At 45.4% G+C, this 72,089-nt stretch overlaps 1 protein-coding gene across 1 annotated transcript; it reads left to right on the top strand.

Annotated features, from left to right (window-relative positions):
• Positions 1-23,335: 23,335 nt before the first annotated feature.
• b3gnt2b (UDP-GlcNAc:betaGal beta-1,3-N-acetylglucosaminyltransferase 2b) lies at positions 23,336-59,111 on the top strand. Its single transcript, XM_090217693.1, has 5 exons — positions 23,336-23,706; positions 45,584-45,718; positions 48,111-48,260; positions 54,048-54,602; positions 57,190-59,111. Exons 3-5 carry the CDS (start codon positions 48,144-48,146, stop codon positions 57,754-57,756), a joined length of 1,239 nt encoding a protein of 412 aa, XP_090073819.1. The 5' UTR covers positions 23,336-23,706; positions 45,584-45,718; positions 48,111-48,143; the 3' UTR covers positions 57,757-59,111.
• Positions 59,112-72,089: the final 12,978 nt, after the last annotated feature.

Genomic DNA, 72,089 nt, shown 5'->3' with positions numbered 1-72,089 from the left:
TGCGCAATAATCAGCAGCCTGGTGACCTAGAGGCCGGACAGGGAGCACACGTGACAGATTAAAACACAGTAGTTTCAACAGCACCCTCTAGGGGAGCACCATGGTGTAGCCGGAGGACAGGTAGCTTCCATCCTCCTCTGGCTACACTGACTTAAATACAAACCGTTCGAGGCTCGTGCTCCTCACTCCCTTCCACTTGGTAATTATGATGATTTCTGGAGGAACTCCTCCGGAACGTTCAAAGCTTTTGCAGTATGAACTTAGAGGGTGTCCATCCAATCAAGGATCAGGGAATGAACCAGGCACTATGTGTGATTTAGAAGCTTGGTGAGTTGGTGACATTGTTGGATAGATTGAGATAGTTGAGCATATTATTCAAGTCAAATTAGTTTCATCAAACTACAGAAGGGAGATTATATAATCTTTTCTTGTTTTTAAAATGTTATTTTTGTGTCGAATTAGTGCCATTTATTTCAATTCACCCTGATAACTGCACTCTACTCAAGTTTTCTCCGTCAAAATGACTAGCTAAAGCTAACAACAATATAGTGATTTTTTAGAGGGGGTGGGGCTCCTTATCATTGCCCACATCAGATTCAAGCTTTTGGGAAAAAGTCACATTGATCATGTAAATGGATGAAGGTTCAAGCCGATTCAAACGGCACAACACAACGAGAAGGTCAGAAGAAACAGGGATTCTGCATTTTTGGGGGCATGTAGTAAGAAGTTGGCTTTTAAGAGGGAACATTGCAATAAACAGTGGGTCGTTGTGGGACGAAGCAAGGGATCACAATGTGAGGGAAAGTTCCACTACCAAGGGTATCTACAAGCAATATGCAGAGTAACTGCACGTTACGAGCAAATTGACGCCTCTATTGTCTTCTCTGAGATGTTCAAAATCAATTCAGAAGGATGTTATAGCTTCCATCACACCATCCATTAAAAGTTAGATTAACAGAGAGGTTGATTATCTTATCAGAGAGGTTGATTAGATTAACAGAGAGGTTGATTATCTTATCAGAGAGGTTGATTAGTTTATCAGAGAGGTTGATTAGATTATCAGAGAGGTTGATTATTTTATCAGAGAGGTTGATTATCTTATCAGAGAGGTTGATTAGTTTATCAGAGAGGTTGATTAGCTTATCAGAGAGGTTGATTATCTTATCAGAGAGGTTGATTAGATTATCAGAGAGGTTGATCAATTTATCAGAGAGGTTGATTAGATTATCAGAGAGGTTGATTAGCTTATCAGAGAGGTTGATTAGCTTATCAGAGAGGTTGATTAGCTTATCAGAGAGGTTGATTAGATTATCAGAGAGGTTGATTAGATTATCAGAGAGGTTGATAAATTTATCAGAGAGGTTGATTAGATTATCAGAGAGGTTGATTAGCTTATCAGAGAGGTTGATTAGATTATCAGAGAGGTTGATTAGATTATCAGAGAGGTTGATTAGCTTATCAGAGAGGTTGATTAGCTTATCAGAGAGGTTGATTAGATTATCAGAGAGGTTGATTAGATTATCAGAGAGGTTGATTAGATTATCAGAGAGGTTGATAAATTTATCAGAGAGGTTGATTAGATTATCAGAGAGGTTGATTAGATTATCAGAGAGGTTGATTAGATTATCAGAGAGGTTGATTAGATAATCAGAGAGGTTGATTAGATTATCAGAGAGGTTGATTAGTTTATCAGAGAGGTTGATTAGATTATCAGAGAGGTTGATTAGATTATCAGAGGTTGATTAGATTATCAGAGAGGTTGATTAGATAATCAGAGAGGTTGATTCGATTATCAGAGAGGTTGATTAGTTTATCAGAGAGGTTGATTAGATTATCAGAGAGGTTGATTAGATTATCAGAGAGGTTGATTAGATTATCAGAGAGGTTGATTAGATTATCAGAGAGGTTGATTAGCTTATCAGAGAGGTTGATTAGCTTATCAGAGAGGTTGATTAGCTTATCAGAGAGGTTGATTAGATTATCAGAGATGTTGATTAGATTATCAGAGATGTTGATGCAGACCCCTTTTTTCACATTGGACAAATGGATGAACACCACAGACATCAGCTGTCGCTCGCAGTTGTTGGTTATCGTCAGGTATGTCGATGATCAGGGCTTTATTCCGGAGCGTTTCTTGGGATACTTTGATGTGTCAATTGGGCGAGATGCGCAGTCTGTGTTTGACTCTGTGATTTCTGAGATGTTGGAGTTTAAAACATGTTGTTGACTGTGATTTCTGAGTTTAAAACATGTTGTTGACTGTGATTTCTGAGATGTTGGAGTTTAAAACATGTTGCCCAAACCTACGATGGCACTGCTGTAATTGAAGGTATCTTCTATTTTGTATTTACAGCTTAGTCCCCTCCTGTTCCCTGATTAAGAGGGTATGACCACTCCACTACCAATGTCAACTCTCTCCTGATATGACCTGAAGCCACGTTTCATGTGCCCTCTCATCCACTGGCACATTGAATGTTTCCTCTCCAAGCACTGTGAGAAGCGCTGTCAATGGTTAAGCTATTCTCCAACACCATCCATCCATGACGAGCCTGACCAGTCCTCAGTGGTCGAGTTGAGCTATTCTCCAACACCATCCATCCATGACGAGCCTGACCTGTCCTCAGTGGTAGAGTTGAGCTATTCTCCAACACCATCCATCCATGACGAGCCTGACCTGTCCTCAGTGGTAGAGTTGAGCTATTCTCCAACCTCATCCATCCATCCATGATGAGCCTGACCTGTCCTCAGTGGTAGAGTTGAGCTATTCTCCAACCCCATCCATCCATGATGAGCCTGACCAGTCCTCAGTGGTAGAGTTGAGCTATTCTCCAACCCCATCCATCCATCCATGATGAGCCTGACCAGTCCTCAGTGGTAGAGTTGAGCTATTCTCCAACCCCATCCATCCATGACGAGCCTGACCAGTCCTCAGTGGTAGAGTTGAGCTATTCTCCAACACCATCCATCCATGACGAGCCTGTCCAGCACTGAAGTCATGTCATTCCAATTCCTCATAACAATCTACTATAAATGTCTTTGATAAATGTTTCAGGTTAAAATAATTAGTCTTTAACAATTTTGAAACCCACTTTGAGGTCTCCGTGCAGTCCACACCCCCAAATCAAGAGACTGTGACTCTGACCCTGCATCATTACCCTGAGTAGTGACATATCGTAACGCTGCACTCCTCTGATGACTTTGGTCTGAGTAAAGCGTTATTTTCCATGGAATTCAGAGTTCATTGCATTGTTACAAGGAACTTCCTTATAGCCTTGTTACTGAATAGGCCAGACATGGTGACTGACTAACTGTCAGAGTGTTTTAATGTTCTGAGTCAAGGTTCTATCTATCCTTCCATGGTTCCTCTTCGCTGTCTCCTTGTGACGCAGTCTTGTGTTGTCGTGTTGCTTCAGTCTTGTGTTGTCGTGTTGCTTCAGTCTTGTGTTGTCGTGTTGCTTCAGTCTTGTGTTGTCGTGTTACGGTACAGAGTCAATGTGGAGGCTATATACAGGGTATTACGGTTCAGAGTCACTGTGGAGGCTATATACAGGGGGTACCGGTACAGAGTCACTGTGGAGGCTATATACAGGGGGTACCGGTACAGAGTCAATGTGGAGGCTATATACAGGGGGTACCGGTACAGAGTCAATGTGGCAGCTATATACAGGGGGTAACGATACAGAGTCAGTGTGGAGGCTGTATATAGGGGGTACCGATACAGAGTCAGTGTGGAGGCTATATACAGGGGGTACCGATACAGAGTCAGTGTGGAGGCTGTATAAAGGGGGTACCGATACAGAGTCAGTGTGGAGGCTGTATATAGGGGGTACCGGTACAGAGTCAATGTGGAGGCTATATACAGGGGGTACCAGTACAGAGTTGATGTGGAGGCTATATACAGGGGGTACCGGTACAGAGTCAGTGTGGAGGCTATATGCAGGGTGTACCGGTACAGAGTCAGTGTGGAGGCTATATACAGGGTGTACCGGTACAGAGTTAATGTGGAGGCTATATACAGGGGGTACCAGTACAGAGTTAATGTGGAGGCTATATACAGGGGGTACCGGTACAGAGTCAGTGTGTCAATGTGCGGGTACACTGGTGCCGAGGTAATTGAGGTAATATGTACATGTAGGTAGAGTTAAGATATAGATAATAGCAGAGAGTAGCAGCAGCGTAGGGGGGGCAATGCAAATAGTCTGAGTAGCCATTTGATTAGCTGTTCAGGAGTCTTATGGCTTGGGGGTAGAAGCTGTTTAGAAGCCTCTTGGACCTAGACATCACGCTCTGGTACCGCTTGCCGTGTGATAGAAGAGAGAACAGTCTATGACTAGGGTGGCTGGAGCCTTTGAATTTTTTTTGGGCCTTCCTCTGACACCGCCTGGTATGGATGTCCTGGATGGCAAGAGACTTAGCCCTGGTGATGTACTGGGATGGTCACACTACCCTCTGTAGTGCCTTGCGGTCGGAGGCCGAACAGTTGCCAAACCAGGCAGTGATGCAACCCGTCAGGATGCTCTCGATGGTGCAGCTGTAAAACCTTTTGAGGATCTGAGGACCCATGCCAAATCTTTTCAGTCTCCTGAGGGGAAATAGACTTTGTTGTGTCCTCTTCACGACATATTAGTTTTTGGGTGATGTGGACACCAAGGAATTTGAAGCTCTCAACCTGCTCCACAACAGCCCTGTCGTTGAGAATGGGGGCGTGCTCGGTCCTCTTTTTCCTGTAGTCCACAATAATCTCCTTTGTCTTGATCACGTTGAGGGAGAGGTTCTTGTCCTAACACCACACGGACAGATCTCTGACCTCCTCCCTATAGGCTGTCTTGTTCTTGTCGGTGATCAGGCCTACCACTGTTGTGTCATCAGCAAACTTAATGATAGTGTTGGAGTCGTGCCTGGCTGTGCAGTCATGAGTGAACAGGGAGTACAGGAGGGGACTGAGCATGCACCCCTGAGGGACCGTCATGTTGAGGACCAGCGTGGCGGATGTCCAGGATCCAGTTGCAGAGGGAGGTGTTTAGTTCCAGGGTCCTTAGCTTAATGATACGCTTTGAGGGCACTATGGTGTTGAATGCTGAGCTGTAGTAGGTGTTCCTTTTGTCCATGTGGGAAAAGGCAGTGTGTAGTGCAATAGAGGTTGCATCCTCTGTGGATCTGTTGGTGCGGTATGCAAATTGGAATGGGTCTAGGGTTTCTGGGATAATGGTGTTGATGTAAGCCATGACCAACCTTTCAAAGCACTTCATGGCTACAGATGTGAGTGCTACAGGTCGGTAGTCATTTAGTCAGGTTACCTTAGTGTTCTTGGGCACAGGGACTATGGTGGTCTGCTTGAAACATGTTGGTAGTACAGACTCAGACAGGGAGAGGTTGAAATGTCAGTGAAGATATTTGCCAGTTGGTCAGCGCATGCTCGGAGTACACGTCCTGGTAATCCATCCAGCCCAGCGGCCTTGTGCATATTGTCCTGTTTAAAGGTCAACAGTCTTGTGTTGTCGTGTTGCTTCTGTCTGTGCTTTTCTTCTCCACACTTCCACATTTCATCAATCATTTGATGTCTATGATGTACTTAAGTGCCTTATTGTAGATCGATGTGAAACAAATCCACTGTGGCTGACTCACTTGAGCTTTTTGCCCCACTTATTGCAGAATCATTAACCTATATTTGTAACTTGACAGTTGTTTCTGGAGTTATCCTTAAGATCTGGAAAATGACACAAGTCCCACCCGACACAAAGGCGGAGATCCTTCTGACTTGGATAAATACCATCCAATTTCCAAGTTATCTTGCCTTGCCAGAGTTCTAGAGTCCCTGGCCAACTGGCAGTTTAGAACGTTTATCACTTCTGGTGTTAGACTGGTGTTAGACTGGTGTTGTGTCTGGTGTTAGACTGGTGTTGTGTCTGGTGTTAGACTGGTGTTGTGTCTGGTGTTGTGTCTGGTGTTGTGTCTGGTGTTAGACTGGTGTTGTGTCTAGTGTTAGACTGGTGTTGCGTCTGGTGTTGTGTCTGGTGTTAGACTGGTGTTGTGTCTGGTGTCGTGTCTGGTGTTAGACTGGTGTTGTGTCTGGTGTTAGACTGGTGTTGTGTCTAGTGTTAGACTGGTGTTGTGTCTGGTGTTGTGTCTGGTGTTAGACTGGTGTTGTGTCTGGTGTTGTGTCTGGTGTTAGACTGGTGTTGTGTCTGGTGTTAGACTGGTGTTGTGTCTGGTGTTGTGTTTGGTGTTAGACTGGTGTTGTGTCTGGTGTTGTGTCTGGTGTTAGACTGGTGTTAGACTGGTGTTGTGTCTGGTGTTAGACTGGTGTTGTGTTTGGTGTTAGACTGGTGTTGTGTCTGGTGTTAGACTGGTGTTGTGTCTGGTGTTAGACTGGTGTTGTGTCTGGTGTTGTGTCTGGTGTTAGACTGGTGTTGTGTTTGGTTTTAGACTGGTGTTGTGTCTGGTGTTAGACCGGTGTTGTGTCTGGTGTTAGACTGGTGTTGTGTCTGGTGTCGTGTCTGGTGTTAGACTGGTGTTGTGTCTGGTGTTAGACTGGTGTTGTGTCTAGTGTTAGACTGGTGTTGTGTCTGGTGTTGTGTCTGGTGTTAGACTGGTGTTGTGTCTGGTGTTGTGTCTGGTGTTAGACTGGTGTTGTGTCTGGTGTTAGACTGGTGTTGTGTCTGGTGTTGTGTTTGGTGTTAGACTGGTGTTGTGTCTGGTGTTGTGTCTGGTGTTAGACTGGTGTTAGACTGGTGTTGTGTCTGGTGTTAGACTGGTGTTGTGTTTGGTGTTAGACTGGTGTTGTGTCTGGTGTTAGACTGGTGTTGTGTCTGGTGTTAGACTGGTGTTGTGTCTGGTGTTGTGTCTGGTGTTAGACTGGTGTTGTGTTTGGTTTTAGACTGGTGTTGTGTCTGGTGTTAGACCGGTGTTGTGTCTGGTGTTAGACTGGTGTTGTGTCTGGTGTTAGACTGGTGTTGTGTCTGGTGTTAGACTGGTGTTGTGTTTGGTGTTAGACTGGTGTTGTGTTTGGTGTTAGACTGGTGTTGTGTCTGGTGTTAGACTGGTGTTGTGTCTGGTGTTGTGTCTGGTGTTAGACTGGTGTTAGACTGGTGTTGTGTTTGGTGTTAGACTGGTGTTGTGTTTGGTGTTAGACTGGTGTTGTGTCTGGTGTTAGACTGGTGTTGTGTCTGGTGTTGTGTCTGGTGTTAGACTGGTGTTGTGTCTGGTGTTAGACTGGTGTTGTGTCTGGTGTTGTGTCTGGTGTTAGACTGGTGTTGTGTCTGGTGTTGTGTCTGGTGTTAGACTGGTGTTGTGTCTGGTGTTGTGTCTGATGTTGTGTTTGGAGCCCAAGTTGTGCAAGTTCCCCATTACAAGTACTATTGGATTCTCGTGTTAACTTTGAACGTTGTTTTACTGTCACGCCCTGGCCAATGAGAGGCTTTTATTCTCTATTTTTGGGTAGTCCAGGGTGTGACTTGAGTGAGCATTCTAGTTTCTTTATGTCTATGTTTTCTGTTTCTATGTTCTGGCCCGGGTATGGTTCTCAATCGGGGACAGCTGTCTATCGTTGTCTCTGATTGGGAATCATACTTAGGCAGCCTTTTTTCCTTTTGTAGTTTGTGTGTAGTTGTCTTTGTTTAGTGGCGCTAGTCAGCTTCACGGTCGTTTCTTTGTTTCTTGATTTGTTGGCGACATTTATAATGAATTAAAGGAAAATGTACTGCTCACCACACTGCACCTTGGTCCGGTCGTTTCCACGACGACGGCCGTGACATGTACTCAGAGTATAGGAACATCAGTTACAAAAGAGACATGAGAGGCGGCCATAATGAAGCATGGGAGGGGCTGAGTGCAGGGAACACCATCGTGTGTGACAGTACTGATAAGGTGGAGAAACCGTGGAAGGCTCATGTCACTTAGTTCCCTGATGCAATGTTTAGAGATAAGGAGACTCCACCCAAAGTGGGGTATGAATAACCCTACGGAGGAAGCCTTGTCTGTGTCTGAATTACAGCTGTATCGAACCTTTGGGATGAATTCAACTTGGTTCAGCTTCTCCAGTGTCCGTGAGTTATTTGTTTGCTCTGAAAGATTAGAACCTAGCAGTACTTTTTTTTTGGGGGGGGGGATTGATGACAAGCTCTCTTTTAAAACACACATTGAAAAATTGACAAAAAAAACCCTGAGAATTAGGATTGGTTTCTTTTATAGAAAGTAGAAAAGAAGATTGTTCAAGCAACACTTCACCCAGTTATGGTGATATTATCTGCATACATGAGACCTTAAGATTCAGACAGTCTATCACTCAGCACTGCGCTTTATCACTGGGGACAATTCCCATTCACATCACTGCATTTTGAGTGGTTCTGTTGGCTGCGAGTCTCTGACTACCAGAAGGGCCCAGCATTGGCTACTTTTTGTATACAAAACGGTTCTTCAGAGACTCCTCCTACTACCTCAGCTCATGTATTCACTGGAGATCCAGCCATTTTCAGACCCACCTTCTGGACTAGCTGGTTCTGGAGGTCCCGCGGGTCTCCACTGGGGGGGGGGGGGGGGGGGGGGGGGGGGGGTAGCCTGGTCTCCATTGGGGGGGGGGGGGGGGGGGTAGGGAATAGCCTGGTCTGCATTAGGGGGGGGGGGGGGGGGGTAGCCTGGTCTCCACTGGGGGGATGGGGGGTGGGGAGATAGCCTGGTCTCCATTGGGGGGGAGGGGGGGGATAGCCTGGTCTCCATTGGGGGGGGGGGGGGTAGCCTGGTCTCCATTGGACAGTTCAGATACATTTTGAGGGAGATAGTTGTGTTTGATTTGATGACTCTGGTTGTGTTTATTGTAACGTGTTGAGGGTGCTACCAGGTCGTATTAAGTTGTGTGTTCAGGTTCAAAGGTCTCCCTTCAGATTAGACCCTGCTCTCAATGGTGATCCTCCTGTCCAAATAAAAGTTCAATACAAATATATATGGATATTAAAAAAAACATTAAAAAAAATGTCTGCCTTGGTCTGGTGGTCATCATGCCTGGCTGTACTCTGGTATGGAAAGAGAAACTGTTGAGAAACAACGTTTGAATCATTCGTTTTAAATGACAGTTATTTCTCAACTCGGAAGTCATGGGTTTTTTCAGTGGGTGACACCAACTGTGTGACTCAGTTGGTAAAGAATGGTGCTTACAACATCAGGTTGAGGGGGGTTGATTCCTGCTACAGAAACCTGCTAAAGACATACAACATCAGGTTGAGGGGGGTTGATTCCTGCTACAGAAACCTGTTAAAGACATACAACATCAGGTTGAGGGGGGTTGATTCCTGCTACAGAAACCTGTTAAAGACATACAACATCAGGAGGAGGGGGTTGATTCCTGCTAGAGAAACCCGTTAAAGACATACAACATCAGGATGATTCCTGCTAGAGAAACCAGTTAAAGACATACAACATCAGGAGGAGGGGGTTGATTCCTGCTACAGAAACACGTTAAAGGCATACAACATCAGGATGATTCCTGCTAGAGAAACCCGTTAAAGACATACAACATCAGGTTGAGGGGGGTTGATTCCTGCTAGAGAAACCTGTTAAAGACATACAACATCAGGATGAGGGGGTTGATTCCTGCTAGAGAAACCTGTTAAAGACATACAACATCAGGAGGAGGGGGTTGATTCCTGCTAGAGAAACCTGTTAAAGACATACAACATCAGGATGAGGGGGTTGATTCCTGCTAGAGAAACCTGTTAAAGACATACAACATCAGGTTGAGGGGGGTTGATTCCTGCTACAGAAACCTGTTAAAGACATACAACATCAGGAGGAGGGGGTTGATTCCTGCTAGAGAAACCCGTTAAAGACATACAACATCAGGATGATTCCTGCTAGAGAAACCCGTTAAAGACATACAGTGTTTATACAGTTTTATGGTTTGACAAAGCAAATTACAAGATAGGATTTCACCCTTAGCTGGAACCGAAACACTTCAGTGGCCCCTGCTGTTAGTCAAAAGAGACCCCAATAAACTGGTAACAGTGAGATCATAGGAGGAATGACCCTGCCTGCTCACACCACAGAGGATATGTAGATGGCTGGACCTTTAGGGTCATAACCCGATTTGACGCCTTGGTAGAGGTACGTCTCCTTCACACACACAGAACAATAAGGGTCTATAAACAAAGACAGGCAGATATATATATTTTTTTTAAAGGGCTGTCAAGGATGTCCAACTTTATGGGAGGATATTCCCAAGGTGTCTATCCGGTCAGCAGTTTTATTGTTCTTCTGGCAGAGGGGACATTCATTTTTTAAACACACCACGTAAAACACACACGTGGTAACAGAGTATTCATGCTGAATTCAGTGACCTTGTGATGTTACCAGTGGCAACAAAGGATCTGCAGGAACTCTGAGTTCCATATGAGACACAAATTCAACCACTTCAGAGAGAGAGAGAGAGACGTGTTTCACCAGTTTGGCTTCTCGCCATCTGACCAACATCTCAAAAGGGGTATGAGTTGTTAAGAGTTTGATGTACTGGTGCCCGAGCTCACCACCTTCTGTAGAGCCTTCCGGGTCAGTTGCCTTGCAGTTGCCGTACCAAGCGGTGATGCAGCCAGTCAAGATGCTCTCAGTGGTGCAGCCAGTCAAGATGCTCTCAGTGGTGCAGCCAGTCAAGATGCTCTCAGTGGTGCAGCCAGTCAAGATGCTCTCAGTGATGCAGCCAGTCAAGATGCTCTCAGTGGTGCAGCTGTAGAACTTTTAGAGAATCTGAGGGCCAACACCAAGAACAGAATATGACTTGGCCTACTGTTAGTTATCTGGCAATGCTCCATCTCATTCGCTGTAGGCTTGTTTAGCTGACAAGATATGCTTTATTTTATGGTAAGAAGAATATATTTGAACTTAGCTGAATAAAATAGAAATTGTATTTTTCCGTTCTTGAGCCAGTGTGCATATGAAGTGTCTATGTCTCGTGTAAAAGTGATCATTTGAAACGGGTCCTATATGCTAGATTTAGAGTTATTTGGAAACTTTAGATGTGACTGATACAAACCTTAGAATGTCTTAGAAATCATAACATATGTGGGCTGCATGATGTATAGTCTATTGATGATTTGAGAAAGTAGCAAAAATAAGAAGATTGTTGTTCTCTCATCAAGTGATCACATTTTAACCCTTCAGACTATTCTCATTTTTATATTGTCTTTGCTAATGTGTAAAAAATTGTTTTGATTTAGAATGGTCCATTATTAAATGGGGAGGAACAAGGGCAAGGGAAAAATATATGTCCTCTGTATCCCCTCAATTAGCAAACGTGGCAGGTAGCCTAGTGGTTAGAGCGTTGGGCCAATAACCGGCAGGTAGCCTAGTGGTTGGAGCGTTGGGCCAATAACCAGCAGGTAGCCTAGTGGTTACAGCGTTGGGCCAATAACCAGCAGGTAGCCTAGTGGTTAGAGCGTTGGGCCAATAACCAGCAGGTAGCCTAGTGGTTAGAGCGTTGGGCCAGTAACCAGCAGGTAGCCTAGTGGTTAGAGCGTTGGGCCAATGACCAGCAGGTAGCCTAGTGGTTAGAGTGTTGGGCCAATAACCAGCAGGTAGCCTAGTGGTTAGAGCGTTGGGCCAGTAACCAGCAGGTAGCCTAGTGGTTAGAGCGTTGGGCCAATAACCAGCAGGTAGCCTAGTGGTTAGAGCGTTGGGCCAATGACCAGCAGGTAGCCTAGTGGTTAGAGCGTTGGGCCAATAACCAGCAGGTAGCCTAGTGGTTAGAGCGTTGGGCCAATAACCAGCAGGTAGCCTAGTGGTTAGAGCGTTGGGCCAGTAACCAGCAGGTAGCCTAGTGGTTAGAGCGTTGGGCCAGTAACCAGCAGGTAGCCTAGTGGTTAGAGCGTTGGGCCAGTAACCAGCAGGTAGCCTAGTGGTTAGAGCGTTGGGCCAGTAACCAGCAGGTAGCCTAGTGGTTAGAGCGTTGGGCCAGTAACCAGCAGGTAGCCTAGTGGTTAGAGCGTTGGGCCAGTAACCAGCAGGTAGCCTAGTGGTTAGAGCGTTGGGCCAGTAACCAGCAGGTAGCCTAGTGGTTAGAGTGTTGGGCCAATAACCGTAACGGTTTACCCAAGTTGACAAGAGATAAATCTGTCATTCTGTCCCTGAACAGTTAACCCACTCTTCCTAGGCCGTCATTGAAAATAAGAACTTGTTCTTAACTGACTTGCCTGGTAGAATAAACATATATAAACAGAGACCACGCGCTTTCCCACTGGTTGGTGTTTCGTTGATGGGTGGTTACTTCAGTTTTATAGCTGAGCATCTGCTAAGAAATAAATATAGGAACACTTTCCACGCAATATAAGAACACACAATGTTTGAGGACCATGTTCTTGCTGCACGACAGGTCATTAGGACCTGATGGAGGGACAACAGAGCCCTGAGTACCAGGCCATTATGACCTGATGGAGGGACAACAGAGCCCTGAGTACCAGGCCATTAGGACCTGATGGAGGGACAACAGAGCCCTGAGTACCAGGCCATTATGACCTGATGGAGGGACAACAGAGCCCTGAGTACCAGGCCATTAGGACCTGATGGAGGGACAATAGATCCCTGAGTACCAGGCCATTAGGACCTGATGGAGGGACACTAGAGCCCTGAGTACCAGGCCATTAGGACCTGATGGAGGGACAATAGAGCCCTGAGTACCAGACCATTAGGACCTGATGGAGGGACACTAGAGCACTGAGTACCAGGCCATTAGGGCCTGATGGAGGGACACTAGAGCCCTGAGTACCAGGCCATTAGGACCTGATGGAGGGACACTAGAGCCCTGAGTACCAGGCCATTAGGACCTGATGGAGGGACAATAGAGCCCTGAGTACCAGGCCATTAGGACCTGATGGAGGGACACTAGAGCCCTGAGTACCAGACCATTAGGACCTGATGGAGGGACACTAGAACCCTGAGTACCAGACCATTAGGAACTGATGGAGGGACACTAGAGCACTGAGTACCAGGCCATTAGGGCCTAATGGAGGGACACTAGAGCCCTGAGTACCAGACCATTAGGACCTGATGGAGGGACACTAGAGCACTGAGTACCAGGCCATTAGGGCCTGATGGAGGGACACTAGTGCCCTGAGTACCAGACCATTAGGACCTGATGGAGGGACACTAGAGCCCTGAGTACCAGACCATTAGGACCTGATGGAGGGACACTAGAGCACTGAGTACCAGGCCATTAGGGCCTGATGGAGGGACACTAGAGCCCTGAGTACCAGGCCATTAGGGCCTGATGTAGGGACACTAGAGCCCTGAGTACCAGACCATTAGGACCTGATGGAGGGACACTAGAGCCCTGAGTACCAGGCCATTAGGGCCTGATGTAGGGACACTAGAGCCCTGAGTACCAGGCCATTAGGACCTGATGGTAGTTAGCTATTTGGATTCTACCAAAGCATGTCCAGAGTGCATAACAGGAGATTACAGTGACGTGGAATTTTACTGCTGTCTTGACTCATGACTGCTGGTGTGATGATAATACGGTCACTGCAACAGCCCTAATACAAGTTTCATTTACTAAACAATATAACAAAAATAGACACTCTATCTCACTTCTTCAAACAAAGTCAATCAGGTGATTTATAATGTTAACATAAGATCTTACTGTTTACCACTGAGGAGAGGATCATCAGCATTCTAAATGTCTGAGTCACTTCCTTGTAGTCAGAGGTGCCTCTCTGAAACTGAGGAGAGGATCATCAGCATTCTAAATGTCTGAGTCACTTCCTTGTAGTCAGAGGTGCCTCTCTGAAACTGAAGAGAGGATCATCAGCATTCTAAATGTCTGAGTCACTTCCTTGTAGTCAGAGGTGCCTCTCTGAAACTGAGGAGAGGATCATCAGCATTCTAAATGTCTGAGTCACTTCCTTGTAGTCAGAGGTGCATCTCTGAAACTGAAGAGAGGATCATCAGCATTCTAAATGTCTGAGTCACTTCCTTGTAGTCAGAGGTGCCTCTCTGAAACTGAGGAGAGGATCATCAGCATTCTAAATGTCTGAGTCACTTCCTTGTAGTCAGAGGTGCCTCTCTGAAACTGAAGAGAGGATCATCAGCATTCTAAATGTCTGAGTCACTTCCTTGTAGTCAGAGGTGCCTCTCTGAAACTGAGGAGAGGCTCATCAGCATTCTAAATGTCTGAGTCACTTCCTTGTAGTCAGAGGTGCCTCTCTGAAACTGAAGAGAGGATCATCAGCATTCTAAATGTCTGAGTCACTTCCTTGTAGTCAGAGGTGCCTCTCTGAAACTGAAGAGAGGATCATCAGCATTCTAAATGTCTGAGTCACTTCCTTGTAGTCAGAGGTGCCTCTCTGAAACTGAGGAGAGGATCATCAGCATTCTAAATGTCTGAGTCACTTCCTTGTAGTCAGAGGTGCCTCTCTGAAACTGAGGAGAGGCTCATCAGCATTCTAAATGTCTCAGTCACTTCCTTGTAGTCAGAGGTGCCTCTCTGAAACTGAAGAGAGGATCATCAGCATTCTAAATGTCTGAGTCACTTCCTTGTAGTCAGAGGTGCCTCTCTGAAACTGAAGAGAGGATCATCAGCATTCTAAATGTCTGAGTCACTTCCTTGTAGTCAGAGGTGCCTCTCTGAAACTGAAAGTTATGAGGTTTTCCCAGAAGCTAAAAACTCCAAAACAAGAAAGTTATCACATGTTGCCACAATAGTGACTCATTTTTTTTCTCCTAGCAATCCCTATCTGCAAACACACTCCATTTGATCCCTGGGGCGGCAGGGTAGCCTAGTGGTTGTTGCGTTGGACTAGTAACCGGAAGGTTTCAAGTTCAAACCCCCCGAGCTGACAAGGTACAAATCTGTCGTACTGCCCCTGAACAGGCAGTTAACCCACTGTTCCTAGGCCGTCATTGAAAATAAGAATTTGTTCTTAACTGACTTGCCTAGTTAAATAAAGGTAAAATAAAAAAAAATAAAATAAAATGGACTGATGATGAAACTAGATGATTCCACCCAGACTGTTAGAGGAATGGTTCTGCCCCTGAACAGGCAGTTAACCCACTGTTCCTAGGCCGTCATTGAAAATAAGAATTTGTTCTTAACTGACTTGCCTAGTTAAATAAAGGTAAAATAAAAAAAAATAAAATAAAATGGACTGATGATGAAACTAGATGATTCCACCCAGACTGTTAGAGGAATGGTTCTGCCCCTGAACAGGCAGTTAACCCACTGTTCCTAGGCCGTCATTGAAAATAAGAATTTGTTCTTAACTGACTTGCCTAGTTAAATAAAGGTAAAATAAAAAAAAATAAAATAAAATGGACTGATGATGAAACTAGATGATTCCACCCAGACTGTTAGAGGAATGGTTCTGCCCCTGAACAGGCAGTTAACCCACTGTTCCTAGGCCGTCATTGAAAATAAGAATTTGTTCTTAACTGACTTGCCTAGTTAAATAAAGGTAAAATAAAAAAAAATAAAATAAAATGGACTGATGATGAAACTAGATGATTCCACCCAGACTGTTAGAGGAATGGTTCTGCCCCTGAACAGGCAGTTAACCCACTGTTCCTAGACCGTCATTGAAAATAAGAATTTGTTCTTAACTGACTTGCCTGGTTAAATAAAGGTTTTGGATGGAAACAACCCTTTTAAAAGCTTTTTGTTAGCTGACACTTTTACACAAAGCAACTTTCCTGCTTATATTTTCGACATGGGTGGTCCCCAGCTGGAATCGAACCCACAATGCTGCCGTTGCAAGTGATGTACAATTGTGTGTGTGTGTACATCAGATGACTTAAAAGCATTCATTTAAGAGATGTGGAAAGTACTTGATCCAAAGTTATTGACTGTATAAACCTAATCTCTGTCAGGCTGATACAGGCCCTGTGGTTCTGTTTAATGTCCCAGGATCAAGGTTTCCTATGAAGCCATATCGTGACGAAGATGCTTTCGTGGGGTAAACAGACACAAACAAAGGGTGTGGTGTGTGTGTGTGTGTGTGTTTGTGTGAGGTGGGCTGGGCTGGGCTGCAGCTGGTAGGTTCACACACAGCTGCTCTCTGTGTCTGGTTCTTTCGCTGTCTGTCAGCTAATCACCAACAACATGCAGTAACACACACACACACACACACACACACACACACACACAAAAAAAACACACACCCCATAATTACCCAATCAGCAGCCCCTGTTCACATATCATCCTTCCAGACCACGTACACACAGCCACAATTAGGCTTACCCCTCAGTATCCTATGTCCACATACACAAACACACATACACACACATGCACCTGAGTCCTGGCACTCCGTCTACCCTTGTTCACTCAGGACGAGGCCCATTTTCTCGCCGACCCGTCTTGTTAGATTCATTCAACCAAACAAACGTACACGTCATCAGAGTTCACAGCTGAACATGGTATGCTGGAAACACTAAGTTTGTTGTTTTTCTTGTTTTTGAAAAAAACAAAAAACAATCTTCATAAGATATAAATAGTGAACTTGTTTTTCCATGAATTCTGCACCATCTGTCGAACGCCTGCACCATCTGTGGAACGCCTGCACCATCTGTGGAACGCCTGCACCATCTGTGGAACGCCTGCACCATCTGTCGAACGCCTGCACCATCTGTCGAACGCCTGCACCAGCTGTCGAACGCCTGCACCATCTGTGGAACGCCTGCACCATCTGTGGAACGCCTGCACCATCTGTCGAACGCCTGCACCATCTGTCGAACGCCTGCACCAGCTGTCGAACGCCTGCACCATCTGTGGAACGCCTGCACCATCTGTTGAACGCCTGCACCATCTGCCGAACGCCTGCACCAGGCGCTGGGAGCTACAGGCTCAAGTTATCCTGCCCATCACCCGTCCTTAAATAATTATTTAAATCCTGTGAAGCATGGGAGAGGGCGGATTTTCTTGTCCTTCTCGCCAGCCATGATTTTGGGCAGCTCCATGGTAGGAAATGTCACTGTTCCTGGTCCAAAAACATTGTCCTATCCAGGAGCTTGAGGAAATTATATTACTAAGCTGCTCCCAAATGTTCTACGCCCCTGTCACGCCCTGACCTCAGATAACCTTTTATTTCTCTATATTGGTTAGGTCAGGGGGTGACTTGGGTGGGTAGTCTAGTTTTTTATTTTCTATGTTGGCCTGGTATGGTTCCCAATCAGAGGCAGCTGTCTATCGTTGTCTCTGATTGGGGATCCTATTTTTTCCATATGTGTGGGATCTTGATTTTGTATTGTTGCTTTTAATGGGGATCCATAATAAACCCCAGGAAGGGTAGCCGCTGCCTTGGCAGGAACTAATAGGGATCCATAATAAACCCCAGGAAGGGTAGCTGCTGCCTTGGCAGGAACTACTGGGGATCCATAATAAACCCCAGGAAGAGTAGCTGCTGCCTTGGCAGGAACTACTGGGGATCCATAATAAACCCCAGGAAGAGTAGCTGCTGCCTTGGCAGGAACTACTGGGGATCCATAATAAACCCCAGGAAGAGTAGCTGCTGCCTTGGCAGGAACTACTGGGGATCCATAATAAACCCCAGGAAGAGTAGCTGCTGCCTTGGCAGGAACTACTGGGGATCCATAATAAACCCCAGGAAGAGTAGCTGCTGCCTTGGCAGGAACTACTGGGAATCCATAATAAACCCCAGGAAGAGTAGCTGCCTTGGCAGGAACTACTGGGGATCCATAATAAACCCCAGGAAGAGTAGCTGCTGCCTTGGCAGGAACTACTGGGGGTCCATAATAAACCCCAGGAAGAGTAGCTGCAGCCTTGGCAGGAATCGCCCCATTGCACTGTCATCATGAAGTGCTTTGAGAGGGTAGTTAAGGATCATATCATCTCCACCTTACCCGACACCCTAGACCCACTACAATTTGCATACCGCCCCAATAGATCTACGGACTACGCAATCTCACTGCACACTTCCCTCTCCCACCTGGACTAGAGGAACACATTGTAGGATGTTTTTTCTCATTTTGTCTGTCATAGTTGAAGTGTACCTATGATGAAAATTACAGGCCTCTCTCATCTTTTTAAGTGGGAGAACTTGCACAATTGGTGGCTGACTAAATACAGTGCCTTGCGAAAGTATTCGGCCTCCTTGAACTTTGCGACCTTTTGCCACATTTCAGGCTTCAAACATAAAGATATAAAACTGTATTTTTTTGTGAAGAATCAACAACAAGTGGGACACAATCATGAAGTGGAACGACATCTATTGGATATTTCAAACTTTTTAAACAAATCAAAAACTGAAAAATTGGGCGTGCAAAATTATTCAGCCCCCTTAAGTTAATACTTTGTAGTGCCACCTTTTGCTGCGATTACAGATGTAAGTCGCTTGGGGTATGTCTCTATCATTTTTGCACATCGAGAGACTGACATTTTTTCCCATTCCTCCTTGCAAAACAGCTCGAGCTCAGTGAGGTTGGATGGAGAGCATTTGTGAACAGCAGTTTTCAGTTCTTTCCACAGATTCTCGATTGGATTCAGATCTGGACTTTGACTTGGCCATTCTAACACCTGGATATGTTTATTTTTGAACCATTCCATTGTAGATTTTGCTTTATGTTTTGGATCATTGTCTTGTTGGAAGACAAATCTCCGTCCCAGTCTCAGGTCTTTTGCAGACTCCATCAGGTTTTCTTCCAGAATGGTCCTGTATTTGGCTCCATCCATCTTCCCATCAATTTTAACCATCTTCCCTGTCCCTGCTGAAGAAAAGCAGGCCCAAACCATGATGCTGCCACCACCATGTTTGACAGTGGGGATGGTGTGTTCAGCTGTGTTGCTTTTACGCCAAACATAACGTTTTGCATTGTTGCCAAAAAGTTCAATTTTGGTTTCATCTGACCAGAGCACCTTCTTCCACATGTTTGGTGTGTCTCCCAGGTGGCTTGTGGCAAACTTTAAATTACACTTTTTATGGATATCTTTAAGAAATGGCTTTCTTCTTGCCACTCTTCCATAAAGGCCAGATTTGTGCAATATACGACTGATTGTTGTCCTATGGACAGAGTCTCCCACCTCAGCTGTAGATCTCTGCAGTTCATCCAGAGTGATCATGGGCCTCTTGGCTGCATCTCTGATCAGTCTTCTCCTTGTATGAGCTGAAAGTTTAGAGGGACGGCCAGGTCTTGGTAGATTTGCAGTGGTCTGATACTCCTTCCATTTCAATATTATCGCTTGCACAGTGCTCCTTGGGATGTTTAAAGCTTGGGAAATCTTTTTGTATCCAAATCCGGCTTTAAACTTCTTCACAACAGTATCTCGGACCTGCCTGGTGTGTTCCTTGTTCTTCATGATGCTCTCTGCGCTTTTAACGGACCTCTGAGACTATCACAGTGCAGGTGCATTTATACGGAGACTTGATTACACACAGGTGGATTGTATTTATCATCATTAGTCATTTAGGTCAACATTGGATCATTCAGAGATCCTCACTGAACTTCTGGAGAGAGTTTGCTGCACTGAAAGTAAAGGGGCTGAATAATTTTGCACGCCCAATTTTTCAGTTTTTGATTTGTTAAAAAAGTTTGAAATATCCAATAAATGTCGTTCCACTTCATGATTGTGTCCCACTTGTTGTTGATTCTTCACAAAAAAATACAGTTTTATATCTTTATGTTTGAAGCCTGAAATGTGGCAAAAGGTCGCAAAGTTCAAGGGGGCCGAATACTTTCGCAAGGCACTGTACTTCTTTGCCCCACTGTATATATATATATATATATATATATATAAAGTAATCTTGTCCAAGAGAAATTGGCATAGTTATCAAAATGTCACGCCAGAGTAAGCCTATACTAAACACAGCCCTTATTTTAAGTGGCTGACAATAAGCTACAGGGCCAGGGGCAGACCTTACTGTGAGGGCCGGGGACAGACCTTACCGTGTGGGCCGGGGGCAGACCTTACCGGGAGGGCCGGGGGCAGACCTTACAGTGAGCAGACCTTACAGTGAGGGCCGGGGGCAGACCTTACCGTGAGCAGACCTTACAGTGAGGGCCGGGGGCAGACCTTACCGGGAGGGCCGGGGGCAGACCTTACCGGGAGGGCCGGGGGCAGACCTTACCGGGAGGGCCGGGGGCAGACCTTACCGTGAGGGCCGGGGGCAGACCTTACCGTGAGGGCCGGGGGCAGACCTTACCGGGAGGGCCGGGGGCAGACCTTACCGGGAGGGCCGGGGGCAGACCTTACCGGGAGGGCCGGGGGCAGACCTTACCGGGAGGGCCGGGGGCAGACCTTACCGGGAGGGCCGGGGGCAGACCTTACCGGGAGGGCCGGGGGCAGACCTTACCGTGAGCAGACCTTACAGTGAGGGCCGGGGGCAGACCTTACTGTGAGGGCCGGGGGCAGACCTTACTGTGAGTGGTCTTGAGCTTTATCCAAAGTATTTGCTTTATATTTTGCAACTGATATTGTTTTTGTTGTGAAAATAACACAGGCTGAGATGACAGTTCAACAGTCTTGCCGTAAATAAATAACTAAATAGACAGAGTTTGTGCATATTGTCAAACTATATTGTTTAATATAAGGCCTTAAGAAATTGAAAAGGATATCTTAAAAAAAAACTGTGCTTAAAAACTTCAACTGAAAAGCGTGAAATCCTTGAAGAGTTATTTGTCTCTGAAATGAAAGACAGTAGTTATGAAATAAAATTCACAAGAAAGGTCTGTTGTTGCCCTCGTGTTGTGCAGCTGTGGCTCAGAGACCCAGAAGGGAGTGTGCCCTCAGCACAGACTTCTTCCCCCACGAGGTGCTCTCTGGTTGGGGAAGCAGAGCGGGGGTTTCCCCCCCCTGCTGTGGAGCTGCCTACTACACATGATGAATGAGAGAGAGAGACCCATCTGCCTAAAGGAAAACCCCATCTGCCTCAAGGAGAAACTCCCTCAAAACACACAAACACAGACATGCATGCATGCACGCACACGCACGCACACAGAGAAAAGAGTACTGAGAGTAGGTCTACTGTAAATACACAACTAATACAAACACCCACACACACAGGGGTTGGTTGTTTAGCAACAAAACCGCCGCCTATGCAACTTTGGGGCAAAACAGACGGGGTTGGCTTAGACTGCTGACAACATGTCAACTATATTTAGTCTCCTATGTTCATTGAAAATATAAATCAAGTTGCACAATGAGCGCTTGTTGTCTCTCAGATACATCGTTACAGTTGTTGGTTAGCTAGCGAGCGAATTTTAGCCATTAACCAAAACACCCCAAAACAAGATAGGATGGCAGGTAGCCTCGTGGTTAGATTGTTGGGCCAGTAACCAGCAGGTAGCCTAGTGGTTAGAGTGTTGGGCCAATAACCAGCAGGTAGTCTAGTGGTTAGAGTGTTGGGCCAGTAACCAGCAGGTATTCTAGTGGTTAGAGCGTTGGGCCAATAACCAGCAGGTAGTCTAGTGGTTAGAGTGTTGGGCCAGTAACCAGCAGGTAGCCTAGTGGTTAGAGCATTGGGCCAGTAACCAGCAGGTAGTCTAGTGGTTAGAGCGTTGGGTCAGTAACCAGCAGGTAGCCTAGTGGTTAGAGTGTTGGGCCAGTAACCAGCAGGTAGTCTAGTGGTTAGAGTGTTGGGCCAATAACCAGCAGGTAGTCTAGTGGTTAGAGTGTTGGGCCAGTAACCAGCAGGTAGTCTAGTGGTTAGAGTGTTGGGCCAATAACCAGCAGGTAGTCTAGTGGTTAGAGTGTTGGGCCAGTAACCAGCAGGTAGTCTAGTGGTTAGAGCGTTGGGCCAGTAACCAGCAGGTAGCCTAGTGGTTAGAGTGTTGGGCCAGTAACCAGCAGGTAGTCTAGTGGTTAGAGCGTTGGGCCAGTAACCAGCAGGTAGCCTAGTGGTTAGAGTGTTGGGCCAGTAACCAGCAGGTAGTCTAGTGGTTAGAGCGTTGGGCCAGTAACCAGCAGGTAGTCTAGTGGTTAGAGTGTTGGGCCAGTAACCGAAAAGTTGCTAGACCGAATCCCTGAGCTGACAAGGTAAAAATCTGTTGTTCTGCCCCTGAACAAGGCAGTTAACCCACTGTTCCTAGGCTGTTCCCCATTAGTGCACTACTTTTGACCAGAGTAACCTGTGACCTGTCAAAGGTAGTGCACTATATAGGGACCCACGACCCATGTGTTCCCCCACCACCACATTAGCATGGCAGAGATAGTCATCGTAGCACACTGAGCATAGTGAGATCAGTCACGTGAATTTCAACATGTCCCTGTTCAGAGAGAGAGGGGGGAGAGAGAGAGAGAAAGGGGGAGGGGTGAAAAGAGAGCGAAAGGGAGAGGGGGGAGAGAGAGAGGGAGGGTGGGAGAGAGAGGTGGGGGGGAGAGAGAGGGGGGAGGGAGGGGAGAAGTGGGGGTATAGGGAGGGAGGTGGGGGGGAGAGGATTGGGAGACAGGGAGGAGGAGGGAGAGGTGGGGGGAGAAGGGGAAGTAGAGGTGGGGGGAGAGGGGGAGGTAGAGGTGGGGGGGAGGGAGGAGGAGGGAGAGGTGGGGGGGAGAGAGGGAGGAGGAGGGAGAGGTGGGGGAGAAGGGGAGGTAGAGGTGGGGGGAGAAGGGGAGGTAGAGGTGGGGGGAGAAGGGGAGGTAGAGGTGGGGGGAGAGGGGGAGGTAGAGGTGGGGGGGAGAGGGGGAGGTAGAGGTGGGGGGGGAGAGGGAGGAGGAGGGAGAGGTGGGGGGAGAGGGAGGAGGAGGGAGAGGTGGGGGGGAGAGAGGGAGGAGGAGGGAGAGGTGGGGGGGAGGGGGAGAAGGGGAGGTAGAGGTGGGGGGAGAAGGGGAGGTAGAGGTGGGGGGAGAGGGGGAGGTAGAGGTGGGGGGGAGAGGGGGAGGTAGAGGTGGGGGGGGGGGAGGAGGAAGGAGAGGTGGGGGAGAGGGAGGAGGAGGGAGAGGTGGGGGGGAGAGAGGGAGGAGGAGGGAGAGGTGGTGGGGAGAGGGAGGAGGAGGGAGAGGTGGGGGGGAGAGAGGGAGGAGGAGGAGGAGGGAGAGTTGGGGGGGAGGGAGGAAGGAGAGTTGGGGGGGGGGGGAGAGGGAGGAGGAGGGAGAGTTGGGGGGGAGGGAGGAAAGAGAGTTGGGAGGGGGGGGGGGGGGAAGAGACACCTACAGTGTCCTTGCGTTTTGTAACACCAGAAGTACATCAAGGTCGGTGCTGTGTGATCAAGGTGTATGTAAAATGTAGCTTATGACGAAAACCTGTGTGCATGCAGCATTAGCCTACCACATATGTCCCTATAACAAATTATTACATCAAGCTATTTTTTACTAAAACTCACTCCATCATTTTTGTTTTACTGCCGTTTGAATAAAAAAAAAACGATTTGTTTTCAACTCCTGAGCGGGGTACATAGGCAACGTCATACCTTTTTTAGGAGGAGTCTTCCAGCCGTCAATCATCAAAGTTGTGTCACCGGTGCGAGGAGGAAGGATAAGGAACTCCCGATGACAGAATCTAAACTCTAAATTGGAATAAACCTCGTTTGTCCTCAAGTTATTAGTGAACATTTCGCTTAAAAAAGTGAAGTAATCAACGGCGGGCTTGTAGCCTATTAATCATTGGACGATACGTCTACGGAGAGTTTGTACGCTACCTTTTACAGCACCGATGTCAGATGCGCCATCTCCATGCGCGACAGGGTTGCAGTTTTCTGAAGGAGAGTTTTCGTTTTTTGGGGGGGCGACTTGGAGACAATTAACTTCATGATGAGAGAACGAACCTGGGTTTAGGATTCAAAGACAAGGTAGCTATGATTGTTTACGATTATTAATGTGATTTTATTAGCCATATTGAGAGTTTACTAATCTAGTTTCTCCAATATCCAGTCTGAATATTTCGTTTTCGTTAAACGTATTTCTGATCGCTTGACGCACGTCTTTGCTCCGTCCGTCCATTTCTCTTGGAAATTCGGAGTTCGCTTGTGCGTAGTGGTTGCAACTCAAACATATGTTATCTGTGGAAATCAGTCATATGGTCAAATATTTTCCTAGGTTAATACGCAGACGTCTCGTCGTCTTCATGGGCACATTGCAAGTTTATTTGACTAAGTACGATAAAGAGGAGGAGCATAATGAAACCCGTAGTGGAAATTCCTTCCCGACAATAAGTAGTCTATGCTTCTAAAATACTGTCGAAACGGTCTGTGGAGGTAGTAGACTATCGACAGTCACTTACCAGATGGACAGTTCAGAGGGCAGCGAGTAGGATACAGAACGTTCAGATAGAAAACCAACTTACAGAACAGCTGAGAACTGCTCTATACATAAACAACAGGAGAGACCAGACAGACAGCTCTATAGGCTACATTTCTATCGTCAGTGTTGCATCCCACACAGAATAAGCAGTAGTAGTTTCGAGAGTTCAGTATCATGAAATGACGTTACTGTAGTAGACTGAGTGTCTCTGGTGCAGTGAGTACAGAACTCTAACATATTTTGGATGTATAAACAGGCACAGTTCTATACATACCATCTCCTAAAATGTGCACCCCATTGCCACAGTTGAACACCCAAGTTGTCTGTTTTTCTTGTGCTGTACAAGTTAAAATGGGGAATATCCCTTTTTTCAGATAACATAGTTAAATAAACCCTGCTAGCATTGTCTTTCGGTGACATTTTTACAACCAAGGTCATTTTTTAACTTTTGAGTCAACCATTACAACTGGAAATGCCTGGCCGTTTGGGGGAGTGTCTAGCAACAGTATCCAGGTTGGAATAGACTTGACACATATGTACCTAGTTACAAACCCAGAGTGGAGATGTCCACTAGAGTGACTGTGCTGCATGAATGGAGCTGTGTATACTGGTAGACAGAGACCAGTAGAAGGATCCAGACAGACAGAGGAAGACTGATCATGAAGGGAGCTGTGTATACTAGTAGACAGGGACCAGTAGAAGGATCCAGACAGACAGAGGAAGACTGATCATGAAGGGAGCTGTGTATACTGGTAGACAGAGACCAGTAGAAGGATCCAGACAGAGGAAGACTGATCATGAAGGGAGCTGTGTATACTGGTAGACAGGGACCAGTAGAAGGATCCAGACAGACAGAGGAAGACTGATCATGAAGGGAGCTGTGTATACTGGTAGACAGGGACCAGTAGAAGGATCCAGACAGACAGAGGAAGACTGATCATGAAGGGAGCTGTGTATACTGGTAGACAGGGACCAGTAGAAGGATCCAGACAGAGGAAGACTGATCATGAAGGGAGCTGTGTATACTGGTAGACAGGGACCAGTAGAAGGATCCAGACAGACAGAGGAAGACTGATCATGAAAGGAGCTGTGTATACTGGTAGAAGGATACAGACAGGAAGACTGATCTGATACAGAGGTAGAGGGAGGAGCCTGAAGCTAACACAGATACACAAGCTGTGAACCAGGGTTCCCAAACAAGGATAACCTGGGAAGACCCAAATACACTGAAGGTGAAACCCACGTCTCTGCTCTGCTAACAGCTTCCTCCACTGTACCCCTTAGTGGGATCAAACCAGTACTCCTCTGAGTGCCCTCCCCCACAACGTATCAACATGCTATGCTCTAGAAAAGGACCCAATTTGCTAGTTCCGTTAGCAGCATTTCAAGTTAGCTGTGAAGTGGTCTTACAGTATGTTGTTATCTCTGTTACAAAGGCAGACCCAGCTACATGTAGCAGTTATGTACTAGTCTGGTGTGTTTAGGGCTGAGGAGACGCACCCTGACTGACGCTGTGTTTTATGTAAATGACCTGGTATTATTCATATTCAGTTCGTACTTCGTTTGTTCAACTCGTGTTTCCAGGGTCATTTGTCAGTGACGGGCTGACCACAGCTGGGGACAGGTAGTTACAACAGCCCCCGTGTCCTCATGCAGCCGGGGACAGGTAGTTAGTTACAACAGCCCCCGTGTCCTCATGCAGCCGGGGACAGGTAGTTAGTTACAACAGCCCCTGTGTCCTCATGCAGCCGGGGACAGGTAGTTAGTTACAACAGCCCCCGTGTCCTCATGCAGCCGGGGACAGGTAGTTAGTTACAACAGCCCCCGTGTCCTCATGCAGCCGGGGACAGGTAGTTAGTTACAACAGCCCCCGTGTCCTCATGCAGCCGGGGACAGGTAGTTACAGCAGCCCCCGTGTCCTCATGCAGCCGGGGACAGGTAGTTAGTTACAACAGCCCCGTGTCCTCATGCAGCCGGGGACAGGTAGTTAGTTACAACAGCCCCCGTGTCCTCATGCAGCCGGGGACAGGTAGTTACAGCAGCCCCCGTGTCCTCATGCAGCCGGGGACAGGTAGTTAGTTACAACAGCCCCGTGTCCTCATGCAGCCGGGGACAGGTAGTTAGTTACAACAGCCCCCGTGTCCTCATGCAGCCGGGGACAGGTAGTTACAGCAGCCCCCGTGTCCTCATGCAGCCGGGGACAGGTAGTTAGTTACAACAGCCCCCGTGTCCTCATGCAGCCGGGGACAGGTAGTTAGTTACAGCAGCCCCTGTGTCCTGATGCAGCTGGGGACAGGTAGTTACAACAGCCCCCGTGTCCTCATGCAGCCGGGGACAGGTAGTTAGTTACAACAGCCCCCGTGTCCTGATGCAGCTGGGGACAGGTAGTTAGTTAACACAGCCCCCGTGTCCTCATGCAGCCGGGGACAGGTAGTTAGTTACAGCAGCCCCCGTGTCCTGATGCAGCTGGGGACAGGTAGTTACAACAGCCCCCGTGTCCTGATGCAGCTGGGGACAGGTAGTTACAACAGCCCCGTGTCCTCATGCAGCCGGGGACAGGTAGTTACAACAGCCCCGTGTCCTCATGCAGCCGGGGACAGGTAGTTACAGCAGCCCGTGTCCTCATGCAGCCGGGGACAGGTAGTTAGTTACAACAGCCCCGTGTCCTCATGCAGCTGGAGTAGTGCCTTTCAGGGCGGGGCAGCCGGGGACAGGTAGGTAGTTACAACAGCCCCGTGTCCTCATGCAGCTGGAGTAGTGCCTTTCAGGGCGGGGCAGCTGGGGACAGGTAGTTAGTTACAACAGCCCCCGTGTCCTCATGCAGCCAGGGACAGGTAGTTACAGCAGCCCCCGTGTCCTCATGCAGCTGGAGTAGTGCCTTTCAGGGCGGGGCAGCTGGCTGCACTTCCATGGTCAACTGACTCTCAGATTCAGGAATTTAACATGATGACGCAAAGGCAATTAACACCTGACAGAGAGAATATTGTCAGGGTACACACACACACACACACACACACACACACACGTTATGTTCTTCTATCCTCGTGGGGACCTCAAATATATTTCCATTCCAAATCCTATTTTCCCTAATCCTTACCATAACCTTAACCTTAACCCGTAAACCTAACTCTTAAAGCTAACCCCTTACACAAATTCTAACCCTAACCACTAAACCCTAATCCTTACCATAACCTTAACCCGTAAACCTAACTCTTAAAGCTAACCCCTTACACAAATTCTAATTCTAACCACTAAACACTAATCCTTACCATAACCATAACCCGTAAACCTAACTCTTAAAGCTAACCCCTTACACATATTCTAACCCTAACCACTAAACACTAATCCTTACCATAACCTTAACCCGTAAACCTAACTCTTAAAGCTAACCCCTTACACAAATTCTAACTCTAACCACTAAACACTAATCCTTACCATAACCATAACCTTAACCCATAAACCTAACTCTTAAAGCTAACCCCTTACACAAATTCTAACCCTAACCACTAAACACTAATCCTAACCCCTTACACTAATTCTAACCCTAACCACTAAACACTAATCCTAACCCCTTACACAAATTCTAACCCTAACCACTAAACACTAATCCTAACCCCTTACACTAATTCTAACCCTAACCACTAAACACTAATCCTAACCCCTTACACTAATCCTAACCCCTTACACTAATTCTAACCCTAACCACTAAACACTAACCCCTTACACTAATTCTAACCCTAACCACTAAACACTAATCCCTTACACTAATTCTAACCCTAACCACTAAACACTAATCCCTTACACTAATTCTAACCCTAACCACTAAACACTAATCCCTTACACTAATTCTAACCCTAACCACTAAACACTAATCCCTTACACTAATTCTAACCCTAACCACTAAACACTAATCCCTTACACTAATTCTAACCCTAACCACTAAACACTAATCCCTTACACTAATTCTAACCCTAACCACTAAACACTAATCCCTTACACTAATTCTAACCCTAACCACTAAACACTAATCCTAACCCCTTACACAAATTCTAACCCTAACCACTAAACACTAACCCCTTACACTAATTCTAACCGTAACCACTAATCCTAACCCCTTACACAAATTCTAACCCTAACCACTAAACACTAACCCCTTACACTAATTCTAACCCTAACCACTAAACACTAATCCTAACCCCTTACACAAATTCTAACCCTAACCACTAAACACTAACCCCTTACACTAATTCTAACCCTAACCACTAATCCTAACCCCTTACACAAATTCTAACCCTAACCACTAAACACTAACCCCTTACACTAATTCTAACCCTAACCACTAAACACTAATCCTAACCCCTTACACAAATTCTAACCCTAACCACTAAACACTAACCCATTACACAAATTCTAACCCTAACCACTAAACACTAACCCCTTACACTAATTCTAACCCTAACCACTAAACACTAACCTCCTAAATTTAAATTAGCCTTTGTCTTCAGGGGGATTAGGGTTAATTTTCCTTATTTTACTATCCTTGTGGGGACGTTTGGGGATTTTAATGTCCCAGAACCAGCAGAGAGACACACACACTCTCCTTTTATAGAGACGACTGACCTAGTGTCTGACATGTTGTCCAGTAGAGGTTGCTCTTATGCAGGTATCTGTGTAAAACACCACTGTAGGACTTTGGTCAGATGTTTTTAATCCAAAGATACTTAAAATACAGTAATGACTGTGTCCATTTTTGTCATGTGTCTGTGGTCACATGAGGGAATTGAACCCTTGACCTTTGGCTGCTAGCGCCACTCAGAACCACATGAGTACCACCAATAGGGCTGGGCGATATAGCCCAAATATCATATTTCTATATTTGTCTTTATTTTGATTGTATGGCGGTATGTTACTATGTTTCTGAATTAGTTTTATGACGAGTGCATGGACCCTAGACCGGCAACAAATGAATTCTACGTGTTTTTGAATGGTCTTTCTCCATGCTGATGGGTTTTCCTCTCAACCCAGCCAGGACAGAACTGACAGCTAAGTAGTCCAATTAGTTGAACTTTTCAGTTATTTAACACGGTATAAAAATACCTTTTTTTTATTTTATAGAGGGTATTGTACCAATCTGTAGATTCCTACCTGTATACTGGGACTCGTGATACATGGTCCTTGTATGTGGCTTCATTCATGTGTGTTTTATCCCTCCTGTTATTACTTTGGGAAGGACTCGTCAGGAAAGCATTTCTCGCTGATGTCTAAACCCTTTAGATTCACCACGTGACAAATAATTTTTTTTTTATTACATTTAATATATCGCCAAGATCTAACCACCAATAGGAGCACAGAGCACATATCTGACTGCCGTCCATACAAGATCTAACCACCAATAGGAGCACACAGCACATATCTGACTGCCGTCCATACAAGATCTAACCACCAATAGGAGCACACAGCACATATCTGACTGCCGTCCATACAAGATCTAACCACCAATAGGAGCACACAGCACATATCTGACTGCCGTCCATACAAGATCTAACCACCAATAGGAGCACACAGCACATATCTGACTGCCGTCCATACAAGATCTAACCACCAATAGGAGCACACAGCACATATCTGACTGCCGTCCATACAAGATCTAACCACCAATAGGAGCACAGCACATATCTGACTGCCATCCATACAAGATCTAACCACCAATAGGAGCACACAGCACATATCTGACTGCCATCCATAAAATATCTAACCACCAATAGGAGCACACAGCACATATCTGACTGCCATCCATAAAATATCTAACCACCAATAGGAGCACACAGCACATATCTGACTGCCATCCATAAAATATCTAACCACCAATAGGAGCACACAGCACATATCTGACTGCCGTCCATACAAGATCTAACCACCAATAGGAGCACACAGCACATATCTGACTGCCATCCATACAAGATCTAACCACCAATAGGAGCACAGCACATATCTGACTGCCATCCATAAAATATCTAACCACCAATAGGAGCACACAGCACATATCTGACTGCCGTCCATACAAGATCTAACCACCAATAGGAGCACACAGCACATATCTGACTGCCATCCATAAAATATCTAACCACCAATAGGACCACACAGCACATATCTGACTGCCATCCATACAAGATCTAACCACCAATAGGAGCACAGCACATATCTGACTGCCATCCATAAAATATCTAACCACCAATAGGAGCACACAGCACATATCTGACTGCCATCCATACAAGATCTAACCACCAATAGGAGCACACAGCACATATCTGACTGCCATCCATACAAGGCTTTGGCTATACTGCACTAGATTGAGAGGGATGCTAACTGGATCAAACTGGATTTCTGCATCAGTCAGGCAGAGTATCCTAGCGAAGACCTTTTGAGGAACATCGTGTGACCCGTTTTAGTTCCATTATACCAGACTAAAGGAACAGGGAAGTGTTAAAACGCCTGGTCAATATCATCATCGTTATTAGCCTCATGTCGTTCCTCTTTTATACACACGTGCAGACACACAGGAAGTAGGAACAGTTAGAACAGGATGTTTGGTGTCCGTTCTACTAGAGCCAACCATCCTTATTGTTCTTAGAGATGACTTTTATGAGCTCTGTCTCGTCTAGAGTCATAAAACACAGACACCTTTGAGGAGAGAGATGATGGTAGGAAATCCTGCTTCCGTGTGTTCTGGTAGAGAGGGCGTGGGGGAGTAACCTTCAGTAACATGTCTTGTAAATGTTCATTTGAAAGGTGACTGTTGCGTTAGTCCCACCACCTTCTACTAACAGGTTTTATCCAGTGGCTGTTCAGTGTCTTGTTTGACCGGCCTTCTACTCCCTCACTCTGACTACTTCTGGGGCTGGGTTGAGGCAGCAGGATATTGGGCTTTGGGGAGGGAGAGTGTTTTGGAAAACACAAACCCATGAGCAAGTGCAGTTCACACACCCTTTAATAATGATGATGCACAAACACTTGGAAGATCAGGACACACCCCCTTTAATAATGATGATGCACAAACACTTGGAAGATCAGGACACACCCCCTTTAATAATGATGATGCACAAACACTTGGAAGATCAGGACACACCCCCTTTAATAATGATGATGCACAAACACTTGGAAGATCAGGACACACCCCCTTTAATAATGATGCAGAAACATTTGGAAGATCAGGCCACACCCCCTTTTGGAGCGGAGACGGTGTCAGCTGTATCTGAAGTGTGATAGATGTATTGTGTGTGTCCCAGGCTTTGTCCCAAATGGCATCCTATTCCCTAAATAGTGCACTACTTTTGACTAGGGGCTCTAGGGCCCAGTTCCCTAGAACACGTGCACTGAGTGTACAACACAGTAACGCCTTCCTAATATTGAGTTTGAGGGTTTCCTGGTCGGGTTTCCTGGTCGGGTTTCCTGGTCGGGTTTCCTGGTCGGGTTTCCTGCTCGGGTTTCCTGCTCGGGTTTCCTGCTCGGGTTTCATAGTCAGGAAACTTCAGCCGTATGTCATGTTATATTGTATACTACGTCTTTACTAACATAAGTTATGAGCCCATGTAATTGTTTTATTTATTTGTTAATAATTATATTTTTTACTTAACCAACAATGCAGTGAACTGTGTTAAGGGCTTGTAAAGTAAGCAGTTCCCTGTAAGGTTTACACCTGTTGTATACGGCGTATGTGACAAATAACGATTTGACTTAAGTATTTAAAGTTAAATCATTTCTGGGATATCACCTGATCTCTTTCCCGGAGCTGATGGGCAGAATTCCAGAGGTTTTCTAGCACATTCCAGGACTGTATGACTGCTTGTTGTGGTCTGTGTTTCTAGGAATACCATTGGGCCATGTCCGTACAATATTATGGCTTAGTGTGTGTGTCACTCTTTGGTACATTTTAAAACAACAAACCTTTTTATTTTGTAATGGATAAAATACCATCAAATTATTGTCCATCTTAATCATAACTGTTCAGATGTAATGTTTTAAAAAAACGTTTTCCAAGACCATGAACATTTTTATCATAACGAGTTCTCATTACTGTAACATGTTCATAACCTGGATTTAATTTGTACATTATTTATGTTTTAAACTATTATTCATATAAAGAAAGATTATCCGGTGAATGAACTGACCTTCATGTTTTAAAGTAATGACGGACTGTCGTTTCTCTTTGCTTATTTGAGCTGTTCTTGACATAATATGGACTTGGTCTTTTACCAAATAGGGCTATCTTCTGTATACCACCTCTACCTTGTCACAACACAACTGATTGGCCCAAACACATTAAGAAGGAAAGACATTCCACAAATTAACTTTTAACAAGGCACACCTGTTAAATGAAAATCATTCCAGGTGACTACCTCATGAAGCTGGTTGAGAGAATGCCAAGGGTGTGCAAAGGGTGGCTACTTTTTGAAGAATCTCAAATATAAAATATGTTTTGATTTGTTTAACACCTTTTTGGTTACATGATTCCATATATTATTTAATAGCTTTGATGTCTTCACTATTTTACAGTGTAGAAAATAGTAAAAATGATGAAAAACCCAGGAATGAGTAGGTGTCCAAACGTTTGACTGGTCATGTAAATATTTTTACGTTCCATGTCGGATTTATCCCAAAGGGTTAAATGGATTTTCTAGATCAGTAAAGTTACTTTAAGATGATTTTATCCATTATCACAAATATTTACTTGTATTGGTTTTGTGCTGAAAATGCAACAGAGCTGGAGACCGTGACCAGGTCTCCAACACCTCAGCATGGATTTCTGTAAACCAATATGTCCTTTGTCCCAAACAGCTCCAGGTGCTGACTAACAGATAGACCCCAACAGAGTCAACTGTATAAGCTGCCACTCATTTGTTGGGTAAATCAGCAGTGTTTCAGCATCATCTTGTATTCATCTTTGAATGTCAGTGTAATGTCCCCGTTAACACAGTTTATATCAACGTCTTGTCAGATGTTTTCCGACCTCCGACCTCCGACCTCCTCCGTGTTTTTATTTAAACTTTTTAACTAGGCAAGTCGGTTAAGAACAAATACTTATTGACAACGACGGCCTACGAAAAAGGCAAAAGGCCTGCTAAAAATATAGGACAAAATACACATCACGACGAGACAACACAACATGAAGAGAAACGCGTGACAACACAACATGAAGAGAAACGCGTGACAACACAACATGAAGAGAAACGCATGACAACACAACATGAAGAGAAACGCGTGACAACACAACATGAAGAGAAACGCATGACAACACAACATGAAGAGAAACGCATGACAACACAACATGAAGAGAAACGCGTGACAACACAACATGAAGAGAAACGCGTGACAACACAACATGAAGAGAAACGCATGACAACACAACATGAAGAGAAACGCATGACAACACAACATGAAGAGAAACGCATGACAACACAACATGAAGAGAAACGCATGACAACACAACATGAAGAGAAACGCATGACAACACAACATGAAGAGAAACGCATGACAACACAACATGAAGAGAAACGCATGACAACACGGCATCATGGTAGCAACACAACATGTTATCGGCACAAAACAGGGTACAAACATTATTGGGCCCAGACAACGGCACAAAGGGCAAGAAAGTAAAGACAATACATAATGCAAAGCAGCCACAACGGTCAGAGTTTCCATGTTTGAGTCTTTAGTGTAATGTCAGGAAGAGTCCACTTCGCAGGTCAACAATTACAACATTGTGCTAAATGCCTCAACATCCAATGAGGGATAAGATGAGCGCCACAAATCAGAAAATGACTTGGTGCTTATCTTTTCTAATTTTAGGATTGTTGACATACAGCTGGATCTACAAAATAGATGGTCTAGGATGAGGACATTTGTTGACAGACCATAAAAAAACATAAAATGCTTGATTTAAGTATATATATATATATATATATATCTCTACACTGCTCAAAAAAATAAAGGGAACACTTAAACAACACAATGTAACTCCAAGTCAATCACACTTCTGTGAAATCAAACTGTCCACTTAGGAAGCAACACTGATTGACAATAAATTTCACATGCTGTTGTGCAAATGGAATAGACAACAGGTGGAAATTATAGGCAATTAGCAAGACACCCCCAATAAAGGAGTGGTTCTACAGGTGGGGACCACAGACCACTTCTCAGTTCCTATGCTTCCTGGCTGATGTTTTGGTCACTTTTGAATGCTGGTGGTGCTTTCACTCTAGTGGTAGCATGAGATGGAGTCTACATCCAACACAAGTGGCTCAGGTAGTGCAGCTCATCCAGGATGGCACATCAATGCGAGCTGTGGCAAGAAGGTTTGCTGTGTCTGTCAGCGTAGTGTCCAGAGCATAGAGGCACTACCAGGAGACAGGCCAGTACATCAGGAGACGTGGAGGAGGCCGTAGGAGGGCAACAACCCAGCAGCAGGACCGCTATCTCCGCAAGGAGGAGCAGGAGGAGCACTGCCAGAGCCCTGCAGAATGACCTCCAGCAGGCCACAAATGTGCATGTGTCTGCTCAAACGGTCAGAAACAGACTCCATGAGGGTGGTATATGAGGTTCCGACGTCCACAGGTGGGCGTTGTACTTACAGCCCAACACCGTGCAGGACGTTTGGCATTTGCCAGAGAACACCAAGATTGGCAAATTCACCACTGGCGCCCTGTGCTCTTCACAGATGAAAGCAGGTTCACACTGAGCACGTGACAGACGTGACATAGTCTGGAGACGCCGTGGAGAACGTTCTGCTGTCTGCAACATCCTCCAGCATGACCGGTTTGGCGGTGGGTCAGTCATGGTGTGGGGTGGCATTTCTTTGGGGGGCCGCACAGCCCTCCTTGTGCTCGCCAGAGGTATCCTGACTGCCATTAGGTACCGAGATGAGATCCTCAGACCCCTTGTGAGACCATATGCTGGTTCCTCCTAATGCAAGACAATGCTAGACCTCATGTGGCTGGAGTGTGTCAGCAGTTCCTGCAAGAGGAAGGCGTACACAGACTGTCCAGGAGTTGGCGGATGCTTTAGTCCAGGTCTGGGAGGAGATCCCTCAGGAGACCATCCGCCACCTCATCAGGAGCATGCCCAGGCGTTGTAGGGAGGTCATACAGGCACGAGGAGGCCACACACAATACTGAGCCTCATTTTGACTTGTTTTAAGGACATTACATCAAAGTTGGATCAGCCTGTAGTGTGGTTTTCCACTTTAATTTTGAGTGTGACTCCAAATCCAGACCTCCATGGGTTGATAAATTTGATTTCCATTGATAATTTTTGTGATTTTTGTTGTCAGCACATTCAACCATGTAAAGAAATAAGTATTTAATAAGAATATTTCATTCATTCAGATCTAGGATGTGTTATTTTAGTGTTCCCTTTATTTATTTGAGCAGTGTATATATTATTATAGCCTCTAAATCAGGGAGGTCAACTTTTATAGGCCCACGGATCAATTTCCAAAAACGGGCCCCGGACCTTTTGGAACTCAGTTAGAATAGTAGAATAGACCAAGTGCCATTTTGAAGTGTTTGTCCATCAGCAATTGTTCTCTTATGTCTGTCAGTCACTCAGTTAGTCATGTCAGCTAACACGTTTCTGTTGTTGATTTGTAAGTTAGTCTCGTAGTGCTGAGTGATTAACCAACCTCTCTTTTTTTGGCGGGAGGGGTTATTAAACCACTAATTGACCGACATTGGTTCAGTTACTTGAATTCCACTTTAGTTTTTTGTGTGAGCCCAGCGCTAGATTTCATTCACCCAGAGAAATCAAGACAAGAATGATGTGGGACGCTGGGCTGAAGGGAGTTGTTTTCATTAAGAAAATATTCACCCCAGTTCAGGGTAGAAACTTTAACTCATTACAATGACCATAATCCATTGCGGCAGTTTTTCCCAGCTCGGAAAGGACGAGGCGACCCGAGAAGTTTCACTTTCGACAAAATCTGGCCTAAATTACCCCAATGCGTTTATATTGGTTTATATTGAACATAGATTTGTCACCTGTCTTCCTGCCTTTGGGAGAACGACTCCCATTGTTAGAGCAGAGACATGAGCATCTCCTTATGGTAAACACTTCTCTGGATGGATAGGCCTATGAGCATCTCCTCATGGTATACACTTCTCTGGATGGATAGGCCTATGAGCATCTCCTCATGGTAAACACTTCTCTGGATGGATAGGCCTATGAGCATCTCCTCATGGTATACACTTCTCTGGATGGATAGGCCTATGAGCATCTCCTCATGGTATACACTTCTCTGGATGGATAGGCCTATGAGCATCTCCTTATGGTAAACACTTCTCTGGATGGATAGGCCTATGAGCATCTCCTCATGGTAAACACTTCTCTGGATGGATAGGCCTATGAGCATCTCCTCATGGTATACACTTCTCTGGATGGATAGGCCTATGAGCATCTCCTCATGGTATACACTTCTCTGGATGGATAGGCCTATGAGCATCTCCTCATGGTAAACACTTCTCTGGATGGATAGGCCTATGAGCATCTCCTCATGGTATACACTTCTCTGGATGGATAGGCCTATGAGCATCTCCTCATGGTAAACACTTCTCTGGATGGCTAGGCCTATGAGCATCTCCTCATGGTAAACACTTCTCTGGATGGCTAGGCCTATGAGCATCTCCTCATGGTAAACACTTCTCTGGATGGCTAGGCCTATGAGCATCTCCTCATGGTAAACACTTCTCTGGATGGATAGGCCTATGAGCATCTCCTCATGGTAAACACTTCTCTGGATGGATAGGCCTATGAGCATCTCCTCATGGTAAACACTTCTCTGGATGGATAGGCCTATGAGCATCTCCTCATGGTAAACACTTCTCTGGATGGCTAGGCCTATGAGCATCTCCTCATGGTATACACTTCTCTGGATGGATAAGCCTATGAGCATCTCCTCATGGTAAACACTTCTCTGGATGGATAGGCCTAGACTTTATTTATGCCTGCTCCGTTATGTTATTTACACAGACTCCGAGAGAGGGATGAACACAACGACGAGAGAGAGGGATGAACACAACGACGAGAGAGAGGGATGAACACAACGACGAGAGAGAGGGATGAACACAACGACGAGAGAGAGGGATGAACACAACGACGAGAGAGAGGGATGAACACAACGACGAGAGAGAGGGATGAACACAACGACGAGAGAGAGGGATGAACACAACGACGAGAGAGAGGGATGAACACAACGACGAGAGAGAGGGATGAACACAACGACGAGAGAGAGGGATGAACACAACGACGAGAGAGAGGGATGAACACAACGACGAGAGAGAGGGATGAACACAACGACGAGAGAGAGAGGGATGAACACAACGACGAGAGAGAGGGATGAACACGACGAGAGAGAGAGGGATGAACACGACGAGAGAGAGAGGGATGAACACGACGAGAGAGAGAGGGATGAACACGACGAGAGAGAGAGGGATGAACACGACGAGAGAGAGAGGGATGAACACGACGAGAGAGAGAGGGATGAACACAACGACGAGAGAGAGAGAGGGATGAACACAACGACGAGAGAGAGAGGGATGAACACAACGACGAGAGAGAGGGATGAACACAACGACGAGAGAGAGGGATGAACACAACGACGAGAGAGAGGGATGAACACAACGACGAGAGAGAGAGGGATGAACACAACGACGAGAGAGAGAGGGATGAACACAACGACGAGAGAGAGGGATGAACACAACGACGAGAGAGAGGGATGAACACAACGACGAGAGAGAGGGATGAACACAACGACGAGAGAGAGGGATGAACACAACGACGAGAGAGAGGGATGAACACAACGACGAGAGAGAGAGGGATGAACACAACGACGAGAGAGAGGGATGAACACAACGAGAGAGAGAGGGATGAACACAACGACGAGAGAGAGAGAGGGATGAACACAACGACGAGAGAGAGGGATGAACACAACGAGAGAGAGGGATGAACACAACGAGAGAGAGAGGGATGAACACAACGACGAGAGAGAGAGGGATGAACACAACGAGAGAGAGAGGGATGAACACAACGACGAGAGAGAGGGATGAACACAACGACGAGAGAGAGGGATGAACACAACGACGAGAGAGAGGGATGAACACAACGACGAGAGAGAGGGATGAACACAACGACGAGAGAGAGGGATGAACACAACGACGAGAGAGAGGGATGAACACAACGACGAGAGAGAGGGATGAACACAACGACGAGAGAGAGGGATGAACACAACGACGAGAGAGAGGGATGAACACAACGACGAGAGAGAGGGATGAACACAACGACGAGAGAGAGGGATGAACACAACGAGAGAGAGGGATGAACACAACGAGAGAGAGGGATGAACACAACGACGAGAGAGAGGGATGAACACAACGAGAGAGAGGGATGAACACAACGAGAGAGAGGGATGAACACAACGAGAGAGAGGGATGAACACAACGACGAGAGAGAGGGATGAACACAACGACGAGAGAGAGGGATGAACACAACGACGAGAGAGAGGGATGAACACAACGACGAGAGAGAGGGATGAACACAACGACGAGAGAGAGAGGGATGAACACGACGAGAGAGAGAGGGATGAACACGACGAGAGAGAGGGATGAACACAACGACGAGAGAGAGGGATGAACACAACGACGAGAGAGAGAGGGATGAACACAACGACGAGAGAGAGAGGGATGAACACGACGAGAGAGAGAGGGATGAACACGACGAGAGAGAGGGACAGACGACAGTTTTTGAAAGTATACCTCATCTACTTTGAAGACGTAGTGAAAGGATTTTGTCAATTATTTCATATACATTTTACTATTTCATAGAAAATTCCTATTTTTCTATTTGGACCGGACAGACAATTTAATGTTCATTTAATAATTTTGGCTTTGGAATTTCCATTAAAAAGCTAAAATCATTAACGTCATTATTTCATAATACATTTATGAAAAAAAATGTATTTCCTGGATACGTCCACCATATTGCTGAGACCGTCACATGATTCACTTCCTGGATACGTCCACCATATTGCTGAGACCGTCACATGATTCACTTCCTGGATACGTCCACCATATTGCTGAGACCGTCACATGATTCACTTCCTGGATACGCCCACCATATTGCTGAGACCGTCACATGATTCACTTCCTGGATACGTCCACCATATTGCTGAGACCGTCACATGATTCACTTCCTGGATACGTCCACCATATTGCTGAGACCGTCGCATGATTCACTTCCAGGATACGTCCACCATATTGCTGAGACCGTCACATGATTCACTTCCAGGATACGTCCACCATATTGCTGAGACCGTCACATGATTCCCTTCCTGGATACGTCCACCATATTGCTGAGACCGTCACATGATTCACTTCCTGGATACGTCCACCATATTGCTGAGACCGTCACATGATTCCCTTCCTGGATACGTCCACCATATTGCTGAGACCGTCACATGATTCCCTTCCTGGTTACGTGCACCATATTGCTGAGACCGTCACATGATTCACTTCCTGGATACGTCCACCATATTGCTGAGACCGACACATGATTCCCTTCCTGGATACGTCCACCATATTGCTGAGACCGACACATGATTCCCTTCCTGGATACGTCCACCATATTGCTGAGACCGACACATGATTCCCTTCCTGGATACGTCCACCATATTGCTGAGACCGTCACATGATTCACTTCCTGGATACGTCCACCATATTGCTGAGACCGTCACATGATTCACTTCCTGGATACGTCCACCATATTGCTGAGACCGTCACATGATTCACTTCCTGGATACGTCCACCATATTGCTGAGACCGTCACATGATTCCCTTCCTGGATACGTCCACCATATTGCTGAGACCGTCACATGATTTCCAATAAGTCCAGATGGAGAAGAGATGATGCACAATGGGTGAATCTCAATTGCATACTCCTCACATCCTCTCGTAATCTCCCTCCTCGCTTCCTTCTCAAACCCCATTGGAGGAGAAGGTCAGAGGGGAGAGACATCTGTCTTTCTCATCCAAAGGGTTTTTGAGGAGGAGAGAGGACGCGAGGAGTATCTAATTGAGATCCTCCCATTGTCTGGCTGGACTACTCTCATAACAAGCTTCATTCAGCATGACCTCCTTCTGTTTAGACTCCACTTGCATTGCACACTATGAAAAATGATATTTTGCATTTCAAACTACTCCATTTTATTTTTTTATTCTTCATCAGCCAACAGCCAGAGCAGTATTATGGTCAGAGGTAATGAGGGTGTGTGTTTGAGTTAGACTTCCTTCCTGCTGTTATCTTGTATAATTGTTTAATGAGGTCTTTGGCTGCGACTCCAGTCTTCAGAGACTGATTTAGGGCTTATTCAAGTTGAAGAGAGTTCTAGCAGAGGCACCGTGATGAGATTCAAATGTACATAATATTGACATAACTTTTCAATTTACATTCACAACGGACTGTCCTGTGCCTGCCGAGAGAGAGTTTGGGGGCTTGGCAACGGACTGTCCTGTGCCTGCCGAGAGAGAGTTTGGGGGCTTGGCAACGGACTGTCCTGTGCCTGCAGAGAGAGAGTTTGGGGGCTTGGCAACGGACTGTCCTGTGCCTGCAGAGAGAGAGTTTGGGGCCTTGGCAACGGACTGTCCTGTGCCTGCCGAGAGAGAGTTTGGGGGCTTGGCAACGGACTGTCCTGTGCCTGCAGAGAGAGAGTTTGGGGGCTTGGCAACGGACTGTCCTGTGCCTGCAGAGAGAGAGTTTGGGGGCTGGGCAACGGACTGTCCTGTGCCGGCCGAGAGAGAGTTTGGGGGCTTGGCAACGGACTGTCCTGTGCCTGCCGAGAGAGAGTTTGGGGGCTTGGCAACGGACTGTCCTGTGCCTGCCGAGAGAGAGTTTGGGGGCTGGGCAACGGACTCTCCTGTGCCTGCCGAGAGAGAGTTTGGGGGCTTGGCAACGGACTGTCCTGTGCCTGCCGAGAGAGAGTTTGGGGGCTTGGCAACGGACTGTCCTGTGCCTGCCGAGAGAGAGTTTGGGGGCTTGGCAACGGACTGTCCTGTGCCTGCAGAGAGAGAGTTTGGGGGCTTGGCAACGGACTGTCCTGTGCCTGCAGAGAGAGAGTTTGGGGGCTTGGCAACGGACTGTCCTGTGCCTGCAGAGAGAGAGTTTGGGGGCTGGGCAACGGACTGTCCTGTGCCGGCCGAGAGAGAGTTTGGGGGCTTGGCAACGGACTGTCCTGTGCCTGCCGAGAGAGAGTTTGGGGGCTTGGCAACGGACTGTCCTGTGCCTGCCGAGAGAGAGTTTGGGGGCTGGGCAACGGACTCTCCTGTGCCTGCCGAGAGAGAGTTTGGGGGCTTGGCAACGGACTGTCCTGTGCCTGCCGAGAGAGAGTTTGGGGGCTTGGCAACGGACTGTCCTGTGCCTGCCGAGAGAGAGTTTGGGGGCTTGGCAACGGACTGTCCTGTGCCTGCAGAGAGAGAGTTTGGGGGCTTGGCAACGGACTGTCCTGTGCCTGCAGAGAGAGAGTTTGGGGGCTTGGCAACGGACTGTCCTGTGCCTGCAGAGAGAGAGTTTGGGGGCTTGGCAACGGACTGTCCTGTGCCTGCAGAGAGAGAGTTTGGGGGCTGGGCAACGGACTGTCCTGTGCCTGCAGAGAGAGAGTTTGGGGGCTGGGCAACGGACTGTCCTGTGCCTGCAGAGAGAGAGTTTGGGGGCTGGGCAACGGACTGTCCTGTGCCTGCAGAGAGAGAGTTTGGGGGCTGGGCAACGGACTGTCCTGTGCCTGCAGAGAGAGAGTTTGGGGGCTGGGCAACGGACTGTCCTGTGCCTGCAGAGAGAGAGTTTGGGGGCTTGGCAACGGACGTTCTTGCGCTGTAGTTTTAAAATGTACTGTAAATATCCCAGTAACGTAGGCAACTACCAGTCGCTAAGCACGCTTACAACAAACTATTCCACTATGCAAGCAACTTTTCATCTCAACCATATATTCATTTTTTACATTTTTAAATTTCACCTTTATTTAACCAGGTAGGCCAGTTGAGAACAAGTTCTCATTTACAACTGCGACCTGGCCAAGATAAAGCAAAGCAGTTCGACACAAACAACACCATAGAGTTATACATGGAGTAAACAGTAAACAAGCCAATAACACAAACAAGTCAATGACACAGTAGAGAAAATAAAGTCTATATACAGTATCGTTTAGTACCTTGAGCGTGGCTGAGGTGCACCCGTGACCGGCTCGGAAGCAGGAGGAAGGCATGGCCAGCCATTGAGAAATGCTTATTGAAATGTTCAATTATAATGGATTTATCAGTGGTGACCGTGTTACCTAGCCTCAGTGCAGTGGGCAGCTGGGAGGAGGTGCTCTTGTTCTCCATGGACTTTAGTGTCCCAAAACTTTTTGGAGTTGGAGCTACAGGATGCAAATTTATGTTTGAAAAAGCTGGCCTTTGCTTTCCTGACTGACTGCGTGTATTGGTTCCTGACTTCCCTGAACAGTTGCATATCGCGGGGACTATTCGATGCTATGGCAGTCCGCCACAGGATATTAAACTCTTGAATAACGCAAAAATTCACAAGCATGTGCAAACAATTAAAGGGTTCATATTCTCGTTCTTAACGTTACACTCATTACTTTTTAGCTTCAAGATGAGAGCACAGTTACTACAGCGAACAAAGTCTTCGTCAAGTACCGTTAGCCGATCAAACATGAGTGATTAGCCCCCCCCCCCCCTCTCTCATACAAATATAAAGTACAGTAAGCCTACCTTACAACATTAGAACAAACCAGGCTTCATTTTGATCCATATAATTCAAGTCATTACATATGGTAAAGTAAACTGACTGAAAACGTGGGTAATTCGGTGTGAGGTGACATCAGCTGTTTTACATGGCTCACTGCAGCCAGACAAATCACAGAGGACTCTTTTAAAAAAAAAAATATTTTTACCTACTGCAAAAATGTCAATGTGACCGACTTATTGCAATTTCAGTTAATTATACATTTTCAGCTGTTTGAAATACATTTACTCTGCTATTAAGATGTTTTACTGTAGCAGAGTTCAATGAGACCGTTCTGTTTCCGCTGCCCTGCTCTGAGGGGAGTGACTGGAGGAAGGCTCACCCATAACCTCCAGGGGTAGTGGTCGAGACCGTTCTGTTTCCGCTGCCCTGCTCTGAGGGGAGTGACTGGAGGAAGGCTCACCCATAACCTCCGGCGGTAGTGGTCGAGACCGTTCTGTTTCCGCTGCCCTGCTCTGAGGGGAGTGACTGGAGGAAGGCTCACCCATAACCTCCGGCGGTAGTGGTCGAGACCGTTCTGTTTCCGCTGCCCTGCTCTGAGGGGAGTGACTGGAGGAAGGCTCACCCATAACCTCCGGCGGTAGTGGTCGAGACCGTTCTGTTACCGCTGCCCTGCTCTGAGGGGAGTGACTGGAGGAAGGCTCACCCATAACCTCCGGCGGTAGTGGTCGAGACAGAGGAAATGCTCAAGTTTACGTTACAGTAATGTCTCTGGAATCTCCTGAAAGGACTAGTTTACGTTACAGTAATGTCTCTGGAATCTCCTGAAAGGACTAGTTTACGTTACAGTAATGTCTCTGGAATCTCCTGAAAGGACTAGTTTACGTTACAGTAATGTCTCTGGAAACTCCTGAAAGGACTAGTTTACGTTACAGTAATGTCTCTGGAATCTCCTGAAAGGACTAGTTTACGTTACAGTAATGTCTCTGGAATCTCCTGAAAGGACTAGTTTACATTACAGTAATGTCTCTGGAATCTCCTGAAAGGACTAGTTTACGTTACAGTAATGTCTCTGGAATCTCCTGAAAGGACTAGTTTACGTTACAGTAATGTCTCTGGAATCTCCTGAAAGGACTAGTTTACGTTACAGTAATGTCTCTGGAATCTCCTGAAAGGACTAGTTTACGTTACAGTAATGTCTCTGGAATCTCCTGAAAGGACTAGTTTACGTTACAGTAATGTCTCTGGAATCTCCTGAAAGGACTAGTTTACGTTACAGTAATGTCTCTGGAATCTCCTGAAAGGACTAGTTGACTATTTTACAACTTGACGTTAGATGGTTCCTCACCCTGAAGGTAGTAGATAAACCAGGAGAAACTGTCATCCATGGTTCAGTTCTCTCTAAACAGCCATTACAAACTTCAGCTAACTTTAGCCACCACTAGCTAACAACCAATGGACATGATGGGGGCAACTAGGTGGGGGGCAATTAGGTGGGGACTAAAATGGAAATAGGTCTTGGCCTAAATTCACAAAACATCTCAGAGGGGGTGGGGTGTGAGAGAGTGTCTGACTCACTGCCATCAGTCTGACTGTGTGAATAGTGTTGGTGTGCTGACACAAACCTAGACCTCGGTGTCTCTGTCACCCTTCGTAATTTTTGGACCTCGCTCATCTCTTCACACCATACGCGCGTAGAGTGGGGTTACGCGCGTAGAGTGGGGTTACGCGCGTAGAGTGGGGTTACGCGCGTAGAGTGGGGTTACGCGCGTAGAGTGGGGTTACGCGCGTAAACATGTATACTGTCTAAAATGTGCTAAATACTCTGCAGCTAATTTAGTAGCTAGTGGTTAAGCTTCTTCCAAAATCAAGTTTTGCTTGGTAACAGCTGATAATTCCCTCCTGGATCAAGAGCCTTCCTGTTTATTTGTTTTGTGTTTGTGCAGCAATCTGTGAGTAGCATTTTTGAGTTCCTTGTAGAACTTTGAGCTGGCATGTCTGTCCTGCTAATCAATGCGCTCATTAGCATTTAGTTAGCATTCTCTATGGGATTTTACATGTACTTGTTAGTATTGCTAACCTTTTGGATTACAGTAGCACCCCCTAGTGTTCAGTGCCGGTATTACCGGATATCCCATTATGGCACAAGGTCGGTATGACAGTCTGGATACCTCCCAAGCTTAGTAGGGCTAACCAGGGTAACCAGGATCACGGACTGTTCTGGAATCACTTTTCACATGTCCCACAGTGTGTGAGTGGCTGCCTGCCTTTTCTTGTTACTGACCCCTCTTGTTTGCTCAGAAAGCCAATAAGTTAATGATTATCACAGTTCTCTGTACCCTGCTGTCAAGCATGAGAGCAGGACCATCATGCAACAACATGTCTAGGTGGCACTGAAATGAGAGTCCACAGAATGTCTGATTGATTGTAGATAACAGAAGCCCTCAGCATGTAAATAACAGAAGCCCTCAGCAGTGGTAGAATGAAAGAAATGATGCAAGAATTTAGACTCGTCTGAGAATAATATTAGCTTCTTTCTCGTTCTGTGTGTTTGAGAACAGCTTAGTTCTGAACAGTGTCTCATACTGTTTCTGGTCATCTCGATCGTGGTGTTGACACATAGTTGGTCTTTCTTGCCTACAGGTTGCTGCCACACCCCTCCCCCCTCTGTGTCCCATTGGCTGCTGTTCCCCAGGGGGTGGGACTCAGTATGGGTTAAGAGCTGTGAGGCCAGACTGGGAGGACAGTGAAGCCTGACACACTCCACCCGCCACACAGGTAAGACCAACTCCTGTTACACACACACACACACACACACACACAGAGAGAGAGAGACTCCACCCACCTACACAGGTAAAACCAATTGTTATGCTCACTCACACACATACTGCCTGAAACACACTCCACCTACACAGGTAAAACCAATGGTTGTGCTCACTCACACACATACTGCCTGAAACACACTCCACCTACACAGGTAAAACCAACTGTTATGCTCACAGGTAAAAGAACAGTAGACAGTCAATGCAATAAAGATTGCTTGTGTACTATAGGTGTGAGGGGAGGATGGCTGAGAGGGAGAGAATGAAGAAGAGGGAGGATGAGAGGACACAGGGGGCCTGAAGGCACTGGGGCAGAAGTGTTGCTAGGAGACAGTGAAACTGAAACACAAGACAGCGAAAGGGTAGAACGAGGGAGAGATGAGGAAGAAAGATAAAGGACACCTGGAAGTAGTGAGAGGAAGAAATCCGAAATAGAGGGGAAGAGAGTGGGGGAGGGTTATGGTGGGTAAAGAGGAGGTCATTGTGTTTCAATGGGAGAAGTACTCTGAGAAGGGTTAGTGGGGGAGGGAGAGAGCCTGCTTTCAGCCTTGCTCAGGTGGGTTGTTCTGCTCATTCCAACTCGAATAGCAAGAGAACAATGTAAATATTTGATCTTGTCCGAACAGGAATCCTGTCTTTTTGTGTGTGATGGTGACCAGGTCTTAGTGTTGTATTGAACTGCTGCTGTGTTCTACTATGTTCTTATCAACGAAATCAAAGCAGATGTTTAGCCTCAGCTTAAATGCAAATGAGTCGCCCAAGTTTTGCATGTCACTGATGTCAGCAGAGACAATAACTCTAGTAAATGAAGTAACCCAGGGATGGTGTCAGACAATAACTAGTAAATGAAGTAACCCAGGGATGGTGTCAGACAATAACTAGTAAATGAAGTAACCCAGAGATGGTGTCAGTAGAGACAATAACTAGTAAATGAAGTAACCCAGGGATGGTGTCAGAAAATAACTAGTAAATGAAGTAACCCAGGGATGGTGTCAGATAATAACTAGTAAATGAAGTCACCCAGGGATGGTGTCAGATAATAACTAGTACATGAAGTCACCCAGGGATGGTGTCAGATAATAACTAGTACATGAAGTAACCCAGTGAAAAGGGAGTGAGTCTATAAAGGTTTTATAAACTCTGTTTTGAAAAGCCAAAATCTTCAGGATCCCATCCTCTCTTATTCAATCTGTTGAGTCACTCTGAGATGAGGTCCAGATTAGTGAGGGGGGGGGTTTAAGGGAGAGGGGGAGGTTTAGGGAGGGAGGTGGGTGTGTTGAGGGGGAGGGGTGTATGTTTGTGCCCCCACACCCACATCCTTGTGATTATGATTCCACCTTGGTTGGCTGTATCAGCTGTGCTCTTGTAGGGTTGGAAGCCAAACCTGCACAGCCAATATCTCCCCTAGGTTGTGCAGTTGTCATCAGTCAGACCAGGACCACAGATTAGGATCACGAGGGCTCTCTGGAATATAAAGCACATGATCAGTGATTTGCTGCCTAGAAATATTGCATTTCCCTAAATAACCTTTCCAACTTTCCTGAAAGACTTTCTGGCCATTTCAAAATAAATAATTTCAAATGTTCAAACTGACCCGAAGGTCTCCATCGTAGAGTCGAGCAGAGTTTGAATAAATTGTAGATTTGCAGTGTGATTACCATTCATCTGAAATTGCTCATGCATTCTGTGGAGGCATTATTCTGGAGCATTGATTCTTAGAAACCTGTGTTCTCTTGAAGTGAAGCCATTATATTTAACAAGGCAAGTCAGTTAAGAACAAATTCTTATTTTCAATGACTGCCTTGGAACAGTGGATTAACTGGTCTAGGAACAGTGAACTGGTCTAGGAACAGTGGGTTAACTGGTCTAGGAACAGTGGGTTAACTGGTCTAGGAACAGTGGGTTGTTCAGGGGCATAATGACAGATTTGTACCTTGTCAGCTTGGGGATTTGAACTGGCAAACTTTCGGTTACTAGTCCAACTCTCTAACCTCTAGGCTACCCTGCCGTCCCTACAGACTAGGCTACCTGCCGTCCCTACACTCTAACCACTAGGCTACCTGCCGTCCCTACACTCTAACCACTAGGCTACCTGCCGTCCCTACACTCTAACCACTAGGCTAGTTGACCACTCATTTGTGTGTAAAGCATTTTGTTGCATTGTGCATATGACAAATAAACTAACTTGAATGTGTCCCCTCATCTCTCCCCTCTCCCTCGTCTCTCTCTCTCCTCTCCCTCGTCTATCTCTCTCTCTCTCTCTCTCTCTCTCTCTCCTCTCCCTCGTCTATCTCTCTCTCTCTCTCTCTCTCCTCTCCCCCGTCTATCTCTCCTCTCCCTCCCTCTAGGTGGCTGGAGATCAGAGGTCGTAGCTAGAGGTCATGGCGGGCCTGAGGAGGAAGCTGAAGTTTCTGGTGACGTTGATGACGGTCAATCTCTTCATCTTCATCCTAGTGTTCCACGGAGGAGGAGGAGGACAGGACAAGGGACACAACAAGGTGAGTTGGGACAGGACAAGAGACGCAACAAGGTGAGGAGGGGACAGGACAAGAGACACAACAAGGTGAGGAGGGGACAGGACAAGAGACACAACAAGGTGAGGAGGAGGACAGGACAAGAGACACGACAAGGTGAGGAGGAGGACAGGACAAGAGACACGACAAGGTGAGAGGGGACAGGACAAGGTGAGAGGGGACAGGACAAGGTGAGAGGGGACAGGACAAGGTGAGAGGGGACAGGACAAGGTGTGAGGGGACAGGACAAGGTGTGAGGGGACAGGACAAGGTGTGAGGGGACAGGACAAGGTGTGAGGGGACAGGACAAGGTGTGAGGGGACAGGACAAGGTGTGGAGGGGACAGGACAAGGTGAGGAGGGGACAGGACAAGGTGTGGAGGGGACAGGACAAGGTGAGGAGGGGACAGGACAAGGTGAGGAGGGGACAGGACAAGGTGAGGAGGGGACAGGACAAGGTGAGGAGGGGACAGGACAAGGTGAGGAGGGGACAGGACAAGGTGAGGAGGGGACAGGACAAGGGACACAAGGTGAAGAGGGGGCACCACAAGGTGAGGACAAACGGTGGGGGGGAGGTGACAGGACAATATTCATTGTGATGTAGAACTGCTTCTCTAACCTCTCCTCGGGGACCCCCAGAAGTCTCACAATGTTTTTGTATCACTGAACCATCTGTCCTGATTCACACTAATCAAGGGCTTGATGATTAACTGATGACTGGAGGTGTCTAGACTTGACAGTTCATGCAGCTTTAGTATTCTGATCAGAGAGTTCTGGACACATCATGTATCCAGGTGTAAATGTGTCTACCGGGGTCACAGTGTGTCACAATCCCCTTTTCCTGCTCTATATTCCATTTCCACTATGCCTTCTACCAACAGAGCCCACTGTACGCGCTTTCAGTAGCCTTGGTCTGTTACGTTCCCCAGTTTCTGTGTTGTGAGTTTGTATATTCATTTGAGGAAATGGCTTCCTGGATTCTAAGCAGCTGATCGGTCAGCCCCATGGTGGATTGAGCTCTGACCCCTCCCTCTCGTCAGGGGATACAGCTTGTCTCTCCAATCACCAACTCCTTCTCCAGCTTGATAAAAGCCCGTGTTCCTTGGTCAGGGAAAAACAGCTTCTCTTTATGTCCTGTGTTGATTGATGTGGCGGTCAGTAAACGTTGTGTGGATATTATTTTGTAGCCACTCCTTCCGGGGTCTGTGTCTGCCAATACGACTTAGTGGTTTTAGTTATTGAAATTGTTCACTTAAAGTATTAGTAATTTTTCTGTTTCATTTGTTGCCGGGGGGGAGGGCACCTTGGGAACGTTTAGGCAAGAGGCCTGCGGGCATACGTGACCTGTAGTATTGAATCTGTCTATGCACACGAGGTAAGACCTGGGTGGACCACCACCTGTATTCTGGTTAGCGCGCCAGCCGGTGCTGAAGGTTAGGTCAGAGGTGGGGAGGCGGGGTCAGAGGTGGGGAGGTGGGGTCAGAGGTGGGGAGGCGGGGTCAGAGGCGGGGACTCTAACTTTTAACTTTCTTTGCTTTGGTTCCGTCCAGCCCCTTTTCCCCACCTTACCTTGTAAAGGAAGAATAAATTCCCTGTAAAGTGTTTTTCTCTGCCTCTGTCGTCCTTCCCTGCACCTCCGATCACCATACTGTTACCCTCCACTGGGGGCTGGGAGGTACCATACTGTTTCACTCCACTGGGAGCTGAGATGTAGCAGGGTGTTGTGTTTCACTCCACGGGAGCTGAGATGTAGCAGGGTGTTGTGTTTCACTCCACTGGGAGCTGAGATGTAGCAGGGTGTTTCCCTCCACTGGGGGCTGAGATGTAGCAGGGTGTTGTTTCCCTCCACTGGGAGCTGAGATGTAGCAGGGTGTTGTTTCCCTCCACTGGGAGCTGAGATGTAGCAGGGTGTTGTGTTTCACTCCACTGGGAGCTGAGATGTAGCAGGGTGTTGTGTTTCACTCCACTGGGAGCTGAGATGTAGCAGGGTGTTGTTTCCCTCCACTGGGAGCTGAGATGTAGCAGGGTGTTGTGTTTCACTCCACTGGGGGCTGAGATGTAGCAGGGTGTTGTGTTTCACTCCACTGGGAGCTGAGATGTAGCAGGGTGTTGTTTCACTCCACTGGGAGCTGAGATGTAGCAGGGTGTTGTTTCACTCCACTGGGAGCTGAGATGTAGCAGGGTGTTGTTTCACTCCACTGGGAGCTGAGATGTAGCAGGGTGTTGTTTCACTCCACTGGGAGCTGAGATGTAGCAGGGTGTTGTGTTTCACTCCACTGGGAGCTGAGATGTAGCAGGGTGTTGTGTTTCACTCCACTGGGAGCTGAGATGTAGCAGGGTGTTGTGTTTCACTCCACTGGGAGCTGAGCTGTAGCAGGGTGTTGTGTTTCACTCCACTGGGGGCAGAGATGTAGCAGGGTGTTGTGTTTCACTCCACTGGGGGCTGAGATGTAGCAGGGTGTTGTGTTTCACTCCACTGGGAGCTGAGCTGTAGCAGGGTGTTGTGTTTCACTCCACTGGGGGCAGAGATGTAGCAGGGTGTTGTGTTTCACTCCACTGGGGGCTGAGATGTAGCAGGGTGTTGTGTTTCACTCCACTGGGGGCTGAGATGTAGCAGGGTGTTGTGTTTCACTCCACTGGGGGCTGAGATGTAGCAGGGTGTTGTGTTTCACTCCACTGGGAGCTGAGATGTAGCAGGGTGTTGTTTCACTCCACTGGGAGCTGAGATGTAGCAGGGTGTTGTATTTCACTCCACTGGGAGCTGAGATGTAGCAGGGTGTTGTGTTTCACTCCACTGGGGGCTGAGATGTAGCAGGGTGTTGTGTTTCACTCCACTGGGAGCTGAGATGTAGCAGGGTGTTGTGTTTCACTCCACTGGGGGCTGAGATGTAGCAGGGTGTTGTGTTTCACTCCACTGGGGGCTGAGATGTAGCAGGGTGTTGTGTTTCACTCCACTGGGGGCTGAGATGTAGCAGGGTGTTGTGTTTCACTCCACTGGGAGCTGAGATGTAGCAGGGTGTTGTGTTTCACTCCACTGGGAGCTGAGATGTAGCAGGGTGTTGCTAGGGGCTGAGATGTAGCAGGGTGTTGCGTTCCCTCCTCCAACGTACGTAACAACGTCCAAAACCTCCTGAAGTGGTCAGCCAGATCGGAACACAGTCAGACCACAAAACCATTCGTTTAGACCCGTCTTTTCAATGTGATCCTTGTGTTCTGATAGCAGAAGTCACATCTAAGTGTCAAGTCTAGACACAATCATACGTGGAATGCAGTGGAGGCTGCTGAGGGGAGGATGGCTCATACTAATGGCTGGGATGGAGCAAATGGAATGGCATCAAACACTTGGAAACCATGTATTTGATATCATTCCGCTCCAGCCGTTACCAGGAGCCTGTCCTCCCCAATTCAGGTGCCACCAACCTCCTGTGATGGAATGGCTGGGAGTCCCTGAGGTGAGGTCTGAAAACCACTCGTCTAAAAGACCGAACTGATTCTACGCTTTGCGAATAAGTCGGGGCCTGTTGACTTTTCTGTGTTTTTAATAATATTTCCACACAAACCATGTTTCACTTGGAGGATGAAGTAACACTGAAATTGTAAAAATGATGATAAAGCCCTTTTAGTGTAAAAGCTTGTCAATTTAAACGCTTGGATTGTTTTTGCATGTTCAGGTGGGATGGAGTTTTTGGCCATCAGCATGACATCACAATCTGATCTGATTATTCTGACCTATGACCAGTCATCTCTTATTTGCATATGTATCCTCCTCCTTTGAAGGACACGCCCACACGATCAGACTCAGCATTCCCCTAGCAAGAGGAGGCTCGGGGGGAAATAAATAATAAAATATATTTGGAGTTATTTTCCAGAAATGAACCGTGATTTATTAAACCTACTGTGATTTTAAATATTAAATTAAAAAGACTGCACAGGGCTTTAATTGTTGAAACGTGTTGAATCATCTTTGTGTTAAATCAGTGTTGAATTGTCTTTGTGATAAATCAGTGTTGAATTGTCTTTGTGATAAATCAGTGTTGAATTGTCTTTGTGTTAAATCAGTGTTGAATTGTCTGTGTTGAATTGTCTTTGTGATAAATCAGTGTTGAATTGTCTTTGTGTTAAATCAGTGTTGAATTGTCTTTGTGATAAATCAGTGTTGAATTGTCTTTGTGTTAAATCAGTGTTGAATTGTCTTTGTGATAAATCAGTGTTGAATTGTCTTTGTGATAAATCAGTGTTGAATTGTCTTTGTGATAAATCAGTGTTGAATTGTCTTTGTGTTAAATCAGTGTTGAATTGTCTTTGTGATAAATCAGTGTTGAATTGTCTTTGTGTTAAATCAGTGTTGAATTGTCTTTGTGTTAAATCAGTGTTGAATTGTCTTTGTGTTAAATCAGTGTTGCATTGTCTTTGTGTTAAATCAGTGTTGAATTGTCTTTGTGTTAAATCAGTGTTGAATTGTCTTTGTGTTAAATCAGTGTTGAATTGTCTTTGTGATAAATCAGTGTTGAATTGTCTTTGTGATAAATCAGTGTTGAATTGTCTTTGTGTTAAATCAGTGTTGAATTGTCTTTGTGTTAAATCAGTGTTGAATTGTCTTTGTGTTAAATCAGTGTTGAATTGTCTTTGTGTTAAATCAGTGTTGAATTGTCTTTGTGTTAAATCAGTGTTGAATTGTCTTTGTGATAAATCAGTGTTGAATTGTCTTTGTGTTAAATCAGTGTTGAATTGTCTTTGTGTTAAATCAGTGTTGAATTGTCTTTGTGTTAAATCAGTGTTGAATTGTCTTTGTGTTAAATCAGTGTTGAATAGTCTTTGTGTTAAATCAGTGTTGAATTGTCTTTGTGTTAAATCAGTGTTGAATTGTCTTTGTGTTAAATCAGTGTTGAATTGTCTTTGTGTTAAATCAGTGTTGAATTGTCTTTGTGTTAAATCAGTGTTGAATTGTCTTTGTGTTAAATCAGTGTTGAATTGTCTTTGTGTTAAATCAGTGTTGAATTGTCTTTGTGTTAAATCAGTGTTGAATTGTCTTTGTGTTAAATCAGTGTTGAATTGTCTGTGTTGAATTGTCTTTGTGTTAAATCAGTGTTGAATTGTCTTTGTGTTAAATCAGTGTTGAATCATCTTTGTGTTAAATCAGTGTTGAATTGTCTTTGTGTTAAATCAGTGTTGAATCATCTTTGTGTTAAATCAGTGTTGAATTGTCTGTGTTAAATCAGTGTTGAATCATCTTTGTGTTAAATCAGTGTTGAATTGTCTGTGTTAAATCAGTGTTGAATTGTCTTTGTTAAATCAGTGTTGAATTGTCTTTGTGTTAAATCAGTGTTGAATCATCTTTGTGTTAAATCAGTGTTGAATTGTCTGTGTTAAATCAGTGTTGAATTGTCTTTGTTAAATCAGTGTTGAATTGTCTGTGTTAAATCAGTGTTGAATCATCTTTGTGTTAAATCAGTGTTGAATTGTCTGTGTTAAATCAGTGTTGAATTGTCTTTGTTAAATCAGTGTTGAATTGTCTTTGTGTTAAATCAGTGTTGAATTGTCTGTGTTAAATCAGTGTTGAATTGTCTTTGTTAAATCAGTGTTGAATTGTCTTTGTGTTAAATCAGTGTTGAATCATCTTTGTGTTAAATCAGTGTTGAATCATCTTTGTGTTAAATCAGTGTTGAATTGTCTTTTTTAATCCTCTTTTTTTTTTTTAAAGGTATGTTTTGTTGTTCTCGGTTTAGGATACTCAATTTATTTATTAATGTCGTCCTTCCTTCCTCCATTCAAGGTCCTTGTCCCCTCCAAGCGATTCTGGTCCAAACTGGCTCCTAGTCAGGCCTACTGGAACCGCCAGCAACAGAGACTGGACCTCCAACACAACCCCATCCTCGCCTCCTCCAATAGTAACAACACTAGCGATGATGATGATGATGTCAGACCTGTCCCTGATTGGCTCAACGACACGGGGCTGAACCCTGACCCCTGCCAACCGGACTACAGAGTCACCACTCACGTGAAAGACTACAATTCCCTACCTCCTCGTTTTAAAGACTTCCTGCTCTACATGCGCTGTCGGTCGTACCCTCTAGTGGTGGACCAGCCTCACGTCTGCCAAAAGACCCGGAGAGGGGAGCCGCCCTTCCTCCTACTGGCCGTCAAATCCCTCGCTCCTCACTTTGACCGCCGCCAGGCCATCCGCCAGTCGTGGGGTCAAGCCGGCGTCCTCGCCAACCGGACGGTTGTCACGGTGTTCCTGCTCGGCAACACCACGGCCGTGGACCACCACCCAGATCTGTCGGAGATGCTGCGCTATGAGAACACTCACCACCGCGACATCCTGCAGGTATCAAGAGAATACACGTTAATGTCCTCAGGGTGTCAATAATAGACACGTTAATGTCCTCTAGGTGTCAATAATAGACACGTTAATGTCCTCGGGGTGTCAATAATAGACACGTTAATGTCCTCAGGGTGTCAATAATAGACACGTTAATGTCCTCTAGGTGTCAATAATAGACACGTTAATGTCCTCGGGGTGTCAATAATAGACACGTTAATGTCCTCGGGGTGTCAATAATAGACACGTTAATGTCCTCGGGGTGTCAATAATAGACACGTTAATATACATGTCAAAAGTTTGGGAACACCTACTCATTCCAGGGTTTTTATTTACTTTTCCTATTTTCTACATTGTAGAATAATATTGACGACATCAAAACTATGAAATAACACATATGGAATCATGTAGTAACCAAAAAAGTGTTTAACATCTCAAAATATATTTGAGATTCTTCAAAGAAGCCACCCTTTGCCTTGATGACAGCTTTGCACACTCTTGGGATTCTCTCAACCAGTTTCATGAGGTAGCCACCTGGAATGCATTTCAATTAACAGGTGTGCTTGATCAAATTTAAATTGTGCCATTTATTTCCCAGGGCAGTGTGACTAAAAAGACAACGGAGGCTTTAGTTTTTCTTCAGCCTTTTTTATTATATATATATATATATTATATATTTTTATTTTAAAGAGGACTGAGATTGGTTATTTTAAAGAGGACTGAGATTGGTTATTTTAAAGAGGACTGAGATTGGTTATTTTAAAGAGGACTGAGATTGGTTATTTTAAAGAGGACTGAGATTGGTTATTTTAAAGGGGACTTTATGGGAAAACACCCTAAAATGTTGGGAGGGGGTGGGGGTTATAAGCTGACATAGAATTGTTTTAAGTTGGTCAAACCGTGGATCATTTAGCTATTAGTTTTTTTTATTTTAGGACCCCTTTAGGTTCTAAAAATATATATATTTTAAAAATGATTTGATAACATATTGAATTTGTCCTTTTACTACGAAATCCTATAACACATTCATAAATGCCAGAGAAGACGGTCAAAGAACAAATCATAACGAACACGGTTTTGAAGTGTCAGTCCCATATCAAGGAGCTATAAGACGGCTCAGGAAATGATGTTATCTTTTTACATTTTTAACCCCAGATCTCTACCTGAAACGGGTAGATGGGGGTTTATGTTATTATGTTACTTAGATTGACACACCGGTTCATCAATCGACAAGGGGGGTGTTTTTAAATATAATATCGTATTTGTGTGGTGATGTTGTATGGTGTCTTTTGAACTCACTGAGTGGTCCACAATGTTGGTTTTGATCTGTAATACAGTTGGAAGTCAGATGTTTACATACACCTTGGCCAAATACATTTAAACTCAGTTTTTCACAATTCCTGACATTTAATCATGGTAAAAATGCTCTGTCTAAGGTCAGTTAGGATCACCACTTTATTTTAAGAATGTTAAATGTCAGAATAATAGTAGAGTGAATTATTTATTTCAGCTTTTATTTCTTTCATCACATTCCCAGTGGGTCAGAAGTTTACATACATGCAATTAGTTGGTAGCGTTGCCTTTTTAATTTGTTTAACTTGGGTCGAACGCTTCGGGGAGCCTTCCACACGCTTCCCACAATAAGTTGGGTGAATGTTGGCCCATTCCTCCTGACAGAGCTGGTGTAACTGAGTCAGGTTTGTAGGCCTCTTTGGTCGCACATGGTTTTTCAGTTCTGCCCACAATTTTTTTGTTTCATCAGACCAGAGGACATTTCTCCAAAAAAGTACGATCTTTGTCCCCATGTGCAGTTGCAAACCGTAGTCTGGCTTTTTTATGGCGGTTTTGGAGCAGTGGCTTCTTCCTTGCGGAGTGTCCTTTCAGGTTGTGTCGATATAGGACAGTTCTTTGCTGTTCTGTGATTGATTTGCACTTTTCGCACCTAAGTACGTTCATCTCTAGGAGACAGAACACGTCTCCTTCCTGAGCGGTATGACGGCTGCGTGGTCCCATGGTGTTGATACTTGCGTACTATTGTTTGTACAGATGAACGTGGTACCTTCAGGCATTTGGAAATTGATCCCAAGGATGAACCAGACTTGTGGAGGTCTACAATTTTTTTTCTGAGGTCTTGGCTGATTTCAGGTACACCTTTCAATTGACTCAAATTGTGTCAATTCGCTTATCAGAAGCTTCTAAAGCCATGACATAATTTTCTGGAATTTTCCGAGCTGTTTAAAGGCACAGTCAACTTAGTGTATGCTTGACCTACTGGAGTTGTGATACAGTGAAATAATCTGTCTGTAAACAATTGTTGTAAAAATTACTTGTCATGCACAATGTAATGTCCTAAACGCCAAAACTATATTTTGTTAACAAGAAATTTGAAAAACTCCAACCTAAGTGTATGTGAAATTCTGACTTCAACTGTATGTCTTGTCCAATGTTGCAGTATTGGTGTGACACAGAGATACTCAGACTCTTAGTATGCTGACATATAAAATGGGATAAACAGTGGAATAATGAACAAAATACTCAAATCTATATGTAGTATTTTTTTGTTGTATAATAATAGTTTTAACTCTACCCCCAGTGGGACTACCGGGACTCGTTCTTCAACCTGACCGTCAAGGAGGTGCTCTTCCTGGACTGGATGACCACACGCTGCCCTGGAGCTCAGTTCGTCTTTAAAGGGGACGATGACGTCTTTGTCAATACGTTGAGGATCCTGGCCTTCCTCAAGGGCCTCTCGGGGCCCCGGGCAAGGGACCTGTTTGTAGGGGATGTGATCACCAACGCGGGGCCAAACAGGGATAAAAAGGTCAAGTACTTCATCCCAGAGAGTTTGTTCGTTGGCAAGTACCCGCCATACGCGGGCGGAGGGGGGTATCTGTACTCCGGGGACCTGGCCAGACGGCTGCACGGAGCCTCGCAGCACGTACCTCTCTACCCCATCGACGACGTTTACACAGGGATGTGTCTGAGGAAGCTGGGGCTGGGGCCGGAGAAACACAAAGGCTTCAAGACGTTTGACATTGAGGAGAAGTACAGGAGGAACCCGTGTGCCTATAAGGGTCTGATGCTGGTACACAGCCGGACACCGCAGGAGATGATCCAGATCTGGGCCTGGCTCAATGACCCCAACTTGACCTGTCAGTAACTTCCCAGCCTGTCTCCATTTTGACTTCAGAAACCGGGGACAACAGGTGTCGGTGGCCATTTTGACTTCAGAAACCGGGGACAACAGGTGTCGGTGGCCATTTTTTATTTGAGCTGTCAGTAACCAGGGAAGACTTAAACTGTCGGTAACTGCCTGGACCAGACACCACGACAGGCGGCCATTTTGTTATGCTGGTTGTTATAGTAACTCTGTGAGAGGTCAGTGGCCACTGTTTTGTGACACTTGGTAGGGTTGTTACATTCTAAAGGTCAGACACAATTTTGAGACTTTTTTTTATTTAATTTTTTTAGGGAAGGATTATTACTCTTGGAGGATCAGTCGAACATTGGCAGCTTTAATGTTGTTATTATCATGTTTGTTGATGCTAGTTAACCGTCTTCAAAGTTGAATCTTGGATGAACATTTCAGGTTTTGAATCCCAAGATAAAGAGGGCGTGACTGTGATGGCGGTACGATGGCAGACCAACGTGTCTCTGAGCTGTCTAAATGGTCGTCATGGCGTTATGATGGTCAACGTGTCTCTGAGCTTTCTAAATGGTCGTCATGGCGTTATGATGGTCAACGTGTCTGAGCTTTCTAAATGGTCGTCATGGTGTTATGATGGTCAACGTGTCTCTGAGCTTTCTAAATGGTCGTCATGGCGTTATGATGGTCAACGTGTCTCTGAGCTTTCTAAATGGTCGTCATGGTGTTATGATGGTCAACGTGTCTCTGAGCTTTCTAAATGGTCGTCATGGCATTATGATGGTCAACGTGTCTGAGCTTTCTAAATGGTCGTCATGGCGTTATGATGGTCAACGTGTCTCTGAGCTGTCTAAATGGTCGTCATGGTGTAATGATGGTCAACATGTCTGAGCTTTCTAAATGGTCGTCATGGCGTTATGATGGTCAACGTGTCTGAGCTTTCAAAATGGTCGTCATGGCGTTATGATGGTCAACATGTCTCTGAGCTTTCTAAATGGTCGTCATGGCGTTATGATGGTCACCGTGTCTCTGAGCTTTCTAAATGGTCGTCATGGCGTTATGATGGTCAAGTCTGATGGATCTTTCATGATTCCCCGCTGTGTGTCTGACAGCACAAAGAGTCTGTACCATGTTGTATTATGAGGAGTTGGAGACAGAGGAGTCTGATCCCAGATCTGTTTTGGTCTGAAAATGACCGTAAGAGTTGGCACAAGACTGATCTGGAACCAGGCTAATGGATGAGTGCTCAGCTGGTCTGGGCCGTGCTAGATAAAGATGTTTGGTCGTTCCACGAAATGAGTCCCTCTTGGAGAATGTAACTTGGAGAAAATAAATCTAATAAAAAAAGATCACATGTTCAACTTTAAAAACAGACACGTTTCCCAGTCTGAAGAGATCTGACTGATGGACCTTAATGATAACTCTTTAACACTGTGTGTCTGACTGCACAAAGAGCTTTCAGACACGTTTCCCAGTCTGAAGAGATCTGACTGATGGACCTTAATGATAACTCTTTATCACTGTGTGTCTGACTGCACAAAGAGCTTTCAGACACGTTTCCCAGTCTGAAGAGATCTGACTGATGGACCTTAATGATAACTCTTTAACACTGTGTGTCTGACTGCACAAAGAGCTTTCAGACACGTTTCCCAGTCTGAAGAGATCTGACTGATGGACCTTAATGATAACTCTTTAACACTGTGTGTCTGACTGCACAAAGAGCTTTCAGACACGTTTCCCAGTCTGAAGAGATCTGACTGATGGACCTTAATGATAACTCTTTAACACTGTGTGTCTGACTGCACAAAGAGCTTTCAGACACGTTTCCCAGTCTGAAGAGATCTGACTGATGGACCTTAATGATAACTCTTTAACACTGTGTGTCTGACTGCACAAAGAGCTTTCAGACACGTTTCCCAGTCTGAAGAGATCTGACTGATGGACCTTAATGATAACTCTTTAACACTGTGTGTCTGACTGCACAAAGAGCTTTCAGACACGTTTCCCAGTCTGAAGAGATCTGACTGATGGACCTTAATGATAACTCTTTAACACTGTGTGTCTGACTGCACAAAGAGCTTTCAGACACGTTTCCCAGTCTGAAGAGATCTGACTGATGGACCTTAATGATAACTCTTTATCACTGTGTGTCTGACTGCACAAAGAGCTTTCAGACACGTTTCCCAGTCTGAAGAGATCTGACTGATGGACCTTAATGATAACGCTTTAACACTGTGTCTGACTGCACAAAGAGCTTTCAGACACGTTTCCCAGTCTGAAGAGATCTGACTGATGGACCTTAATGATAACTCTTTATCACTGTGTGTCTGACTGCACAAAGAGCTTTCAGACACGTTTCCCAGTCTGAAGAGATCTGACTGATGGACCTTAATGATAACTCTTTAACACTGTGTCTGACTGCACAAAGAGCTTTCAGACACGTTTCCCAGTCTGAAGAGATCTGACTGATGGACCTTAATGATAACTCTTTAACACTGTGTGTCTGACTGCACAAAGAGCTTTCAGACACGTTTCCCAGTCTGAAGAGATCTGACTGATGGACCTTAATGATAACTCTTTAACACTGTGTGTCTGACTGCACAAAGAGCTTTCAGACACGTTTCCCAGTCTGAAGAGATCTGACTGATGGACCTTAATGATAACTCTTTAACACTGTGTGTCTGACTGCACAAAGAGCTTTCAGACACGTTTCCCAGTCTGAAGAGATCTGACTGATGGACCTTAATGATAACTCTTTAACACTGTGTGTCTGACTGCACAAAGAGCTTTCAGACACGTTTCCCAGTCTGAAGAGATCTGACTGATGGACCTTAATGATAACTCTTTAACACTGTGTCTGACTGCACAAAGAGCTTTCAGACACGTTTCCCAGTCTGAAGAGATCTGACTGATGGACCTTAATGATAACTCTTTAACACTGTGTGTCTGACTGCACAAAGAGCTTTCAGACACGTTTCCCAGTCTGAAGAGATCTGACTGATGGACCTTAATGATAACTCTTTAACACTGTGTGTCTGACTGCACAAAGAGCTTTCAGACACGTTTCCCAGTCTGAAGAGATCTGACTGATGGACCTTAATGATAACTCTTTAACACTGTGTGTCTGACTGCACAAAGAGCTTTCAGACACGTTTCCCAGTCTGAAGAGATCTGACTGATGGACCTTAATGATAACGCTTTAACACTGTGTCTGACTGCACAAAGAGCTTTCAGACACGTTTCCCAGTCTGAAGAGATCTGACTGATGGACCTTAATGATAACTCTTTATCACTGTGTGTCTGACTGCACAAAGAGCTTTCAGACACGTTTCCCAGTCTGAAGAGATCTGACTGATGGACCTTAATGATAACTCTTTAACACTGTGTGTCTGACTGCACAAAGAGCTTTCAGACACGTTTCCCAGTCTGAAGAGATCTGACTGATGGACCTTAATGATAACGCTTTAACACTGTGTCTGACTGCACAAAGAGCTTTCAGACACGTTTCCCAGTCTGAAGAGATCTGACTGATGGACCTTAATGATAACGCTTTAACACTGTGTCTGACTGCACAAAGAGCTTTCAGACACGTTTCCCAGTCTGAAGAGATCTGACTGATGGACCTTAATGATAACTCTTTAACACTGTGTGTCTGACTGCACAAAGAGCTTTCAGACACGTTTCCCAGTCTGAAGAGATCTGACTGATGGACCTTAATGATAACTCTTTAACACTGTGTGTCTGACTGCACAAAGAGCTTTCAGACACGTTTCCCAGTCTGAAGAGATCTGACTGATGGACCTTAATGATAACGCTTTATCACTGTGTGTCTGACTGCACAAAGAGCTTTCAGACACGTTTCCCAGTCTGAAGAGATCTGACTGATGGACCTTAATGATAACTCTTTAACACTGTGTGTCTGACTGCACAAAGAGCTTTCAGACACGTTTCCCAGTCTGAAGAGATCTGACTGATGGACCTTAATGATAACTCTTTAACACTGTGTGTCTGACTGCACAAAAAGCTTTCAAAATGCTGTAAAACACTGACTCTAGTAAGTGCCAAGTACTGTAACAGGGTTGACTGTAACAGGGTTGACTGTAACAGGGTTGACTGTAACAGGGTTGAAGAGTTCATGTTAAATCAGCCATAAATCTCTTTGTGCCGGGGGGGGGGTAATGGAAGCTTGTTGTGTGCAACAGGGAGGGGCAATTGAAGGCAAGCTTCTTTTTTTAAATATATATATTTCTGGGTAACCTGTAACGTGTTCTGCTCAACCCGCCTCAGGTTTCCACCACAAAACATCAGAAAATGCACAAAAAGAGCAGAACCAGCTCACCTGCTTTACACTGATTTGACTGTTCGATGTTCAATGTTGCTTTTGGAAAAAAAATAACATTTAAGAAGGAATAGTTTCACCTTATTTAAACGAGGGTTCAGTTCATGTAACAGGGTTCACCTTAAAATCAGGGACAGGTTGTTGTTGTTTTTTTTACCTTTAAAATAATTCACTAACCACATTAAATGAATTAATCTCTAGAAAATAACCAGGTCTTTACAATGTTGGTGAAAACCTTTGGGGTTGAAGTGTCCGGCAACAGTTGCTACATCCAGTTTGGATTCTTGAAGAATGTAACTGATAAATACCTCCCATGAGCTCAACTGTCACCACATCAGTCCTTCCATCCATAGCCCTGTCTGGTTCTTCAGCCCAGTCCCTCAGCTTTTTACCAAAACAGGGGCGGGGAGTTCATTTATAGTTTTTTTTTTTTACTGCTGATTGCAGCTTTAAGTGGGTTCAAATCTTGCCAAAATACTGACTTTATGTCACTGTAGCAAGTCTTTTCATATTAAAAGTCAGATTCTGTGGTCTATATTAAAGGGCCTGTTAAAATACAGTATTGGTGCACAGTTGTAACTTAAATATCGAAGGGAAGCAGAAGAAACGTTTGTGGAACAGCTCTGTTCAGCGTTGCTTCAGGGCCTCCTTGTGAGCCTGACATCTTCATTAACAAAGAAACCGTCACGCTGAAATGGCTGCTTATAGCATATTTTCACAAAGACAACTATCATTTTCATATCGAACACCCTCCCCTCCACAAACTATAACAAAGATAAAGCTCGAACCGTAACCAAGGCGATTGGCTAGTGGGTCATTCATGTTCTGCAATGGTGTTCACTGCCCGTTTGCGAGCAGATCAGAGAAATACTGTTTTATTTATCCACAATCATTACTGTTCTTGTCAGATGGTAAAAAAAAACATGTCAAAGGTCAAATCCAGAATATTCTATTCCACCGCTGCCTTAACGGTTTATAGGAAGACGGGTGGAAGACGCTGTAAGATTTACTTCAGTTTATGTCAGAGAATTTCCATTATTGAAATGTTGATGTAACTAACATTTTGATCTCCTCACAGTGATCTGCATCTAGGACGATCTAGTCGAAAGAGCTGTATGTTTTATAAGGTGCTTATTTATCAACTAATGTGTTCATCAACTGTCTGCACAACTTCTTATTGGGTGACAATTATAGTACATTTTTGTTTTTGTGTATTTTACTGTTGAAAGAAATGGATGTTGAATAAGTTACGTATATATACACTGTGCCCAGGTCAGGAATGACTCGCGTCAATTAATATATCTATATGATGTACGTAGAGGGGCGTTGTGACAGGAAGACAGGCTGTACGTAGAGGGGCGTTGTGACAGGAAGACAGGCTGTACGTAGAGGGGCGTTGTGACAGGAAGACAGGCTGTACGTAGAGGGGCGTTGTGACAGGAAGACAGGCTGTACGTAGAGGGGCGTTGTGACAGGAAGACAGGCTGTACGTAGAGGGGCGTTGTGACAGGAAGACAGGCTGTACGTAGAGGGGCGTTGTGACAGGAAGACAGGCTGTACGTAGAGGGGCGTTGTGACAGGAAGACAGGCTGTACGTAGAGGGGCGTTGTGACAGGAAGACAGGCTGTACGTAGAGGGGCGTTGTGACAGGAAGACAGGCTGTACGTAGAGGGGCGTTGTGACAGGAAGACAGGCTGTACGTAGAGGGGCGTTGTGACAGGAAGACAGGCTGTACGTAGAGGGGCGTTGTGACAGGAAGACAGGCTGTACGTAGAGGGGCGTTGTGACAGGAAGACAGGCTGTACGTAGAGGGGTGTTGTGACAGGAAGACAGGCTGTACGTAGAGGGGCGTTGTGACAGGAAGACAGGCTGTACGTAGAGGGGCGTTGTGACAGGAAGACAGGCTGTACGTAGAGGGGTGTTGTGACAGGAAGACGGGTTGTACGTAGAGGGGCGTTGTGACAGGAAGACAGGCTGTACGTAGAGGGGCGTTGTGACAGGAAGACAGGCTGTACGTAGAGGGGCGTTGTGACAGGAAGACAGGCTGTACGTAGAGGGGCGTTGTGACAGGAAGACAGGCTGTACGTAGAGGGGCGTTGTGACAGGAAGACAGGCTGTACGTTGAGGGGCGTTGTGACAGGAAGACAGGCTGTACGTAGAGGGGCGTTGTGACAGGAAGACAGGCTGTACGTAGAGGGGCGTTGTGACAGGAAGACAGGCTGTACGTAGAGGGGCGTTGTGACAGGATGTACGTAGAGGGGCGTTGTGCCGGGAAGACAGGCTGTATGTAGAGGGGCGTTGTGCCGGGAAGACAGGCTTTACGTAGAGGGGCGTTGTGACGGGAAGACAGGCTGTACATAGAGGGGTGTTGTGACAGGAAGACAGGCTGTACGTAGAGGGGCAGGAAAACGGGTCATTGGCTCTGTCTTAATAATAATATTTGTAACATGCAAATACACATATGAGCCTCATTCAGTCTGCAGTAAAAAACGTTATGGAGGGTTGCAGACATACATATCATGAATAGAGCTTTGTGCTTCCTCATCCTGCAGGTCAGAGAGGCATGTTAGTTCTACAAAAAATATATATCTGAACATTCCACAACAGTGTGCTCTGCTGAACGCAGCTCTGTTGTTTACAAATCATCTGCCACATTGATAATGATCCATTCCCCCTGGGGGGTGGGGGGCGCGTTCAGCAAGACACAATGTTTGGGAACGTTCAGATAGAAATATGCTCTGTAGAACAAACATGCCTCTCTGTCCTGTAGAATAAGGAATCATGTTGGCTCTATTTCTGGTGTTTCTATCTGCAACGTTTTGGCTGCTGAACGTGGCCCTGGGGTTCTATTGTAGTAACCAGGAAGTGGGCAGGAAACAGTGAGGGCAGGGCCGCTGCTTCAAAGAGGGCAGAAGTCTGTCTCCAAAGACCTCTCTGTTAGACTGTCTAATGTGTACAATAAAAGAGTTGGTGGTGTTTTTATTGAAAACAGTGAATCTGATCAACTGTTTTATGTTCACAGTTTGCAGCAAAACAAATCTTAACCCCGATTTCATTGCAACCCCGTAGAGACACGCCTCCATAATTCTGCTGGAACCAATGAAATGACTCCCCTGTTTGCCTGGGTCAGTGTACAGGGCCGTATTCCTCTAGTCCCCCTGAAGACAGACATCCTGTTGAATTCTTCCTTCAGTCCTTTCTTGGTGATTTATATCTGGTCTGTCGTGTGGTTTTTTTCTCTCCATCACATCTCTGTCAACAGACCCTGTCAAATCAGAACTATTAGGTAGGAAGGAAGGAAGGAAGGAAGGAAGGAAGGAAGGAAGGAAGGAAGGAAGGAAGGAAGGAAGGAAGGGAGGGTTTTGAGGCATTTGTAGAAAATATAACCGGGCTGAAGACCTGGTACAGCCTAATGGTGCTGAGTGTTCTCTGAACTGTACTGGTCCAATAACAACTTTTGGAACGTAAACCTAAATTGTTCAAAGCTATTTTCAATATTGTACCCTAATGAACACGCCTCAGAAGTGTAAGCTAAGAAGCTCACAAATGAGTTTTTCCTAGGAGATTTTGGGGCGTGATACTAGTTATCCCAGCCATAAAGTCGTTAACCCTGTCCATTTCTTCAATTCATCTTCTTAAAATGTTATTTTAAACCTTCACCACACTGCTACTCTTATGCCTAACCGTAACCACACTGCTAACCTTATGCCTAACCTTAAATTAACACCAAAAATAAAAATGTTGTTTTGATGAATTTTTACGATCTAGACAATTGACTTTGTGACTCCGTAAAAATCTCCTAGGAAAAACAAATATGCAAGCAGCTCTCACGTCCTGTGAGGGACATCTGAATTCCTGTTTCCCCGGCGTTCATTGGGACTTACTGTAGCTCTCAGCACCAGTCAAACCAAAAACAGTGACAGGATGTCGTCCACGCATGTCCTGTCAGGTGGTTAGAGTAGGGTGGAGAATGTTTACATGTGTAAATGTATACATCATGTATATTATTTATAATCCTGATTTAAGTCTGCTATGCCCGGTATGATTCGAGCTACTGCATTAGACTTTCAGTATATCACATTGTTATTTATCTGACTGAGGCTGAAATTCAGGCACTTGGTGACTTCCTGTTAATATCTCTTCTGTTATGTCTAATATCGCCTCTGTTTCTCGTCTCGCGTCTCTTTGGTCACTTGTCCGGTTTTTCCAAGGCCTTGATGAAAATAAAAGAGAGCCGCACACTCTAGGAGCTCAGATGCAAAAATGTAATATCAGCCAAGCTGTCTTAATCACGGTGATGAAAGATGAACATTAATTCAATCTCCTCATTTCTGTTTGAATGTAAAATATTCCTCTATTGCGACACAACTGAACAAAAAATATAAACGCAACATGTAAACACAAAAATACGTTAGGCGGCTTATGGTAGAGATATTAACATTCAATTCTCGGGCAACAGCTGTGGTGGACGTTCCTGCAGTCACCATGCCAATTGCACGCTCTCTCATAACTTGAGACATCTGTGGCATTGTGTTGTGTGACAAAACCGCACATTTTAGAGTAGCCTTTTTATTGTCCCCAGCACAAGGTGCACATGTGTAATGATCATGCTGATTAATCAGCTTCTTGATATGCCACACCTGCCAGCTGGATGGATTACCTTGGCAAAGGACAAATGCTCACTAACAGGGATGTAAACGAATTTGTGCACAAAATGAGAGAAATAAGCTTTTTGTGCGTATGGCAAATTTCAGGGATCTTTAATTTCAGCTCATGAAACATGGCACCAATACTTTACATGTTGCCTTTATATTTTTGTTCAGTATACATATTGGTACACTCTACATATCTAGAGTCTATTTCCATGGTCCAAACCCTGGATTCCCTTGGTTATGAAACATCACAAAATCATCAATCCCATTATTGTTGATGTCCTCTCTCCTGACCATAACATTCCTGTAATCTGTTGGAATTGTGTATGACTTTAGTGTTGCAAAATTCCAGTAACTTTTTTTCCCAAATTCCCATATTCTCTAGAAATCCAGGTTGGAGGGAACAAGGAAGAAATCTAGCATCTTCCAACCAGGATTCCTGGAAAACCCGGGAATATGGGGAAAGTTACCCGGGAATATGGGGAAAGTTCCCCGAAATGTTTATTTTTATTATAAAACATGTTTTGCAACACGACAAGACTTGATTTGGACGCATTCTGCACAGTGGATATATCTATATATTTATATACCAACACATGCGTTTGGTTTCTCGTTACCCATTTAAGTCTGTTTCATTTGTTTTGTTTTTCACCTGTGGTTTCTCAGAGCCGTGCCATGTGTGGTTCTTTTGCTATGACTAGATTATTATTATTTCCAATAAAGAATATTTTGCTGTTTTTGTAGATGGTGTTGGATAATGGTGTTATAGAAGAAATGCTATCCCTGTTTTTTAGAAGATTTGTACAAACTTATAATAGCCCAGATGTTCTGTTTGTATCTTTTTAAACTACTGTAGCCGACGGGAAAGCTTCTAGTTATTTGAATTCTATATTCAACCACTGAACAAGATAAGCAGCAGCTGAGTGATGTTTGTAAACTACTTTCAGGCTGGTAAAGCTACTTCTAGTTATTTTAATTCTATATTCAACCACTGAAGAAGATAAGCTGAGTGATGTTTGTAAACTACTTTCAGGCTGGTAAAGCTACTTCTAGTTATTTTAATTCTATATTCAACCACTGAACAAGATAAGCAGCAGCTGAGTGATGTTTGTAAACTACTTTCAGGCTGGTAAAGCTTCTTCTAGTTATTTTAATTCTATATTCAACCACTGAAGAAGATAAGCAGCAGCTGAGTGATGTTTGTAAACTACTTTCAGGCTGGTAGCAAGGCCCACACATTGAGATGACCCGAGGTAGAACAAAAATCAACTACGTTTCTCACATCTCTCATTTATTGGTTATGTAAAAATATTTAGAGGTTCAGTGGTTGTTGGTAGATCTAGTCTTTAGTGACCTCTGTAGGAAAGATGTGGTAGTGTATTTAGTGTGACTTCTTGGAAAGAGTGTATTTAGTGACCTCTATTGAAAAGATGTGGTAATGTATTTAGTGTGACTTGGAAAGATGTGGTTGTGTAGCCTTACTGTCCTCAGCACAAGGCGCACCTGTGTAATGATCATGCTGTTTTAATCAGCTTCGTGATATGCAGCACCTGTCAGGTCTCTTTTGGCCAGATAATCTAACAGGGATGTGCACAAAATGTGAGGAATAAGCTTTGGAATCTTTTTTTTCCAGCTCAAAAAAACATGGGACCAACACTTTACATGTTGTGTTTTATATTAAACAACTTATAATAAAACGAAATAAACAAAAGAAATTGGAAACTGTTTCCACTGGACAGTTCTCACCACCAGGGGGCAGAAGTGATGTGGATGTTAATTCACGTCAAGACTACAGAGGAACATCTGAGAAATCCTTTGGTTGTTCCCAAAACAGGTGGCAAGTTGATATGTCCCTAACATCCACATCAATACCATCTCACCCTGTTCCATCTAGATGATATGTCCCTAACATCAATACCATCTCACCCTGTTCCATCTAGATGATATGTCCCTAACATCCACATCAATACCATCTCACCCTGTTCCATCTAGATGATATGTCCCTAACATCCACATCAATACCATCTCACCCTGTTCCATCTAGATGATATGTCCCTAACATCCACATCAATACCATCTCACCCTGTTCCATCTAGATGATATGTCCCTAACATCCACATCAATACCATCTCACCCTGTTCCATCTAGATGATATGTCCCTAACATCCACATCAATACCATCTCACCCTGTTTCATCTAGATGATATGTCTCTAACATCCACATCAATACCATCTCACCCTGTTCCATCTAGATGATATGTCCCTAACATCAATACCATCTCACCCTGTTCCATCTAGATGATATGTCCCTAACATCCACATCAATACCATCTCACCCTGTTCCATCTAGATGATATGTCCCTAACATCCACATCAATACCATCTCACCCTGTTCCATCTAGATGATGTCACTTTGATGGCAACATGATGTCAGCTTGTAACATTACCACATAACAACAGGGTGATGAGAGTAGAGCTGCAGTTACCTTCCCTGGCAATGACTCTCACACACATATAAGTCCTTCATACACCTTCCTAACACCGTAGTTTAAGAAAATACACACACACCTCGTCATCAGCCTCACCCTCATCACATCATTTTGGGAGGAGGGAGGTGGTTGCCACGACGACCGTCTCTGAGGACACTGCTAATTCACCCTGGTTCAGATGATCGAGCCCCAGAGCGCTCTCTTCTTGCTCTCTCCCTGGAATGTCTAAACAGCTGGAGGATGAGATAAGAAGTGAATAAGCAACATGGATAAAGTATGTCAGAGAGGCAAAAACAAAGAAAATAAACAGACTGCTTAGTCCTGGTTGATCTGGGCTTCATTATCCAAGAGAACCACCGATCTCTCTTCTCAGAGCCCCATTTAGAAGCTGCTTAGTCCTGGTTGATCTGGGCTTCATTATCCAAGAGAACCACCGATCTTTCTTCTCAGAGCCCCATTTAGATACTGCTTAGTCCTGGTTGATCTGGGCTTCATTATCCAAGAGAACCACCGATCTCTCTTCTCAGAGCCCCATTTAGAAGCTGCTTAGTCCTGGTTGATCTGGGCTTCATTATCCAAGAGAACCACCGATCTCTCTTCTCAGAGCCCCATTTAGAAACTGCTTAGTCCTGGTTGATCTGGGCTTCATTATCCAAGAGAACCGCCGATCTCTCTTCTCAGAGCCCCATTTAGAAACTGCTTAGTCCTGGTTGATCTGGGCTTCATTATCCAAGAGAACCACCGATCTCTCTTCTCAGAGCCCCATTTAGAAGCTGCTTAGTCCTTGTTGATCTGGGCTTCATTATCCAAGAGAACCACCGATCTCTCTTCTCAGAGACCCATTTAGAAACTGCTTAGTCCTTGTTGATCTGGGCTTCATTATCCAAGAGAACCACCGATCTCTCTTCTCAGAGCCCCATTTAGAAACTGCTTAGTCCTTGTTGATCTGGGCTTCATTATCCAAGAGAACCACCGATCTCTCTTCTCAGAGCCCCATTTAGAAGCTGCTTAGTCCTGGTTGATCTGGGCTCCATTATCCAAGAGAACCACCGATCTCTCTTCTCAAAGGCCCATTTAGAAGCTGCTTAGTCCTGGTTGATCTGGGCTCCATTATCCAAGAGAACCACCGATCTCTCTTCTCAGAGCCCCATTTAGAAGCTGCTTAGTCCTGGTTGATCTGGGCTCCATTATCCAAGAGAACCACCGATCTCTCTTCTCAGAGCCCCATTTAGAAACTGCTTAGTCCTGGTTGATCTGGACTTCATTATCCAAGAGAACCGCCGATCTCTCTTCTCAGACCCCCATTTAGAAACTGCTTAGTCCTTGTTGATCTGGGCTTCATTATCCAAGAGAACCACCGATCTCTCTTCTCAGAGCCCCATTTAGATACTGCTTAGTCCTGGTTGATCTGGGCTTCATTATCCAAGAGAACCGCCGATCTCTCTTCTCAGACCCCCATTTAGAAACTGCTTAGTCCTTGTTGATCTGGGCTTCATTATCCAAGAGAACCACCGATCTCTCTTCTCAGAGCCCCATTTAGAAACTGCTTAGTCCTGGTTGATCTGGCCTTCATTATCCAAGAGAACCACCGATCTCTCTTCTCAGAGACCCATTTAGAAGCTGCTTAGTCCTTGTTGATCTGGGCTTCATTATCCAAGAGAACCACTGATCTCTCTTCTCAGAGCCCCATATTTTCCTTCCTTTCTTGGAAGTTGATGTGGCTGGAACTCAATCCAACGCACCATAACAATGTCTTAGTTTTCACTACTAGGACTACAGCCTGTGTGCAGAGACACACACACACACACACACACACACACACACACACAAACACACAACTGTCTAGGATTCCAACCTGCCTGCTGGCCCCTGTACTGGTAGAGAATGGGAGGGACCACAGAGTTATTCCGTCACTGTCTCGTATTCCACTGTCCTTTCCAACAGTCTTGTCTTTCTCTTTTTTATGTTCACAGTAAACTTGGTCCACTGCGAAGGCTTGGAATGTACTTTTGGCGCTGTGGCTGTAACTGACTGTCTGTCTGTAACTGACTGTCTAACTCTGTCTGTAACTCTGTGGCTGTAACTGTCTGTCTGTAACTCTGTCTGTAACTCTGTGGCTGTAACTGTCTGTCTGTAACTGTCTGTCTCTGTAACTGTCTGTAACTGTCTGTCTCTGTAACTCTGTCTGTAACTGTCTGTCTCTGTAACTCTGTCTGTAACTGTCTAACTGTCTGTGTGACTGTCTGCAACTGTCTGTAACTGTCTGTGTGACTGTCTGTGCACTTCCATGTGGAATTAGAGGGCCTCTCAGTCCCTCTCTTTCTCCCTCTTCCTTTATTTATGAAAGGAGGTCAAGTTATATACACAGGAAATGAGATGCTGATCCTGATGCTTCAGTGGGGCTTTCTCTCTTTTCTCTCTCCTCTTTCTCTCTCCTCTCTCTCTTTCTCCTCTCTCTTTCTCTCTCCTCTCTCTTTCTCCTCTCTCTCTTTTCTCTCTCCTCTTTCTCTCTCCTCTCTCTTTCTCTCTCCTCTTTCTCTCTCCTCTCTCTCTTTCTCCTCTCTCTCTTTTCTCTCTCCTCTTTCTCTCTCCTCTCTCTTCCTCTCTCCTCTCTCTCTTTCTCCCCTCTCTCTTTCTCTCTCCTCTTTCTCTCTCCTCTCTCTCTTTCTCCTCTCTCTCTTTTCTCTCTCCTCTTTCTCTCTCCTCTCTCTTTCTCTCTCCTTTCTCTCTTTCTCCTCTCTCTCTTCTCTCTCCTCTCTCTCTCTCTCTCTCTATCCTCTCTCTCTTTCTCTCTCCTCTCTCTCTTCTCCTCTTTCTTTCTCTCTCCTCTCTCTTTCTCCTCTTTCTCTCTTTCTCTCTCCTCTCTCT

Source organism: Oncorhynchus mykiss, chromosome 23 (assembly GCF_057628025.1).
Source record: "Oncorhynchus mykiss isolate SJ-2025 chromosome 23, ASM5762802v1, whole genome shotgun sequence".
Lineage (NCBI taxonomy): Eukaryota > Metazoa > Chordata > Actinopteri > Salmoniformes > Salmonidae > Oncorhynchus > Oncorhynchus mykiss.
Note: the sequence above shows the minus strand (reverse complement) of the source record. Positions and strands in the feature narration are given on the sequence as shown.

Excerpts from the sequence above, each read along its gene's own strand:
- b3gnt2b (XM_090217693.1), top strand. The coding sequence starts at position 48,144 with ATGGCGGGCCTGAGGAGGAAGCTGAAGTTTCTGGTGACGTTGATGACG. Across the intron at positions 48,261-54,047 it reads AGGACAAGGGACACAACAAG|GTCCTTGTCCCCTCCAAGCG; the intron begins GTGAGTTGGGAC and ends CCTCCATTCAAG. Across the intron at positions 54,603-57,189 it reads ACCACCGCGACATCCTGCAG|TGGGACTACCGGGACTCGTT; the intron begins GTATCAAGAGAA and ends CTCTACCCCCAG.